This window comes from Chenopodium album, chromosome 8 (assembly GCF_948465745.1).
Source record: "Chenopodium album chromosome 8, dcCheAlbu1.1, whole genome shotgun sequence".
Classification (NCBI taxonomy): Eukaryota; Viridiplantae; Streptophyta; class Magnoliopsida; order Caryophyllales; family Amaranthaceae; genus Chenopodium; species Chenopodium album.
Window position 1 is genome coordinate 31,751,002 of NC_137841.1, and position 72,089 is coordinate 31,823,090.

General features: G+C 37.6%; 1 protein-coding gene, 1 non-coding gene and 1 pseudogene across 2 annotated transcripts; 1 reads left to right on the forward strand and 2 right to left on the reverse strand.

Moving 5' to 3' along the window:
* The first annotated feature begins 20,787 nt into the window (after positions 1-20,787).
* On the forward strand, positions 20,788-28,088 carry LOC145556007 (aspartic proteinase NANA, chloroplast-like). Its single transcript, XM_081617702.1, has 2 exons — positions 20,788-21,365; positions 27,245-28,088. Exons 1-2 carry the CDS (start codon positions 20,788-20,790, stop codon positions 28,086-28,088), a joined length of 1,422 nt encoding a protein of 473 aa, XP_081473828.1.
* Positions 28,089-30,293: 2,205 nt separating this feature from the next.
* LOC145642909 (protein FAR1-RELATED SEQUENCE 11 pseudogene) lies at positions 30,294-32,823 on the reverse strand (annotated as a pseudogene).
* A 34,920-nt stretch (positions 32,824-67,743) lies between these two features.
* LOC145556947 (small nucleolar RNA R71) lies at positions 67,744-67,849 on the reverse strand. The gene has a single exon (XR_014092038.1). It is a non-coding gene; the product is annotated as a small nucleolar RNA R71 (small nucleolar RNA).
* Between the last annotated feature and the right edge of the window lie 4,240 nt (positions 67,850-72,089).

Genomic DNA, 72,089 nt, shown 5'->3' on the forward strand with positions numbered 1-72,089 from the left:
CACCGTGACACGTCAGCAACCCACCGTGACACGGCAGAAAACGCCGTGACGCGGCAAAGTCCACCGTGTCACGGCATATGGCGCTGGGTCACGGTACTTATGCCAAGTCACGGAGCACTAAAAAACATGAAAATCCCCTCCAAATTACCGTGTCACGGGAATTTCTCCCGTGCCACGTCAGATCTTGCCGCGTCGCGGCATTTTAGCTGCTGCGCAGCAATTCCAGTTTTTTACGCGTTTTTAAAATCATCATAACTTTTGATCCGTAACTCGGAATAAAACATATAATATATCATTGGAAATCTTATCAAGTCTAATTTCCAAACCAATTAGAATCAGGTCAAAATAATTTGTAGATTTTAATATATGGCCATCTTAGTAGAAGGGTGTCGGTTTTGGGCCGAGTTTAATGTTTTGCTCATATCTTTTTTCGTTATAGCTCGGAATTGAGCTTATGATATATGGTTGGAAAGCTTATTTAAAGGCCTATCCAACAAAATAATAATTGGATCAAAATTTTATATCCATAAAATCAGTTTCTCTCAGTGGACACGAAAAGTGGAAAATAGGTTATGGTTTAGGGAAATGAGCTAGAAATTGGATTGGTTCATGAAATATATTGGATAGACCATGGATTTAAGCACTCCAAAGATTAAATACTCAACTCGACCAATAATGGCGGTGAAAGGTGTTCATCAACGGGTTTGGTTTTGGGGAGACATTTTTAGGTGTCTACAGAGACGCATGGACATTTCTTCTAAGCTCTTTTGTTCAGAGACGCGTGGACATATCTTTCAAAGCTCTTTTTGTTCAGAGACGCGTGAAAATTTCCATCAAGCTCTTTTGCTCTAGAGACGCTTGGGCTTATCATCAAAGCTCTTTTGTTCAGAGACGCGTGAACATTCCTTTCAAGCTCTTTGCTCAGAGACGCGTGGGCATCCTTTTTTTAAGCTCTTTTGTTCAGAGACGCGTGGACATTCCATCAAAGCTCTATTGTTCAGAGACGTGTGGACACATCATTCAGAAATTCATATCATCAAAAGCTCTATTGTTCAGAGACGCGTGAACATGTATTTCAAGCTCTATTGTTCAGAGGCGCGTGGACATATTAAAAAGAAGCTCTTTGTTCAGAGACGCGTGGACATATCAAAAAAAAATAAAGAAGCTCTTTGTTCAGAGGCGCGTGGACATATCCAAAGAATATAAAAAAGAAGCTCTTTGTTCAGAGACGAGTGAACATTGAAACAGCAAGATGGCGTTCCCTAGATTATGGAGAGTTGTCACAAACAACTGAAGGTGATTTCAAGCGAAGTTGTCTTCGATCATGTTCCCTTGGACGTGGAATATTATCAATGCGGAAGAGGATTGTTTCAAGCGAAGCAATATTTGATAGTGTTCCCTTAGACGTGGAATATTATACAAGCGGGACAAGATCGTTTCAAGCGAAGCAATCTTCTATATTGGAAGTAGTTACAAGCGTAGCGGTTTTCAAGCGGGAGGGCATTCTCTTGGCAGGAGGCCATCAAAACAACGACAGTAAAGCGGCAGCAAATCCGTTACCTTTAGAGAGGTGTGCTCGATGGTGCAAGATACGCGTTTCTTAACTCTTTTATCTATTTAATTAAAGCTAGTTTGCAGGTATCGGCGTTGCAAGAGTGATTTAGGATCGCAGAACGTTCTGAATCATTCTCCGTCCCTATCGATACTTTGACTTTTGTTTTCGAAACTTGCGTTTCTCCAAACTCAGTCAAAGTGGGGGCTTCTGTAGACACCAATTTGTGTCTCCCCAAAACCAAACCCAGTGATGAGTACCTTTCGCGTCGAATCATAATCGAATGAAGTAAAAGTGTGGAAAGTCTAGTGTTACGGATAGTTTTAATTTCTTTTCTCTTCTCTCTGTTTTTGAAAACTTATTTTAATAAAACAGCCAATCTAGTTTGGTTGGTCCATAATATGGGTCCAATAGTAGTGTAGGAAGTTATGGCCAATTTACTGAACTGGGCCCGATTTGAGCCTTATATGCGGCCCAATGATCTAGAGGAGGGCCTAATATAGATTTATCATTCCTAATGCAATTAGGAATGGTTTTAGTCTTCTAGATTCTTCCAGAAGGTTCTTTTCATTCCTAATTCAATTAGCATTGATAAATTGACTTTTGTTGACTTTTCAGAGTTTTAATTAGAATCAAAGAGAATTTTGGAGGAAAATACAATTTTATCCTCCTGTACGGTATTTTTTATCCGATTTTAAGAAAACGCGTGAATTTCCAGATCAGCGCCAAACGCCAGCTGTAGCGCCTGGCGCTAAGGTCAGCGTCTGGCGCCAATAGCTAGCGTTGGCGCCAATCCAGTTTTATCTGCGCTAGAACTCTGTTTTGATATTTTATCTTATTGGCTGATTTTCTCTATAAATAACGTCGTAAAAACTCCATTTTAATTCACCAACAATCATCAATTCTTATTCTCTCTTTCACCAACTCTCGTCAAGATTCTCTTGATTATTCTCTCTCTCTCTCTCTCTCTCTCTCTCTCTCTCTCTTTTCTACACTACCTTTTTACTTACAAAATTCCGCATTTGCAATATTTAGATACACCTAGCCATATTCGAAGTTGCCTTCGCCCTAGACATGAAAGGTTTAATTTCTGAGGGTTTGGTCCCAAATCTCTCTTTCAATCATTTAATTTAATTTAATTGTTTTATTATTTTCCTTGAAGTTACTAACGTGTGTATTTTGTTATTAGAAAGAGGTACGAGGCATCAAAGTAAGTACTTTAATGGTTTTTATTGATGTTATGATATAGAGTTCATGCTTAGGTTGTTATTTTAATTCCTAGTATCATGTCTAGGGTAATTTTAATATTAAGCATGATTAAAAGTATGATGATTCCTATGTTCTTCCTAATATTTATGATTGCTAGTATCATGTTAGGGTTAAAGATTTGATTTTTATTTTTTAGTGACATGCTAGGGTTTATTATTAATCTTGTTAGTATCATGCCTAGGATCTTGCTATTATTATGCTTTAACATGATTATTTTAATTATGATTATTATTATAATTATGATTATTTTAAATATTATTGTAGGGAATAATTTCAAGCATTAAAACCCTAGCTTTAACCCCACTGTGATCATACACTAAAGTACGGTGGCGTCCAAAAGGGAAGAAAATAGAGCAAAAGAGTCGCCAACAAGTTTTAGGAACTTGTAAAACGTTCATAGGATGAAGGTTACCCCCCTTAACGATCCAAGAGATCGTCAACTCCATAAGGTCTAGAACCAAATAAGGGTTCGGGGATGATGGTACAAATCCAACCTAAAAGAGATTGAACCTGCCCTAATAATAGGCCTCTACTTTATTCTGATCGTATTCATGTGCGCTTTCTGATTAACATGCAATCAATAGTATTAACCCTAAACCTGTTTATCTATGTTGGTTGAATTTAATGCACGAATAAATCTATTATTGGCGATCACTTGAATTATAATCACATTAACCCTAAATAAGATTATTAATATCTTATTAAGCGTGATTACAAGTACCAATCCCCTTTAAACATGCATAAGGCGTGATCAAGCAATAAAAATAAATAAGCATCAAGCAACATAATAATAATAAATATCATCATCATAAAAATAAATTATAATTGAAATAATCATGATAATAATCATCATATTAATAATAATAAAAATAATAATCATAATAATAATCGTCATATTAAAATAATAATATTCATAATAACAATTATAATCATAATCATGTTCATGTTAATATTAAAGCATAATAAAAATAGCAAGATCCTAGGCATGATACTAACAAGATTAATAACAAACCCTAGCATGTCACTAAGCAATAAAAATCAAAGTTTTAGCCCTAACATGATACTAACATGAATAAATACTAGGAAGAACATAGGAAGCATCACAACAATCATATTTAATATTAAAATTACCCTAGACATGATACTAGGAATATCATAATAACAATATAAAAATGATTTCTACATCATAATATCAATTAAAACCATTAAAGTACTTACTTTGATGCTTCGTACATATTCTAATAACAAAATACACACGTTAGTAACTTCAAGAAATAATCAACAAACAATTAAATTAAATAATTGAAATAGAGATTTAGGACCAAACCCTCAAAAATTAAAACTTTCAGGTCTAGGGCGAAGGAAACTTTGAATATGGCTAGGTGTTTCTAGATCTTGCGAATGCGGAATTTTGTATTTGAAAACAAAGTAGAAAAAGAGAAAGAGATAGATGAAATAATCAAGAAAACTTGATGAGAATTGGTGAATGATTAAAAGAGAATTAGGGAATTAATGATTGCGAATGAAAACTAATTGTCGGTGAATATTAATTAAAACTGATTGTTGATGAATGAAAACGGAGTTTTTAATACATTATTTATAGAGAAATCAGCCAAAAAGACAAAATAACAAAACAGAACGCTTGACGCACGCAAAACGAGCTTGGCGCACGCAAAACAGATCTAGCGTCAGCACCAGCTAATTGGCACCAGGCGCCAGGCCTGTTTTTGACGCGTTTTCGAAAATCAGATAAGTTTGCCGTACTGGAGGATAAAATCGTATATTCTCCTTAAAAATGCTTTTTGATTTTAATTAAAACTCTTAAAAGTCAGCAAAAGTCAATTTATCAATGCTAATTGAATTAGGAATGAAAAGAACCTTCTAGAAGAATCTAGAAGACTAAAACCATTCCTAATTGCATTAGGAATGATAAATCATATTAGGCCCTCCCCTAGATCATTGGGCCGTATATAAGGCTCAAACCGGACCCAGTTTAGTAAATTGGCCATAATTTCCTCAATATTCATCGGAATTGGGCTTATAATATATCGTTGGAAAGGTCTTGTCAAGCCCCATCCAACTACACTAATATTGGACCCATATAATTGACCAACCAAACTGGATTGACTGTTTTCTTAAAATAAAATTTCAAAAACAGAGAGAAGAGAAAAGAAATTAAAATTATCCGCAACACTAGACTTTCCACACTTTCACTTCATTCGATTATGATTCGACGCGAAAGTTACTCATCACCGGGTTTGGTTTTTGGGGAGACACAAATGGGTGTCTACAGAAGTCCCCGCTTTGACTGAGTTTGGAGAAACGTAAGTTTCGAAAACGAAAGTCAAAGTATGGATAGGGACGGAGAATGATTCAGAACATTTTGCGACCCTAAATCACTCTTGTAACGCCATTACCTGCAAACTAGCGTTAGTTAAACAGATAAGAGAGTTAAAAAACGCGTATCTTGCACCGTCGAGCACACTTCTCTGAAAGTAACCGATTGTTGCTGCTTCACTGTTTTGATGACCTTCTGCAAGCTAGAGAATGCCATCCCGCTTGAAAACCGCTACGCCCGTAACTGCTTCCAACTTAGAAGATTGCTTCGCCTGAAACGATCCTCTTCCGCTTTGATAATATTCCACGTCCAAGGGAATACCATCGAAGATTACTTCTCTTGAAACAATCCTCAGTTGTTTGTGACAACTCTCCACTATCTAGGGAACGCCACCTTGTTGTTTCGATGTTCACTCGTCTCTGAACAAAGAGCTTCTTTTTTATATGTTCACGCGTCTCTGAACAAAGAGCTTCTTTTTTATATGACTCCAATTTCCGCTGTGATAGTCTTCGAAAAGATCACTGCTTTTTAATCCTTAATGATGTCATGCCAGTACGTTGGCGCTTTGCTGCTTGTGAACCAGTATGTCGACAATCCTCTTTTATTTGGGAATAGTTGCCAACACAACTCTTGTGTGATGTATGACAACCCAAACTTGGAAAAACTTGCCAAAATAAGGAGCACGACAATCCGTGCTTGGAAACTTTGCCAGAGATGACAATCCAATCTTGGATAAATTGTCGTTGAAGAAGATGCACGACAATCCAATTTTGGAAATATTGTCAGTTGGGGGTAACAATCCAATTTTTGGAAAACTTTGTCGTTTAATAAGAATGCGCGACAATCCATATTTGGAAATATAGTCGTTTAAGTGCTTGCTTTTGGACCGATTGTAATGAGCCAGTGTTTTAGGCGCTTCAGCTAAGTGAGACGATCTTTCGTCAGGTCGATCACTTAAACTGTGATCAAACCGACTACTTAATCATGTCAAATTGCTTATAGGGGCTAAATGGCGTACCAAGGAACCCAAAATTGTTGTATGAGGTCGAAATCACCTTTCTAAGAGGTTTCGAACTCTGTCGCTGCTGAAATATCTCTAGCACCAAGAATTGACTATGTCGCCGAACGCTGTAATAGGGTCTTCCCTATTCTGCTGCACCTGTATTTATTTTTTACTATAGAACTTTGCCAATCTCTTTAGACATCTTAGGGTTGACCTAAGCCTTAAAATTATCTTAGGTTTGACCTAAGGTTTATTGTTGCTTGACTCATCGACTTGACACGACTCAAGGTATAAACTTGACTCGCTGATTGACTGACTCGAGGTTGACTTGACTCAAAGTGAAATGACACATGTGTTAGACTCATGACCCGTGTGTGCATAGTGTTGATTATGCGACTCGAAAATGCAAAAAAGCAAAAATTTTCCGTCATTTTTGTGGAGGGTACCAACTTTCTCCCGAAAAAGAAAGACGTGAAAAAGAAGAAGCGAAGTTTGAAGATGCATGTTGAATGAGCCTAGTCAAATGTCATTTGATACTATCTCTCAAGGTGCAAGGATTAATTCATCCTAGGCTATCTCAATTGTTGACTTAATGATGAAAGCATTTAGGTAACTTAGGCACGGAGGCTAAGCACTTCATACTTCTATGTAATGACAATTATGAGTGATGAGTTATGTGACAAGGCATGCTTCATCGTTATGTTAAGATTTCATGACAAAGGGTTCCTAAGGGAATTATATTTGGTCATGTATATGTGCGGTGTGTGAAAGTGACACTAAAGTTAGGCCGCAAGGGCTAAGTGTGTGGAAAAATATATTGAAAAGAGTCAAATGGTGGTGACTCTTAGGCTAGGTAAGCTAATGATGTAGGGATCAAGCCCCCAAGTCTAGCTCTAAGTGAAAAGGGATGAGCATAGGAAATCCCTTGATATGATCATGGTGTATGTGTGTGAATGTGAATATGAATGCATTTTTATTACGGCCGCACCTCGATGTGAGGTTGCGTACGTATCCGTTAGGAATCAGGCCGAACGTAGCTCTAGCCGAACCTTGCACAAGTGTGTATACCTCAAAAAGGTCTTTTTAAGGGTCGTAACGTAATTAGGATAAAGATTATAGAAGAAGGGGATAAAGGCTCAAGACCCTAGATAAGCCCCCAAGGTGTGCAACCTCGCTTTTGAATCTTTATATTTTCATGCTTGAGGCTTTACTCTTTTTTAGCTCACTTTTATCTTTTGCTTTAGCATCTATTTTATTTTTATAAGTGTGGGCAATCCCAATCATGCGGTCTATCACTCACTTGGCATTCATGTTTCTCAGGCACGGTACCGAGCACTCGATAAGAGACGCAATCTGAGACGTGTTCATATCGAAGACATTTTCATATCAAAGACGTTGGAACACTTGCCCTTTTGTACACTTTTATTTATTTTTTGCTATTTTTGCTATTTTAATCTTTTGAATTACTCAAGCTCTTTTTAAGAATTGCATAAGTTGCACACCATCCCATCCCAAGTTTAGGTAGATATAGGTTGAAAAAAGAAAGGTCTATCGTTAGACGAGGCTCAAAGTGGTTTATGAAGAAAGGATTGTAAATTTGAAAGGTGAAAGAAGATATGAGGTGGCTACAAGGGGTGCCTCAAATCATTGGTATACCTTGTGCTCAATTTGACATGGATTTTTTTTTAATACAATATAATGCGATGATCATATGCAAGGAAATAAATGCTCATTTTATTAAAGGAAAAGAAATAAAGAATTTACAAAAATAATCTAAGGGAAAAGGAAGGTGCCTATGCTAGACTTATTGGGGAAAGGAAAAAATGAAAAAGAAGTAGAAAAAGAGGTCATGAAATCTTGTCATTGCAGCTCGCCTCTTGTCTTGTGTTGTTCGCTTCATCATCACCCAGTCTTCTCGCTAGCTAGAGGCAATGGGATCTTGTTTGCTTCTATGAGATCTTGAATGAGATTTTGAAACTTGTAGCACTCATCAGTAGTATGTCCGCGCCCTCGATGATACTTGCAATAGGAGTTGGGATTCCATCTCGAAGATCAATTTTCTGGTGTTGGATCCTCGATAGGGCCAATAGGTTTGATTAATCCTCGATCATAGAGACGATCGAAAGCTGCATCGTAGGTCATTCCAATGGGTGTGAACTCTCGCCTGGGTTTCCTTTTAGATCCTTGATTGTCCATGGCTAAGACACCATTATGGTCAAAGGTACTAACATTATTACTAGAGTGGGCGTTTTCGGAAGAAGAATGATTGTTGTTCTTCTTTCCTTTCCAGCCACCGTGGTTACTATTGTTAGTAGCTTTTTGCTTTGCGAGGTCGTCTTCGATCTCGATACCTATATCATAGACGGATCTGAAAGTATTCAAGTAGTGTTGATATTTTAAGTGCTTTGAATACTTTTCTTGGAGATTCTTGATAAACATCCTCACAGACTCCTTTTCGGTGGGGACCTCAATCATCTTGGCGGAAGTTTCCCTCCATTTATTAAAGAAAGAAGTAAAGCCTTCATTCTCTTTTTGTCTTAGCATCTCAAGTTGTCTATGGTCGGTTTCAACTTGGATATTGCACTTGTACCTAACAACGAAAGCGTTCGCTATCGATTCCCAGGTAGAGGTTTTCTCATTGTCAAGGGAGAAGAACCATTGTTGGCAAACGGTTTCAAGAGATAGTGGGAACAGAGAGGGGAAAACCTTCTTATCGCTACCCTTAATGTTAATTATAGTTTCGAAAGCTCTTAAATGAAAGTAAGGGTTATCCGTTGCCTTGAATTTAGGGATATCAGTGGCATTGAACTTATGTGGAAGAAGTTCCTTGTCCAGCGAGACCCCTTGTGAACTCATGCCCTGAAATTTATAGTCACTAGATAGCTTCCTCAAACTTTCTTGCATGAGGTTCATTTGTTGTTGCTTCACGGGATCATCGATCTTGAGGGTTAAAGTCTTTAACGTCTCAGTCATGTTAGTCAATTGACTCCTAAGTTCATTAACTTCCTCTTTAGTTGCCATTATCTTTTTAGCCTTCCTCTTTTGACGAATCGGTTTATCAAAAAGTAAGACTTGAACAAAGGTGTTGTCCTTGATTAATCGCCCTTCTCTCCTCGACCAAGTACTGTGGAAAAGGAATTTGGGGATATTCATTGTTATTTATTTGACTCAAACTCTATTCAACATGCAATGGAAGGAGGATAGAATGTGAAGGAAAGAGAAAGATGATGGAGGTGGAGGGATATGAAGAATTAGGAATAGAATGTACCCCCCAACTCAAATAACGGAAAAAAACCGACTCATGCATGAACCTAAGACATGGTCATGGTGATGTGTACTCAAAGTGTGTTGTAAGACTAATGAGTGTAGGTGATACAATAAGACTCGTGTCATGACCATGTGGCTAGACTATGTGACTAGACTCAAGCAAAGACTAAGTTAAGACTTCACGTATATGCATTAAACTGGACAGACTGTGGTATTTTAGTCATAACTTTTTATCTGTGACTCTGATTTAGATGAAACCAACGCCAAATTAAAGATAAAACTCGGGGATACAGATCCATAGGTTTTTAAGACTCATAGTTCTTTCTAGAACTCCAGCTATGACCAAAACAAGTTGACGTTTGTGCAGTATACGGGAATAAAAATCCGGGTTGACTTAAAGAAACTATAACTCAATTTTAGACATATTTATTAGCTCTAATTAATTAATTAATTAATTAATTAATTAAACAAAGTCCTTTAGTCATTAATTAGTTTATTTAGTATTAACACAAGTCAAACAAACGGTTAGGAAAAATCACATAGAGTATGCACAACAAATAATGCACAATTAGTCAAGTAGGCACAATATGATGCAATGAGTTTGCGACCTAACCATGGCTCTAGTTCTCTAAAGTTAGGGATATGGTTTAGTCAATAGAGGGTCCATGATTAATTGTCCGGATGCACCGCGCGGAATCCTAACCGTGAAGGGTTGGCGCGAGTGGATGGGACACCGCGAGTTTAGAAAAAACTCGCTTCCATGGTTTGGTGAATTCAACATCTCGGATGTACCCTTTGTTGCACGAAGCGTTCAATCGGGTAGATGGAGCATGAATTCCCAGAGGGTTATGTCCATATGTAGAACACATATGGGTTTTAGAAAAGTGAGAAAAAATTCAATCAGGAAGTAGGATCGAGCAAACAATACGAAAAACCGGTCAAAATTAGAACACATATTTCTGGCTCAGTATTGGGGGAAATTGGCGCCAGCAATCAGAGACTGGCGCCAGCTTTTAGCTGTAGCGCCTGGCGCCAATGCTGGCGTCTAGCGCTACGGTTAAAATAATGGCGCCAATGCTCTGGCCCCTGACACTACTTCCCACATGCCTCAGCAGCTTTCTGTGCTCGATAAAATTTTCCAGTTTCGCGCGGTGTTATATCGGTCCTAGTTGTGAAAGATATTTCTCAAATTTCCTACGCGTAAAATCCTATGTTTTTAACTCATTAAGGATGGTCTTTCCAATGAGATCTTTTTTATGCATATGACAATAATGTTAATCAAAATTACGCACATGAAATACTTAGAACGTTTCGAGTCTCATCCACTCATTCTATATCATTGCCGAAACAAATTCAGGAATTAAAATAGAAATCCTCCCCAGTGGAGTCGCCAAAAACTGTAGGGAATAATTTCAAGCATTAAACCCCTAGCTTGAACCCCACTGTGATCATACACTAAAGTACGGTGGCGTCCAAAACAGAAGAAGATAGAGCAAAAGAGTCGCCAACAAGTTTTAGGAACTTGTAAACCGTTCATAGGATAAAGGTTACACCCCTTAACGATCCAAGAGATCGTCAACTCTATAAGGTCTAGAACTAAATAAGGGTTCGGGGATGATGGTACAAATCCAACCTAAGAGATATTGAACCTGCCCTAATAATAGGCCTCTACTTTATTCTGATCGTATTCATGTGCGCTTTCTGATTAACATGCAATCAATAGTATTAACCCTAAACCTGTTTATCTATGTTGGTTGAATTTAATGCACGAATAAATCTATTATTGGCGATCACTTGAATTATAATCACATTAACCCTAAATAAGATTATTAATATCTTATTAAGCGTGATTACAAGTACCAATTCCCTTTAAACATGCATAAGGCGTGATCAAGCAATAAAAATAAATAAGCATCAAACAACATAATAATAATAAATATCATCATCATAAAAAAAATTATAATTGAAATAATCATGATGATTATCATCATATTAATAATAATAAAAATAATAATCATAATAATAATCGTCATATTAAAATAATAATATTCATAATAACAATTATAATCATAATCATGTTCATGTTAATATTAAAGCATAATAAAAATAGCAAGATCCTAGGCATGATACTAACAAGATTAATAACAAACCCTAGCATGTCACTAAGAAATAAAAATCAAAGTTTTAGCCTTAACATGATACTAACATGAATAAATATTAGGAAGAACATAGGAAGCATCACAACAATCATATTTAATATTAAAATTACCCTGGACATGATACTAGGAATATCATAATAACAATATAAACATGATTTCTACATCATAATATCAATTAAAACCATTAAAGTACTTACATTAATGCTTCGTACCTCTTTCTAATAACAAAATACACACGTTAGTAACTTGAAGAAATAATCAACAAACAATTAAATTAAATAATTGAAATAGAGATTTGGGACCAAACCCTCAAAAATTAAACCTTTCACGTCTAAGGCGAAGGCAACTTCGAATATGGCTAGGTGTTTCTAGATCTTGCGAATGCGGAATTTTGTATTTGAAAACAAAGTAGAAAAAGAGAAAGAGAGAGATGAAATAATCAAGAAAACTTGATGAGAATTGGTGAATGATTAAGAGAGAATTAGAGAATTAATGATTGCGAATGAAAACTAATTGTCGGTGAATATTAATTAAAACTGATTGTTGATGAATGAAAACGGAGTTTTTAATATGTTATTTATAGAGAAATCAGCCAAAAAGATAAAATATCAAAACAAAACACTTAGCGCACGCAAAACATGCTTGGCGCACGCAAAACAGATCTGGCGTCAGCACCAGCTAATTGGCGCCAGGCGCCAAGCCTGGTTCCAAGCGCCAATTCCTGGAGTCAGGCGCCAGGCCTGTTTTTGACGCGTATTCGAAAATCAGATAAGTTTGCCGTACTGGAGGATAAAATCGTATATTCTCCTCAAAAATGCTTTTTGATTTTAATTAAAACTCTGAAAAGTCAGCAAAAGTCAATTTATCAATGCTAATTGAATTAGGAATGAAAAGAACCTTCTAGAAGAATCTAGAAGACTAAAACCATTTCTAATTGCATTAGGAATGATAAATCATATTAGGCCCTCCCCTAGATCATTGGGCCGTATATAAGGCTCAAACCGGGCCCAGTTTAGTAAATTAGCCATAATTTCCTCAATATTCATCGGAATTGGGCTTATAATATATCATTGGAAAGGTCTTGTCAAGCCCCATCCAACTATACTACTATTGGACCCATATCATGGACCAACCAAACTGGATTGGCTGTTTTCTTAAAATAAGTTTTCAAAAATAGAGAGAAGAGAAAAGAAATTAAAACTATCCGCAACACTAGACTTTCCACACTTTCACTTCATTCGATTATGATTCGACGCGAAAGGTACTCATCACCGGGTTTGGTTTTTGGGGAGACACAAATGGGTGTCTACAATTATTATTATGATTATAATTGTTAATTATTATTATTATTATTATTATTATTATTATTATTATTATTATTATTATTATTATTGTTGTTGTTGTTGTTGTTTTGATTATTATTATTATTATTATTATTATTATGATTATTATTTTTATGATTATTATTATGTTGCTTGATATTTATTTTTATTGCTTAATTACACCCTTTTATGCATGTTTAAAGGGAATTTGTATTTGTAATCACGCTTATATAAGATAATTAATAATCTTATTTAGGGTTAATTTGATAATAATTCAAGTGATCGCCAATAATAGATTTATTTGTGCATTAATATTCAACCAACATAGATAAACAGGTTTAGGGTTAATCCTATTGATTGCATGTTAGTCAGAAAGCGCACATGAATACGATCAGAATAAAGTAGAGGCCTTTTATTAGGGCAGGTTCAATCTCTTTTAGGTTGGATTTGTACCTTCATCCCCGAACCCTATTTGGTTCAAGACCTTATGGAGTTGACGATCTCTTAGATCGTTAAGGGGTGTAACCTTCACCTCGTGAACGGTTTACGAGTTCCTAAAAAACTTGTTGGCGACTCTTTTGCTCTATCTTCTTTCCCTTTGGACGCCACCGTACTTTAGTGTACGATCACAATGGGGTTAAAGCTAGGGGATTAATGCTTGAAATATTCCCCACACTATGTATACAGATGGAAAAAAGAATTTATACAAGTTGAAAAGGAAAAGCTAAGAATGGTACAGGCGGTTACCTTACGTTTAACCAGGTGTTGCAAGGTTAGCACGCGGAAATCTTGAGAATTTGATGCAGACGGAAGCAGAGAATCTCTCTCTAGAAAGTCAAATGAAAATGAAGTGAGAGAAGGAAGGGGAGGGGGAAAACTTTTATTTATAGAAAGTGAAAACGGGGGCATCCCCGTTTGAATTTTAAATTTTACTAGTCGTTGTTACTGTTCACCTTTGATGGGCGAACACGTGTCACAGGCCCCACGTGACCTCTGTGAGGGGAAAATGTTTAGGGTAAAAATTACCCTAGACAGGTGTCCAATAAGAGAAGGCCACGTGTCAAGTTCAGGCTGACCCAAGTGGCCCCCTAACCACCTGACACGTGGCCCCTTCAAATAGATTATGAAATGGCGGCCTTCAAGGGCCTAAATCCCAAGAAGCGCCGTAATTCAGCGCATCCCACTAAAATCTAGGTTAAGTGACCTAGATAGGGGCACACCTACCAATGACCCTATAAAAAGGGAGATATTGCCCCATTATGGGGACACATTCAATCATTTATTACACCTACTTTCTCTCTCATCAGAGAAACACCTGAGCTTGAAATCCAAGCAGATCCCCACCTAAATTTCCGCACTCTTTATTTTCTTTCAAGTTAATTACTTGATCTTCGGAGGCAGAGCTCCCACCACTCGAAGTCTCCGTTGTTTTTGCCGGTACAGCTCAGCCGGACCAATCTTTGTGACGTAATTCTCCCGAGGGACAAAAACACCCAAAACACCTGGAGTTGTATGTTTGTGTCTTCAACAAGGAACTTATCTATGTTGGAAGACCACAAAAATCTTTCGCCGCCCTTTGACTTTACTATCTTTCATCATTTATACTTTGAACAAATTATTTCCACCAAATTCACACTTCCGGGTGATCAAACACCGCTCCTTGTGAACTAAAAGTACTACAAATCTGAACAGAATCAAACTCTAGCAATGAAGTACTCCATAGCATTGCTGCATCTGTATTAGTTCAAATGCTAGCCTCAAAAAACCCAAATAAGTATACATATAATGTAAAGCTGAAACTATTTCATCTATAATAACATCTATCTTTTTATAATACTATCAAAAGTCAGATTTACCTCAAACTATTAGTATTTGGCAAGCTTAAAATAGGCTAAATATTACGGAGGTAACCCACTTTCGATGAGCTAGCATTAAACTTGAGCTTGCATGCATACATCTTTAATAAGTAAGATGAGACCCACTCATGACGCCCTTTTAGTAAACCATTCATGCTAAACTAACCGCATAATGGCATATAGTATACCTAGACAAAGATCTTCCAATCATTTTCCCAAAGTACCGACAAGCTAACAACAATAGGCACAATTATACAATAATGATTACACGTTTGTAACAAAGTACGGAGTAAGTTTCTAGTTCTCAAAAAAAAAAAAAAAAAAAAGGGGGTAAGTTTTTTACCTAGGCACAATTATACAATAATGATTACATGTTTGTAACAACAGGTTTTTTTTTTTTTTTTTTTTTTTTTTTTTTTTTTTTTTTTTTTTTTTTTACCGCAATTTGCTAGCTGATAACAATAATTTAGATTTTTAGTCCAATAATCAAGATATAAACATAATCACTTACTTCATACTTACATAAATACATGTATATGTATTACATGATGTAGAATATAGTTAGCCAATCTTATTACTTTCAAATTATATTACTCCCTTCGTTTCATAATGTTAGTCTCATATACGATTTTGGCCGTTTAAAAAAGATGTACCCATATTGAATATATTTCATTTATAACTTGTTTTTTTATGGAATTATTTGGTTGTGGATTGATGACATGACTCTAGCTAGGTAAGGAAATATTTATCTTCAATTATGCAATTATGACTTATGCTTTCCTAATAAAAAATCAAAAAAGTTAAATAAGGTAAACTAATTATGAATTATGTTGTATTTTAATGTTAGATTCCAAATATATTTCTTTTCTTATTTTATGTGATTAATTCCATATGGGACTAACATTATAAAACGGAGGGAGTATTGTTTTTATGCAATCAATGGACACACTAAATGTATTTAGGGAAAGTCTTAGTATAATATATGCAAATTTCATTAATTTGCATTTTGAAAAAGATAATTTCAATTTTATTAACAAATAATAGGCCACATAGAGCAAGATTACGGCCATAGAAATTTTTTTTTTTTTTTTTATGCTAATGAGGGAAAAAACCCGAAAACAAAGAAAAATTACACCACCATACGTGGCAAAGCCACTCCAACTAAATCCTCCCAAAGAGCGTTCTTTATTTCGATCGGAGGATCATCGAAATAAATTACTCTCTCTTGAAGGCTAACCCCCAAATTTGCCATATTATCAGCCACCCTATTCCCTTCCCTGAAAACATGAACAAAAGAAAAAGAACTAAAAAAATTACAAAGATTACGACAGTTGTTGATGATGTGCAAACATTCCCCTTGCTGTTGGCTTGGGTTGTTGATGGCTTCCACACAAGCTTTATTGTCCATTTGAATGATGAGCTTCCTTATGCCTTTTTGAACTGCCATTTGAAGACCATATTCAAGAGCTAGTAATTCAGCTCTATAAGCATGACAGATGCCAAAGTTAGCTGCAAAACCCTTGACAAAGCTGCCTGCATCATCACGAATTACTCCCCCACCACCAGCTAAACCTGGAGTGCCCTTGGCTGCTCCATCAGTATTCAAGGTAAGCCATCCAGCAGGGGGGGCAATCCAATTAATATGAATTTCTTTTTTCTTGCCTGCAGTAGACTTTAGAATAGGATATTTGATCCTAGGAGTAGAAAATACTCTCCAAGTTTCCTCAACTTGAGCTTTGATGAACACCCCTGTATCAAGAGGTATTTCCTCTTCTCTTCCAAAGACAAACATATTCCTCCACCTCCAAATCCACCTTAGAGTGAGGGCAAAGCAAGTAGGCCATTTGTCAGAGTAATAGACTTCAGCAGCTTCAAGGTTTTTTATCAACCATTCTTCCAGATTTCCTGCAAAGAAAGATGAATGATGAGCAGAATCTCCCACCTTGTTCCAGATTTCTTGAGTTTTAGGACAATCTCTTAAGAGATGAGTTAATGTTTCATCATCTCCAAGAGAGCATCTATTACAGTTAGGATCATCTGTCAACTGTCTTCTCTGCCTGTTAGCATTACACAAAAGTCGATCGTGTAAGACTAACCAAAGGAAAGTCTTGACCCTTTGCTGGACAGGTGTGTGCCACGCAAGTTCCCACTTTGGATTCCTTGGTATAACATCATCTTCACGCATAATCTTTAGAGCACTCTTAACTGAAAATTTGCCACTGGTGGAACCTCTCCAGTAAAGTTGATCCTCAGTTGTTTCACATTCAATTACTGAGTGAGCAGCTATGAGTTTCAGCTGCTGGTCAGGGAGTAAATGTGCAAACAGGTCCCATCTCCAACCTCTTCCAGCCTCCCACATCTCTTCAACTATATCACCCTCCACTGAGGTTGGTATGGTGGCAGTAGCAAACTCACGGAGTGGCTTAGATGTTGCCCATCTATGCTCCCAAAAAAGGGTGGGTTTGCCATTTCCAACAGCCACTTGAGACCGTTCTTTGATCCATTGAGCATTCTCCGTAACCCCACGCCAAACATTTGACATACTCGAGGAAGGAGTGAACATGTCAATGTCACACCGACCTTTGAAATATTTAGCTCGAAGGACTCTAGCCCAAAGTGCATCGGGTTCTTTCAAAACTCTCCATCCCAACTTTGTGAGAAAAGCTGAGTTAGTTTGCCTTGCCGAACACAAACCAAGTCCACCTTTATCTCGAGGTAATTGGAGATTTTCCCATGAAATGAGGTGAATCCTCTGTTTTTCATCCGAACTTCCCCAAATAAATCTCCGAGCTTTTTTATCTATTTCATCGCATATGGATCTTGGAAGCTTGGCTGTTTGCATAGAGTAGTTTGCCAAGGTTGTAATGGTGAGTTTGGTGAGAGTGATTCTTCCTGCTAGGGAGAGATACTTCGTCTTCCACCCACTGAGGCGCCAATCGATTTTTTCACATAGATGGGAATAAGTTTCTTTTGTAACTTTATTGGTGAGCGTGGGCATTCCCAAGTAGAGTCCAAGGTCATCTGTCTTCTGCATTCCCAGAGCAGTACCAATTTCATCCTGAGCATCAACACTGATATTTCTGGAAAAATAAACTCGGGACTTGGGTAAACTAACTCTTTGTCCCGAGGCCTTACAGAATCGATCTAGACAGTCTTTGATGATCAATGCTTGCTCAACCGAAGCTTCAGCAAATAATATGAGGTCGTCAGCAAAAAATAAGTTGGAAAGAAGGGGCCCTCCACGACTAGCATGAATTGGCTTCCATCTCTCCTTGATAATTGCTTCTTCGATGACTTGATTCAACCTTTCCATGCACAAAACAAAGAGGTATGGAGATAAGGGATCGCCTTGTCGAATACCTCGAGAAGGAAATAAAACATCAGATTTTTCTCCATTCCAAAGCACCCGCATTGAAGGAGAAGTCACACACTCCATTATGACTTCAATCATGAGAAGAGGAAAATTCATCTCCTTGAGAGTATCTCAAATGAAAGACCACTTAAGCCTATCGTAGGCTTTTTCGAAGTCGATTTTGATAGTCATGTACCCCTTGCCCCCTTGCTTTCTTTTCATTGTATGAAGGACCTCTTGAACAATCACTATATTATCAGTGATTTGACGCCCCGGCACAAAGCTAGATTGAGATTGAGCAATGAGCTTCGGAAGAACCATTTTAATCCGATTAACAATGGTTTTTGTAATTATTTTATAAGTGACATTACAAAGGCCAATTGGTCGGAATTGAGATGGTAATTCCGGGTTATCTAGTTTGGGAATGAGCACTAGTAATGTCTCATTGAGCGATTCTGGTAAACCTTTTCCTTCGAGGGCTGCAAGCACTAAAGCATAAACATTCGGAGCTACAGTGTCCCAATGTTTCTGGTAAAAAAGGGCTTGGTATCCGTCGGGGCCAGGTGCTTTGAGGGCACCCATATTATTGATGACAAAGTCAATATCTCCCTTAATATACGGTTTGCACAATGTGTCCCATTCCTCTTGAGTCAGAGAAGAGCAGACCCCTGTAGGAATATTTTCAATTCCTTCATCCAAATCGACAGTGAAGAGTTTAGCAAAGTAATCAACAACATGCTGCTTGACCTTCTCTTTTTCATGCACCCACTCATCATTATCATCTTTAATTGCCACAATTTTATTGCGCCATCTTCTAATTACTGTCGAAAGGTGGAAGAAAGTCGTGTTACGGTCACCATCCTGTATCCAATCAACACAAGCTTTTTGGTACCACAACAGTTCTTCTTGATCGAGAACCACATCAAGCTCTCTCCTTAATTTTGCTTCGAGTTTTATTAAGGCAGAGTCTCGAACTTGAGAAAGTTTGGTTTGAATTCCTTGGATTCTAGCCATCAGGTTTCTTTTCTCTCGAAAGATGTTATGGAAGATCTCTTTATTCCAGTTTTGCAATTTACTGGAAAGAGAATTAAGGAGAGGAACAAGAGGGGCAGATTTATCCCAATTGTCTTCAATAAAATTTGCAAACTTTTCATGAGATAACCAAGCAGCTTGAAAGCGGAAAGGGCGATTGATGGAGTCCAAGGGTGCAAAACCATTAGATGAAATCAGCAACAGGCAGTGATCTGATTGTAAGGCAGGGAGATGTTTCACTCGAGCTTTATCAAATCGAAGGCCCCATTCTGCATTACAAAGAGTTCTGTCAAGCCGTGCACTCCTTCTTGTCTCGATGGAGTTGCCTCGAGCCCATGTGTGGGATGGGCCAGAGAATTCTATTTTGAGTAATTGATTCTCCTCAACCCAATGATTAAACTGATGACTGCGCCTCGAAGTTTCAGAACAACTTGAACTACGCTCCCAACCAAACCTTGTTTCATTGAAGTCTCCAGCTAGAAGCCAAGGTTTGTTGTTCCTTTTAGCAAAGTCAGATAAATCACGCCATAAATCTTTTCTATTTGAGGGGTCTGGACTTGCATAGACAGAGGAAAAATACCAAGGTTCTTCACCTAATCTATTTATCACCATAGTGATATATTGATTAGATTGCTCAATAGGATCAATAGTCACCAATTCGGATTTCCAGTAGACCCAAATACCCCCACTAAATCCTTGGGCATCGACTCTGGTGTGTCCTGAATATCCCAACATGTTGCCAACTTTCAGAGCATGATCCCCACCCATGTGTGTTTCCACCAAGGCAAGGACAATAGGTTTGTTCACTCTCACTACTTCTCGTAAAACCGCAAGAAAATCCCGATTACCGGCTCCTTGAACATTCCAAACCATACACGTTATGGGAAAGGAATCAACAGCAAGATTATGTTCACTATTCATAAGACCTAGTGAATTAGGAAATTTGGACTTATAAGCTTCAGAAATTGCTCGGAAAGCATGATTAATTTTCCAAGGTAGCTTTAGTGTTACCACTAATTCCGGCTTCCTCATCTCCGGTGCCATCCATGAGTGTATCTCCATCTCTAACTTGTGTATCAGGGGGTCTGCCATTCCTAGGTACGGTTCCATCATCGGAGAAGTTACACACAAAAAATTATGATTATACTAAAACATGCTATAAAATAGTAAAATCATTTATAAATAGAAAGCAATTGTTAAGGATAACATGATGCTTTTTTTAATGACCAAAAACAAATTTCCTACTAAAACTAAATTATAGGCTCTCCATTTAATTTAGATAAAAAGCTAAACTCATTTACTCAAAATCCGCCTTGTATCGTGCAAAAAACTTTAATCCCTGATGAGGTAACCTTCAATAGAGGAGAGAGAATGATGTGAAGAAAACTTAGGCCACAATGGCCTTCCAAAGAGAGCAAAAAATTGTTATAATTTCACCTTTGTTTTTTTGAATAATTTTTTTTTTTACTTTTATCCCTCTCAAAAAATACCTCTTTTTCAATACGACAATCTTTTTTTGATTCTTTTATGCATTACCTCTTACCCAACTAAGAATGATTGATTAAAAACTCTTATTTTCAATTCAATTAGGGGGGGACAGAATCAAACAAAAATTATTTATTAAAAAATAATTCAAAATGTTTCTTAAAACAATTCCCAAATTTCATGTCCTTTTTATTGTAATAATGGTGTTTTCTACCACATTTTCCATAATGTTAGCAGATTCATCAATTAGTCAAGGAAGGCATAGGCGACTTCAGAAGGTAATAAAGCACGACATTATCCGATATAGAGGGATATCCCACAAGGCCAAGTTAAGGTTGTCAACAACCCATTCAAGGAAATTAACATATGAAGAAGATATTCCTATAGAAGAACGAGAAGCACCATTGAAAAGCACCATACAAGGTTCGGTTAAATTACCAATGTATGCGGCAGCAGAATATGAAATGGGTGAATATGTGGTAGATATCGACGTTGGAAACCCTCCAACAAAATTGCGTTTAGTGGTTGATACTGGGAGTGACCTTACATGGGTTAAGTGCAAGAAAGAAAATCGTCGAAACTTTTCTAACAACGAAGCTCTTTATGTTGACAAGTCTTTAACCTATAAACCTATCTCTTGCGAGTCTGCTTTGTGTAAAGAAGAATTCACTTCTCTTTCGTCTCTTGACATTTGTCCCAATGTCAATGCTCCATGCCTTTATAATTACAGGTAATCTCCATATATGTCACTTTTAACTCTTAACAATTCTATAACATGAAAACATAGAAATTTGTCTTTACATTACATAAAAGAGGGAAATTCCATAAAAGAAGCTAAGGTATCATATTAAGGGGAAAAAAAAAAAATCTTTAAACTGAACTTTAATGTGTATAAAATAGGGAAAATTTTTACATTGATGTTCTACTTAAATTAGTTTTATCAAATTATTTTTGAGGGAAGCTTAAAAATATCTTTATTGGTTTAAAATTGCTTTTATACAATTACATCCCAAAGTAATTCATATATTTAAATTTATATATATGTATAGTTATTTTTACCACTAAAAATTACTCGCCCTAAAACTTTAACTAACTGATCCCAAATAAACTACAACTAGAAGAACCCCGTGCGATGCATATTTTGTTAGTATTTTTTTAAAAAATATTTTTTATATTTATGTGATTAAAATTGTTATTATATTAGTTTTAAAATATTACATATAATTCCTAATTTCAAAAGATAATATTTGTTTAATTAATTTAAACTTTAAAATTTCATTCGTCAATTTTGCTTACGTAACATTTGAATTATTTAGTTGTAAAAGAAATTAATAATCTCTTATTTAATTGTCTACAAATTAAATTTATAATTCTATATGGCGCGCTAAAAAAATTAAATCATACGTGGCTTCACTTGGCCTATTGTTTTTTTTCATATATAATAATAACAAATCATATGCTAATTAAAACGATTCGTATCTTTTTCCTAACTTAAATTTTATCATTATTAAAAATGTAATCATTATTATCTTTTTCCTAATTAAGTTTTTTTTTCCTTAGAAATAATAATCATATGCACATAGGTGATAAGGATTATTTTTTAAAAAAGGATTAATTTTATAATTTTTTTTTTTTTTTTTTTTTTTTTGTGTAGAAATAACGTAGGATCAACATATTTTTTAAAATTTTATTAAATTTTTGTTAATTATGATAAACATTAATATGCATGTAGGATCAACATATTTTTTAATTTTTTTTTAAAATTATGATAAACATTAATATGCATGTAGGATCAATTATTATTTTTTTTTTAATTATTTTGTGGCATCATGTAGGATCAATTTGATGAATTGGATTGTTATATTTGACTTTTATAATTTTAATATTTTAATAGTTTTTATCCTATATGGCACACATCAAATTCCAATCCTACATGTCACATTTTAATCCTACATAGCGAAAATCATAATTTTATGTGGCGCTCTATATATTTTTTTAAAAAATAACAAAATCCTATGTGGCTCTCTAAAAACTCGGGGGAAAACTCCTCTATATAGATATATACTAGTTTTGTACCCCGTGCGATGTCCAGGTTATTTTTTAAATTTTGAAATAAATTTTTAATGTATATGTCAAATTTCAAAATATATCTTTAATATGAAATTAGTTAGGAATTGATGTGCTTTTGTAACGATTTAAACTATGTAGTAGGCATGTAATAAATGACTAATAATAATATTGGTATTTTATGAGAGTGAGGGATAGCTTAAGTAGTTTGAGTTTCCCTCCCGACCTAGGAGGTCTTGGGATCGATTCTCACCCCTGCCCTTATGGGTTCTCTAAACACCAAAAAAAATATTGGTATTTTTTGTAGAGTTATAATCTAATAATTTTTTGAATAATTATAATTCAATTTATACATATGAAATATTTTTGAGTTATAATCTAATATTTTTTTGGAATAAAATTATAATTCAATTTATGCCTATGAAATATTAGTATTTTTCCGAAAATAAAACTCTCAACATACAATTTTATTCTAAAATTTCATCCAAATTGTATTGAAACTAATTAATTAATCTTATGAAGTCTATCTAAGTACATCCAACGTGGCGCGACACTTGGTGAAAAGTTGGAATGCCAAGTGTCGTTGTCTCGTGGCCTGGCTAAAATTTTAGCTTTATATATTAGTTATATGATATGTGTGTGTGTATATATATATATATTTATATAGAACCTAGTTATAATGAGAACCAAGGCTAAAATAAGAACTAGGAACTAATCTAGGCCCTTAGATCATGTTAATCCGACGGCTCACATGCTTCCCGTGTCATTAATGGCATTTTTTGTAATATTTGAACGTTATAAACTTATTCCCAGTTTCATTTCTAAAAAGTGAATGAAAATTTAGTAAAAGTAAATGAAATCGGTCATAAAGTAAATGAAATTGCCTTAAAAGTTTAAAAACTGGAAAAAAAGTTGCAAAAAACGCATAATTACGAAAATGCCATTAATGAATGCGGGTGAAACGTAAGCCATCAGATTAAGTGCGATCAATGGCTGAGATTGGTTCTTAGTTCCTATTATTCACCTTGATTCTCACAATCTCACATGATCTCCACAACACTTCCACTTCTAATGTGTTTATTATTTTTCAATGCAAACTAAATCTCCACAACACTTCCACTTCTAATGTGTTTATTATTTTTCCTAAAAACATACATACTATTCAATAATACTAAAAAATTAACTATTTTAATATATCATACAATGAATTTATTTTTAGAAACCCCAAAATTACAGAATAAAAAAAAAAAAAAAAAAAAAAAAAAAAAAAAAAAAAAACTAAATTTCCAAATACACTTCCACTTCCACTAATTCTACTTTAATATTTTTCCTAACAACACGCATACTATCCATTAAATAAAAATACAATAATTTACCTAATTTTATAAATATCATCCAATAATATGGTTTTTAGAAACCCGAAAATTACCCAAAAAAAAAAAAAAACTTAATCTCCAAATAATTTCCACTTCTACGGTACTTTTTGTATTATTTTTCCTCAAAACATACATAATAAACACAAATTTACCTTCCTTACCTATATATATTATCTAAAAACTTTGCTTTTTAGAAACCCTAAAATTACAAGGAATTTATGTTATTATTGTACATTTTTTCCTAACTATTACACTTAAAACTTGAAAATCAATCTTTAAATTATGTGTAGTTCATTTTTTTAAAAAAAAACCAACGATCATTAGATCCACTATTTTCCTGTATAAAAATAAGAATTTTTTTCTTTTTATATTTTTATAAATTACTCAATAACAACTTTTTTTATTAATTCAATAATTATCAAAATCAATATAGTACATTTTCACTCTTGCTGGCCACACCGTGTAACCGATTGAAACACAAAAACACTAAAAAGTAATCCTATCGAAGTAACCTTTGATCGAGTAACCCCTGCCCAACTTATGGTCAAAGTCATCTCTGACCGAGTAACCCCTATCCGACTGAGTAACTCTTAACTAAGTAACCCCTAACTGACTGAGTTACCCTTAATTGACCGAATATCCCGAAACTGATTAACCCCTAACTGATTGAATAACCCCTGATTGAGTAACCCGTAACATAACAATTCCTGACCGAACAAGTACCCCCGATCAAGTAATCCCTTACTGAGTAACTCTTGACCAACTAAGTTACCCCCTATGGCAAACCAATATAATTTTTTTTTTTTTGTATTTTTTTCAAGGAATTCCAATAACAACCAACATTTCACTTTGTAATGTTTTCCTTTGCATATAATATAATCCGTGCATTAGCTCGTGTATGCACATTGACTATTATTTCAAAAACCTTCAATGACTATTTTATTGTTGATTTATTTGTGAAAAACTATCTTTTAAACTCCAGATTTTGCGAAAACTACCCTAAAAACAAAATATTGTTATTAACTACCTTATAAAATATAAAACGTTATAATTGACTACCTTTTACCGAAATGACACATTTGACTTTTAATTTCCAACATTGACCATGTCACGTGAGAGTCACGTGACCCTTTAATTACTTAATTCCCCTCTTTTCCCCAAATTTTCCCGCTTTACACCAATTCAGCCCATATAATTATTAAAGGGGTTGCAAATAAACAATATAAAATATGAATAATCTTATTGTTTAGGAAAATAGTTGGTATAAAGCGGGAAAATTTGGGATAGAGGGGGGAATTAAGTCATTAAAGGGTCATGTGACCCTCACATGACATGGTCAACACCGGAAAATAAAAATCAAATGTGTTATTCCGGTGGGAGGTAGTTAATTACAACATTTTATACTTTATAAGGTAGTTAATTACAACATTTTATACTTTATAAGGCAGTTAATTACAACATTTTTTTTTATAGGGTAGTTTTTCGCAAAATTCAAAGTTTAAAAAGTAGTTTTTCACAAAATATCCTTATTATTAATTCAATAACCATCAACACTTTACAAAGTAAACAATACGTTTTATGTGCGATAAGCCACTAGTGTGGCTACTTGAAAAAAAAAGTAACTCTAATAAAACCAACGGAGCAACCCTTATAACACTAACGAGATTACCTCTTTAACAATGAATGTATGACCCCTATAAAACTGATAAAATAACTTCATAATAAATGGCGATACGATGTGACTAGCCACTTATAAGAGTAAGTTACCATATAAAATTTAACTTAATGTGTTTGAAATATAATTTTATAATAAGATTATTTGCAATAGTTTTCTGTAAAAATATGTATCCCGTGCATTTCCCGGGTATACTCTAGTTAAATAAAAATAAGAGTAAGTGACCAACACATATAAGGTAGAAATGATACTACACCCTCCTAGCAAAGAATAACTACCATTAGGTTATGTACACCAATAAATAGAAAATTTTTAGATAATCAATTGTGCAAATACTTTGTGAAATGTGTTTAAAAGTCTAACATGTATTTAAGTGCATTACTTTGATTGGTACACGAACGTGCAAATGCGCAGTTTTCTTAATTAATATCCTTGATTAATGTAGTTATAAAAAATTGATATTAATAAAATATACATTAGAACTAATCTAACTAAAATTGGATAATGAAATTTAGGTTTTATAAAAGAGAATTAATTAAGCGAAAAGTTAATTTGTAATTAGTAGAAAAGTCAACTGATGCACTTATTTAGATAAAGAGAAAGTATCTATTAAGAGTATTATAAAACATAGTAATAATGTTTAGATTATCATGACCCGTAGATAGTAATTTTATTGAAATAAAAAATTTATTATATTAAAAAAAATAGGGAAATAATTAAGTATAATGTGACTCGTATATTCTACACAAATGACATGTATTTAAGACTCCTTTTCCTAATAAATCAATAAATCTTCAAGACAAGTTATGATTGGCTGCCCAAATATATTCTTCTTATTCACCTCTTTTAATATTGAAAATTTTGATTTAATTTTATTTTTCTTACTTGCACGAATAGACATACACTCAATCAAGTTTTGGTCTTTCTAAACCTTCTCAAACGAACAAGCCATGTATTTTCTTAGCCTGTATCCTGCTCCAACGAACTCATATATCGTTAAACCACATAACCTTACTACCTTCCTCCATTAACAAATTGCTTGCCGTCTCTAATTTAATACTCCATCTGAACATAAAAGTCATATTGTTCAGTTTGATAATGCATTTTTGTGTTAATAAAAAGCGTACAATATAAATGGATATATCCATCTATATATCTGAGTTTTTTTTTTAAATGAATTTAGTTTTTTTTTTTTTTTTTTTTTTTTTTGGTAGAATTTAGTTTACTTAGGAAAATTTCTTATTTTTCTTGAGAAACGAAATTTGTTTTTCATTGGGCATTTTCGTGAATAAATCTACAAATTTTTTTAAATTTTTTTTAAAAATTATTATAGGCTCAACAATTGAATAAAGTTATTTGTTTATTTAAGAAAATGTGAGAAACAAATTTTGTTTCCCATCATGAGAAAGTGGGGCATCCTTGTTTTCTTAATGCAACATTTTTATTTTAATGAATCAAACTCACTAGCTCTAGTGTTTTAATGTTATATAGTTACGGCGATAATGGTTTATGGACATATGGCATGTTCGGGAAGGACATAACAACCCTTCCCACCACCACTGGTAAACCAGTAAAGCTACCGAACTTGTTGATTGGATGCTCTGAATCATTTACAGACAAGGACACAATGAAGCATGCGGATGGTGTACTTGGACTAGGAATCAACCCCTATGCCTTTTCACTCCACGCAGTGGTCCAGTTTGGAGGATCTTTCTCATATTGCCTCGTCGACCACCTTAGCCCCACAAATGTCACTAACTATCTTATCTTTGGAGATTATAAAGAAAAGGCACCAACACAAGAGTTCATGCGGTATACTGCCCTACTTGTTAGCGACTCAGCTCCTTACTATTGGCTCAATGTGAAGGGAGTCAGCTTAAACCATCGAATGCTTAATATAGATCCTATTGTGTGGGATCGTGATGCAGATGGTGGTACCATCCTTGACTCAGGTACTGCTGCCACATACTGGGCTGAACCTACCTATCGAGCCATCATGGATGTGTTAGTCCCAGCTCTTGAAAAGGATCACCCAAAGATTGAACAATATCGAGGAGATGGTAAGCTAGATTTCGAGTATTGCTTTAACTCCACCGCCACACCATTTAATCCAAAACAAGTACCAAGGTTAGAAATCCATTTTATGGATGGGGCAAGGTTCAAACCACTTGTTAAGAGTTATATTGTTGATGACGGCCCAGATGTTAGTTGTATAGGATTTCTTGAGGCACCCACAGGTTTAAACGTTATTGGTAATATCATGCAACAAAATTATTTGTGGGAGTTCGATCTTCACCAACATACTATAGGCTTTGTTTCTTCAACTTGTGATTGAAGTTTTGTGAGTTCAATTTTTTTCCCTACATTCTATATGTAATTCACTCCTATTTCTTTATTGGATATATTACCCATTGATCACATTATATTTCCATTACTACTACTAAAATAAGCAATTACAACACCTAAACTATTTAGTAGTACGTAGTAGGATCAACAATAGTACAATAACAAGCTAAGTTATCCAGGCTGCAATCTTTATATTAGATAATGTGGTTATTTAATATTTTAAAGCATTCTATTTATTAACAAGCATTTCAAATAAGCACTATATCTATTAGTAATGAAATCATCAGTAAAATTTATGATATGTTACACTACTTAATTTATTATGTTTATAATTTTCTATACATATAATTTGTACTTAATTTGCATATTTTGTAGACTAAACGTGCCAAAAAAAATTGACAAAGTTTCATTATGCATATTTTTTTGTGCATAATTTACATAATTTTTTTTTTTTTATACAGTAGAAAATATATGCACATTCATCCTCCGTTCTCATTTTCGGAACATGTGATCCAAAATAAGATATGTTGGAATGTACAAACGATTATTAAAGCTATAAAACTAAACCTTTAGGTATGTCTTCCACATTTCCGTTATTGGTACATTATAGATTTTAAAATGGTAAAATTATAACTAATAATGCCACCTTTGGTATTTCTGCTCAAAATAATCCCACCTTTTCGAAATCTGAAAACAATCTCACGTTTTGCACCCATGTGCTAAAAACAAGCCTTTTACCGGTTAGTTAAATTATTAACCTGTTTAAGAAGGTGACACGTGGTGGTCACCTTCTTATTAGTTTTTTAATATATATAAAGAAAATTTAAAACAAAAAATTAAAAATACTTCTTCAATTCGTCCTCCCTCTTCCCCGACTACCTTCCTTGCGAGAGATCCCCTCCCTGTTTCGAACCCATCCACTTGTCAGACCTATTCCCCTTGCCGGACCCAGCTCCACCAGCTAAAATAAGGAATCCCTTGCCACTTCCCCTTTACCCTTACCTTTTCCCAGTGTTCCTCCCCTGTCCAACCCAACCACATTTCCCCTTCAATGAACAATAACCCTCACCCCTAACCCCTTCCCCATCGACGAACAAAAGCGTCGGGTTCGAGTGAGAGGCGGGAAATAATTGATGGCAAAAAGAATTAATTTTAAAAAATGAATGAAAAATCAAAAGTAATATTCAATTATTCATGGTTATGAGATTATAAATTAAATTATAACTCATGAAAAATTGACTACAGATGCAAATATTAAACATGAATCTCACGTCTTGAAGGGTTGGGTACTTGGGTGGGGGGAGAATCTGCCAGACCAAGTGGGATGGGTTGGTGTATTTCAGGCGGGGTTAAGGCTTCGGGGTTGGCTTTGAAGGTGGTGTGGTATTCATGATGAGGTGGTGGTCAACCTGGTCATGATGCTCTTCCAAGGAAAGAGTGGTCCAGGTGGAGGCCGGATGTGGCTAGGAGGAGAGAGATTGAAAAAAAAGCATCCTGCTAAACAAGTAATAGGTAAACGGGCTTGTTTTGAGAAGATGGAGATTAAAGGTGGAATTGTTTCTAAATTTCAAAAAGGTGGCATTGTTTCTAAATTTCAAAAAGGTGGGATTATTTTGAGCAGAAAACTTAAAGGAGAGAGAGAGAAAATTGTATAGCATATGTCATATTATATGTATGATTGATTAATTGTTAGGGTTTTAAAATAACCTTTAATATGATTAACATTTCTATATTTAAATAACGATCCCGCTAACGGGCGCCCCGGGGCGTTAGTTAAGGTATAAATATTTATATATAATTTATCAATTTATTAATTATTACTCATTTAATGTGATTATATGTCCATAAAACAATGTAGCAAAATCAATTTTCAATAGATTAACGTTTAATGCTACTTTTCATTTAAGATATTCAATTCTCCATGGTCTTATATATTTCCCATGAGTAAGACAACTATACAAGAATAGTATTATAGTTAAGAGTTTACATTTTTTTTTTTCCCTTCATATCATTTCTTTTTATTTTTTTTTTTGGTGAAGAAACGCTTCATATCTACTGTAAAATGTAGTTATTTTTTCCATTATATTGATTCTTACTCCCAAAAAAAATGATTAGAAGTAATAATAGAAATTAGAATACCTTAAAAAGTGCATAAAAAAGAAAATCAACAACAAAACCTTAATATAGTTCTCATCTAATATTTGACTAAAAAAACAGGATTCAAATCTTCGCTACACGCAGCAACTTTGTTCTTTTTTCTTGGTGCATCATCTGTAATATTTGTATTCTCTTTATCCATCCAACAATTGTTTGCATAATGTCCTGGTTTCCAACACTTAGAACAGTGTCTTGTTTGTTTTGCCAACTCTTTTCCACCCACTTGCCGTTTATTTTTTGGTCGACCTTTGGGCTTCGACTTTGGAGGACATGAAATATCATCATCAATTACTAACTCATTTGATTGTATAATTTGCTCATCTGGAACTTGATCAATTGAAGTGGTACTTCCATCAAGGCGCCAACGGTTAGGAAAGTAAGTAGATGGAACTTCATGACAGTCCTTTTGAAGAAATACTCGCAGTATGTGCCTACAAATTATCCCTAAGAACTCATATTGCTTGCAAGAGCACATTCCAATGTTCCCATCCCAAAACACTTTATGACATCGACTTTTTTCGTTTGCATAATATCTAACCGAGAAATCATACCCACTACTACAAATGATAGAATATTGGCTTGACCTGCCACATTCCTCCTTAAACTTCTCATAAGCAAATGGAGTGAGCACTTCAGAAGCTTGTTTTTCCAAAGGTGACTTGATTTTTAAAACATTTATCTTGCTAAATGCCAACATATTATCATGTGATTGTCGTTGGATAATCTCACGAACCGCAACATCAACCTTAAATTTAAAAAAGTTAATTATTTATACTACATCAAATAATATACTTAAAGAACATATTTTTTTTTTTCCAAAAAAAAAAAAAAAGTTTACTAACCTGTTTAGCAAGATCTTTTAAAGTTGAAGTAGACGAAACAAATCTCTTGAAGAAACCATTAATATACTCAGATCTTCCTGTAGTTCTCCTTCCTCCAAAATAATAGCTTCGAAGGTATGCTGGAGCCCAAAATTCTTTGATTTGGTGTAAACCCTTAACATGTTTATTGTCAAGAAATTTGTATTTGTTAACAACAATGGGCCATTGATTCTCAAAATCTTCAACGGACTCTAGCTTATAAAGCGTATAAAAATCCTTACACCAGTCGTGATACTTATCACGCAAAATAAATGTGAACCAACCACTAAATTTTGAAGTGATATGCCCTATACAAAAACAATGTTTAGTGTGTGGCAATTCTTGAGCAATTGCTTGGGTCATCCATGGATCTTGGTCTGTTATGATGGTTTTTGGTGGTTTCTTCATTGTAGCCACAAAAGTCTATAAGGAATAAAATCAGTTATTAAAATTAATCCTATATAAATTGTCATGAGTATATATGATAAGAACATATTTTAAATGATGATATCTACTACTCCACTAAACTGACGCCAATGCTATTAGAATATCACATTATCACAATAATATCTCATAAATGGTCTAGTAATATATGATAAAATTTTATCTTAATAAATATGATAATTGCTAACATGTAATACAATATGATAATTTTATCGAAGGTATGCTACGTTTGTTGTTATATTGTTAATGACTAGCCAAATGTAAATATTGTTTGCCAATATTCGATTGATAAGGTAGCACATCAGCACATGTCTATCAACAAACTAAAAATAAGATAGCACAAGATTAAATAATATTTACCTTCATTAACCATTTAAAAGTATCTGTAGTCTCATTCCGTAGCAGTGCACATCCAAATAATATTGTCTTCCCATGATTATTAACACCGACAAATATTCCCAACGGCATGTCATATACATTTACTTTATAAGTAGTGTCGAAGACCACAACATCCCCATATTTATCATACCACTCAACTGATTGAGCCGGACACCAAAATAAGTGTTCCAATTTCCTCTCATGATCAACCTTAACAACATATTGGAAGTTGGAATTTTCTTCTTTACAAGATTTGAAATATTGCAGTAGATTGGCTACATCATCTCCACAAATTGATCTTCTCACTTTAGTAAAAAGATTACGGATATCTTTTTCAAGAAAAGGTAACTATCCGTGTTCTAGATTTTTTTCAAGCTCGAGAACACGAATAATTTGTCTCACTGTAAGACCGGCCTCCTTTAAGATAAGAATATGCTTCTCATCTTCTTGACTTATCATTCTATTTGCCGGAAGGAACCGCACTTGTGATTGAGATAAAAGAGGATGATTATGCTCTTTTGTAAATGTAGTTACATGCCATTCTTCATCAAATATTTCATTGCATCTCCTCAATTTAATACGCAAATGAGCATTGCAATTACATCTAGTGGATACTCTCTTTCTTTGCTCTTTGTTTGGGTCAATTTCCTTTAGTGGTTGACTTCGACTACGATGACAATAGAAATCACGCCGGATGATTTTACCATCTTGTTTTTTGGTTCGATATTTTCGAATGCTAAAACCATGGAGGCGTGCATAATTTTGGTAGAATACCCATGCTTCTTCTTCACTAAGAAAAGTTTGACCCACAAATGGCTCAAGCCATAAGTTCGATTGATCATGATTTTCTTCTTCATATGATGGAGGTTCATTCAAATCAAACATTTTTTATTTTCTGTTTTTGTTTTTGACGATTTGTATTTGATGGAGGTTCATATGATACCCATGAAATATCAATTTTTCATGTTTCTGTTTTTGACGATTGGAAGAACAATGATATACATGTAAAATAATTGTTTTTTTTATCTTCCATGAATTAAGGAGAGTTATGGCAGTAATTAATTTTGGTTTGTATTCACATTTCACATAGTACTCAGAGTATTTTTTTTTTGGGACAAAAAGAAATATTTAATACAATAGTAATAAATGTGAGAAAGCTAATGCATCAAATATTGCTCTTATCTAGCGCCCCCGGGGCGCCAATTAGCTTTTGCCTTTTCATAAAACTATTTGGCAAAATTCTCATAACTTAACTTTTCGGATCTATTTTTATGGATCTTTAAGTATATGAACAATTTTTTTTAAAAAAAGCTTGAGATAGGTTTTGACCTTCTCAAAGGGTTTTTGACACTCGTCGTCCCATATTACCGGCACATTCTTTTTAAGCTTCTTGAATATTGGTTTACATATAGTTGTTAATTTAGATATGAACCTACTTATGCATTGTAACCGGCCAATGAGTCCTCAAATTTGCTTTTCGGTTTTGTGTAGTGGCATTGGCATGATTGCTTTGATCTTGGTAGGGTCTATCTCTATTCCTCTAAAGCTAATGACGTATCTCAAGAGTTTTCCTGAGGTGATTCCAAAAGCACACTTGGATGGATTCAACCTCATATTGAATTTTCCTAGAGCTACCAAATGCCTGGTCGATCTTTTGATTTCACAATCATGTCATCTACATAGACTTTGACTTCCTTATGCATCATGTCATGGAGTAAAGCAGTTGCTGCTCATTGGTGAGTGGCACCCACATTTTTCAACCCGAATGGCATCACCGTGTAACAGTAAGTGCCATAAGGTGTTATGAGCGTTATCTTCTCCATGTCTTATTCTACCATGAGGATCTGATTATACCCTGCGTATCCATTCATAAATGAGAGAAGTGTGTGGTTTGTTGTATTATCTACTAGAATATCGATGTGTGGTAAAGGGAAGTCGTCCTTTAGACTTTCTTTATATAGATCTCGATAGTCGACACACATTCGTACCCTTCCATCCTTCTTTGGAACTGGGACTACATTTGGACCCATTCTGGGTATTTGGATACCTTGATTAACCTGTTGTTATTTCTGTTTGTACTTCTTTTATTTTAAGAGCTACGTCGGGTTTCATTCGACGTAACTTTTGTTTTACAGGTTTCATTCCTAGAATTAATGGAATTGTGTGTTGAGATATTTCTCTATTAATGCCGTGCATATCTTCATATGACCAAGCGAATACATCGATGAATTCTTTTATTAGATTAATAAAATCGGTTCTTTCATCTTTATTAAGTTTTAGTCCGATTTTAACTTCTCTTTAATGGTTGGATCTTTTTAGATGTCAACCGTTTCAGTATCCTCAATTACCGGTGTTTTATTATCAAGTGTTTCCATTGCTTTTATTATTTCTTTGTCACTTTCATTGTTAGTTAAGAAATGCTCATCATCTTGAGTTAAAGAATGACACGAGGAGTAAGCAAAAGAAGACATGTTATTGAATTCAGAAACCATTACATCAAATAAAGTTATGTCCGTTTGGACTTATTATTAACTATTCTAGAGGAAGACGCTAAAAAAGAAGAGCTAGGAGGGGGTGCTACAACTAAAGACTTAGAAGACTCGATAGGGGAAGACTCTGACTCGGACTCTGACTCAGACGTTTCTTCGAACATTGGTCCTTTTCTGGTTGTAGTGGTAAGTTTGGAAGGATCAAAGTTATCACTCTATTCGTCACTGTCCTAAATTCCATTAATAGTGGCATCTTTCTCTTGTGGAATTTAAATTATATTTTTATCATCTTCAGTTTCTGAATTTAATCCCTAAATTTAAAACAGTTTTCTGTTGTATGTCCCCCTGACTGATGATATGGACAATAAAATCTATACGTCTTCTTTAGGGATTCAAATGGTCTCGGTTCGAAAGGTTTGATTTTGCCACTCCCGGAGAGCATTTAGAACATATTTTCATAGGTGGTCCCAATTGGAGTGTTGGTCCTGTGGCTCCTTTTAGGTGTTTCAAGTACTTGAAGAGAGAATAGTTTTTTCGTAGTTGGTGTTTCCTCTTTGTTGACGTGTTTATTTCGTTCCTGTTCTGTGCGTTAAAGGATTCTCCTACACATGCCTACGAATTTCTCTACCGAATATACGAGAAGCAATATATCTTCCTTAGTGGGCGGTTGTTGCATTGGGGACGGTTCACTCATGGCGTTGAAGAATACTTTTTATTCTTTAAGGGCATGAGTTTCTTTAACTTGTTTAATCAAGGTTGAGGGATCAACAGAATTTTCCTCATCAGAGATGGCCAACGAATCAAAAAGTGGTGCATTGTTGATGCTTGGCTTATTGCTTACAGGAGGCACTGGGAGTTTATTGTTGTCGATCAAGTCCTAGATAGCTTTCTTTAGCTTCCAGCAATTCCCAGTAAGATGACCCTTGCCTTGATGGCATTTGCAGTGTGCATTGGGGTTCCAATTAGTCATTCTCTTTTCGACTAGTGGATCCCCAAATGGTCCAATAGGAGTTATAAGACCTTTTGCATGAAGACGGTCAAATGCAGTGTCATAACTCATACCAATAGGAGTAAAGTTTCTCCTAAATGGTTTATTTTGTCCTTGATTGTTCATAGCAAGCAAGGACTTCATTCAGATTAAAGGTGCTCACAATGTTTAAGTGGGTAGTTTTGGATGAAGAAGGATTGTCGTTCTTCTTTTCTGTCCAGCCACTATTGGAGTAAGTGTTAGCAGCTTTTTTATTTGCAAGGTCGTCTTCAATATTTATTCCATGTCATAGACGGCCTTAAAGGTATTCAAGTTGCTTTGATACTTGAGATGTTTAGAATATTTTCCCTTGAGATTCTTTATGAACAATTTCACAGATTCCTTTTTAGTAGGTACCTCAAAAATCTTAGCAGAGGTTTCCCTCCACTTATTAAAGATAGAAGTGAAACCTTCATTCTCTTTTTTTTTTTTTATTAAGTATCTCAAGTTCCCTATGATCAGTTTCAACTTGAATATTACACATGCATCTATCAATAAAACGCATTTACAATGACATCCCAAGTAGAGGTTTTATCTTTGTCAAGGGAAAAGAACCATTGTTGACAAACAGTTTTGAGTGATAAAGAAAACAATGTATGAAAAATTTTCTTATCTATCCCCTTAATGTTCATTATTGTCTTGAATGCCCTTTAGTGGAAGTAAGGATTATCCATTGCCTTTAACTTAGGGATGTCATTGTCATTGAACTTCTGCGGATGAAGTTCCTTGTCCATTTATTTGTTTTAATTACTTGACACAAATTTGACTTTAACTTTGTTTATTTTAAAAACAAAAAAAGCAAAATTAGGGTGAATTTTTGAAGGCTAAGCAAGGGTTTAAAAAAGTATGTTTTAATTGGAGGATTAATATCCGACTTACCCCCCTAAAAAAAATGACGGAAAATACGCGCATAGAAGACTCTGTAAACATGGTCAAAATGTGACATATTATGTGTGTGCTTTAATAGTGAATGTGAGTGTCATACTTTGACTCTTGTGTGAGACCAAGGGACTATGTGCCTAGACTCAATTAAAGACTGAACATGATTAGTGCCATTAATAAACTGATTAAACCGTTTCAGCAAATCAATTAGACTAATTCGTCGTGAAGACTCGAGCAAAAATACAAGCTGTCGTCAGACGATAGTACTGTCGCCAATCGCCAAGGGTAAGCATCAGACAACGAGATCATCTCCTGGCACCAATCACTAGCGTGTGGCACCACAGTCCAAATCTCTCCGCCATTTTGGAACATCGATCTGGGACTGTTTCTAGTATTTTTCTCTAAAGGGACTAGCCCAAAAGTCGTACTAAGTTAAGTTTGATCAATTTATTAATTAACTAATTAATTAAATTATCACATTCCTTAAGTTATTAATTTATTTATTTAACTCATTCACAAGTCAAACAAACAGTTAGGAAAAAAAAACACATAAAATATGCATAACAAGTAACGCACAAGTAGTCATATAGTCACGATATGATGTAATGAGTTTGCAACCTAACCATGGCTCTAGTTCTCTAAAGTTCAGGATATGGGTTAGTCAAAGAGGGTCCATGGTTGTGAGTCCAGATGAACCGTGTGAAAGCCATACCTTTGGAAGGGTTTGCGCGTGTGGATGGGACCCCGCGAGTTAAATTCGCTTCATGGTTTGGTGAATTCAACAAACTCGGATGTACCCTTCATTGCCAGGAGCGTTTGATTGGGTAGATAGAGCGTGAATTCCCTGAGGGTTATGGCCATATAGAGAACACATATGGGTTTCAGAAAAAAAGGAAAACTCAATCACGAAGTAAAACCGAGCAAAAAGTACTAGAAAACTAGTTGAAACAAGGTAGATTTCTGTCTCGTTAGTGGAAGAATTTAGCGGAAGAAAATAGCGTCGCCGCCAGCTTCTGGCACTTTCATAGACGACAAGCTTGTCGCAAGGCGACAACGCCATCGTTTGGCACTGACACTGTTTTCTCATTGCTAATTCCTACATGCCTCGGCAGCTTTCTTTTCTTGAAATTTCCAGTTTTTTTTGTAGCATTATTTCGGCTTTAGTTGTGAAAGATATTTTTCTAGATTGCTACGTAAAAAATCCTATGTTTTTGACTCATTACGGATGGTCTTTCCAATAAGGACCTTTTTATGCTTATGCCAATAATGTTAATCAAAATGAAACACATGAAATACTTAGAGCTTTTCGAGTCTCATCCACTCATTCTAAATCATTGCCAAAATAAATTTTAGGAATTAAAATAGAAATCCTCCCTAGTAGATTCGCCAAAAAACTGTAGGGAATATTTCAAGCCATCCAACACTTGAGCCCCACTGTGATCATACACTTAAGCATGTAGCGTCCAAAGGGAAGGAAGCTAGAGTAAAAAAGTCGCCAACAAGTTTTAGGTACTTGTAAACCGTTTACAGGGTGAAGGTGACACCCCTTAACGATTTAGGAGATGGTTAACTCCAATAGGTTTGGAACCATGACTGGAAGTTCGGGGATGAAGGTAGAAATCCAACCTAAAAGAGATTGAACCTGCCCAAAAAATAGGCCTCTACTTTATTCTCTCGTATTCATGTGCGCATTCTGACTAACATACAATCAATAGATTTACCCTAAACCTGTTTATCTATGTTGGTTGAATATTAATGCATAAATAAATCTATTATTGGCAATCACTTAAACTACAATCCTATTAGCCTAAACAAGATTATTAATTATCTTATTAAGCGTGATTCCAAGTACAAATACTCTTTAAACATTCATGAAAGGCGTGATCAAACAATAACAATAATATACATCAATCAACATAATAATAATCATCATAACAATAATAATTATAATCATAATAAAAATCATATCAAAGCTTAATAATAGTAGCAAGATCTTATGCATGATACTAACAAGATTAATAACAAACCCTACCATGTCACTAAGCATTAAAGATTAAGCCTTAACCCTAACATGATATTAGGAAATAAATAAGAAGGTTCATAATCAACATACTTGATATTAGAAATCTTAGTTATTACCCTAACCATGTTACTAAGAAGCAATAAAAACATCCTAACATGAACTAGGAATCTACAAAATAATATAAGCATGATTTCTATATCAAAAGATTAATTAAACCATTAAAGTACTTACTTCAATGCCTCGTACCTCTTTCTTATAACAAAATACACGCGTTAGTAACTTCAAGGAAAAATAATAAACAAACAATTAAATTAAATAATTGAAATAGAGATTTGGGACCAAACCCTCAGAAATATCAAATCTTTCAAGTCTAGGGCGAAGGCAACTTCGAACTTGGCTAGGTGTGCCTCGAACTAATGAGCAAGGAATTTTTAGAAAGGGAAGGTTACAGGTAATTATGCGTCCAAGAAAATTTAAAATTTGATTTAATATATTTTATTCTAAATAAAACATCTTAAAAAATATAATTATAAATCCTAACCTTATTATCTAGAAGACTAAAATCAATCCTAATAACTTTTGGAATAATTAATAGGCCCTCCTCTAGATCATTAGGCCGCATTAAAAATCTTTGGACTTAATTTAATTTAATTTATATCTTCCTCATAATTCATCGGAAATGGGATAATAATATATCATTGGAAAGCGCTTTTTGAGCCCAATCAAACTACACTATTATTGAACCCTTATCACTGACCAAACCAAATTGGACTAGATATTTTTCATAAAAAAGAGTAAGAAAAGAAAAAAGAGAAATATTTTAATAAAAAAATCCACATCATTAGACTTTTCACACTTTCACATTATTTCGAAAATCAAATGACGTGAAAAGTATTCATCACTAGGTTAGGTTTTGGGGAGACACATTTGGGTGTCTACAGTTCCCTAATTATTGATTGCTATTTCTTCTCCTTCTTCACCTCCACCAACTGTTAAGTTTTTCTTTTCTTTGCGGCTGGAGGGGGCGAATTAGGGTCCTTGACGTTATTAAGGTCTATTGGCTCCTTCTGTTGGCCGGCTGCAGTAGAAAGTCGGCTTGACGTCTGAGAGGTAACACTCCCTGACCGTCCTAATCACTTTGGAAGCATGAGAGCTGGGACGATGATGGCATCAGTGCTTTTGAATCACTGGTTTCTTAGATACGATTTATGAAACCTGCTATTAGAGATGTGCAATCTCTTTCATTTATTATTTTAAAAAAATAATGAAAATAAATTGCAAGGTTGTTGCATTGCCCATGATTAACGCTCCACATGTATAAAAAATTTAAAATGTACGAAATTTTATAGATTTATCTAACTAAAAAGATATGAATTACAGTAGTGAAGTAATTCTTAAATATAGGGATCAGAGTACAAAAAAATGTAATATATGTATATATTAATATATACATATGATATACACAATAAATTTGTAAAGTACTCTGTTAAAGTATACAAATGAACCTCAAATGTATTACAACAATTCCAAATGTATACAAGGGAACTTTAAATTAACACTAAACTTGACCAGATTCATGCAATTAAGCACCTTCACTCCCCACTTTCATGTTTCTTCAACTGCATATAATATTTGTTGAAATGACTTAGTCAGATTTAATGTATTTACTGCAAAACAAAAAAAAAAAAAAAAAAAAAATTATCATTACAGAAATTGAATAACTAAATTAATGTAGTACATGAAATTTATGAATTCAAAGGTATCAAATTTGATAATAGAATTGGAATATCTGTATCATCATAAGTTTTTCATAAAACAATTGGGCAAAATTCTCATAACTGAACTTTTCGGTTCTAATTTTATGGATCTTGAAGTATATGAATAATTTAAAAAAAAAAAAAAAATGCCTAAGAACAATTAAATTAAATGCTACGTAATTGAACATTTTTAAATCCTTGGTTTTATGAATATAACTTCACTATTGAAGCGGACAGTACAATTGTCAAATTAAGATGAAATTCACAATGTCAATTGAATGGTTTTATTAATTTAATTTCACAATCGTCAAATTAAGTTTGAAAATTCTACCAAATCTAGAGATTAATAGTGACTTACCGAAAAATCCACAGATAAGTTGATGATTTGGCAAGGGGGCGCCCCAGTTGCTCTTCTTGAGAAACAAGAAATGTTTCTCTAGTGACAATTGTGTAATAAAAACGCTTTGGGAATTGTAAACAAATAGTATATTAATCTGAACATTTGCTGGCTGTGGGTTCCACTGATCTGGTGAGGTGGACCAGTGTAGGCAACATTAGACGGTGAAGTTAACAGCGTTTGTTCAACAATTTGTCAAAATTATTGTTATTCATCATTCATATTCAAGGTTATTTCTCAATGTCATCGGAGCGAACCAACAAATCTGATCGGAGGATCAGTCAGAGAAGTCCAACGAAATTGTTGTGTTGGTCGTGTCGCTGGAGTATTCCAGATATGAAGTTCGTCTTTCCCCTCCACCCACAATACCATCACCTTCCTCTTTCGTCTTTCACCTCCACCGACAAGGCCGACAACAAACACCAACACCGTACCGACGACAACCACCATCATCGCCGCCAAAATCAAATTAATAACCCTATAAGAAAGGGTAAAATTTACGGCATGGTCAACCCCAAGGGTAAGGGTGACCGTCCTCCATTGAAGCTTCGCCGCCAAAGCTCGAATTTCTCCATTGAATGGCGGCTTCGCCGCCGGAATTTAACGAAAATCCCTAAAGAAAATATTGAAAGTAAGGGTATGTTTAACCCCTTATGGATAGGTGTTAGACACTTGTGAGCTTTTTCCCTCCTCCATTGAAGCTCCTACATACGAAGTCTGCATCACCGCCGCAAACGGCACCGCTTTGGGCTGTCCACCTTTGCGAACAGAGATGACCTCTGATAGGGAGTAGGTAACTCTCAAGGGGATAACTATAAAGGGGGTAAAAATTACAAATTAAAACACTTAACATTCCGTCAAAACTAAAACTTAACGGCTTTTGTCAATGAAAATATGCAGTCATATGAAAATGTAAGTTATACCCTCATATCCCAGCAAAAACAGACCAAATTACCCCCATGAGAAATGCTCCTTGTTTCTCAAGAAGAGAAACTGGGAATTACCCGATTTGACAATGCTTTTCGAATATGATGGTGCTACAAGAAGGTGAGATAGAGTTGAGTAATCATGACATAAATAATAAAGATGAGAAAGGGGGAGTGAAGAAAAACCCATGTGTTACTATAAATGATTAAGGTTAGTTTTTTTAGGAGATATATTAGTAAGGGGGGGTATATGTGAATAACTTAGGGTTCGTTTGGCATCGTTGTGGTTTTCTGTTTTTTGGTTTTTTGTTGTTTAAAAGTGTATTATATATGTCACATAATGAATCAAAATATATATAGACTTATTAAAATCATGATAATTTTGAAAACTGACAACAGAAAAGTGGAAACACCTTTTTCTTGTTTCCTGTTTTTGGTTTTAAAAAAATCAGAAAACTGAAAACCAAAAATGATGCCAAACAAGCCCTTAGGTTTTTATTTATTTATTTGTTAATGTTTGAATATTCAATGAATTAATCTAAGAAACCGGATCATGGTGATATTTGGTTTCTTATTTTTTACCTAAGAAACCAGACACCTCACATATAATGTTTCTTTGTCTAAGAAACAAGATTTTAGTAATAATTGGTTTCTTATTTTTTACCCAAGAAACCGGATATCTCACGTATACGGTTTCTTTATTTATGAAACAAGAGTTACAAGATTATTGATATCTATGGTGCCTTTGGAGTGGTTCCTTAGGCCTAATTTGTAGTAGTGTGAGCAAAAAATGGATTACTTATTTGCCAAATGGTCAAAGAAATGTTAGTATATTTTACAAATGAGTAATTAATGATTTGCTCCTTTGATAAACGAATAAAGAAGGGTTTGTTCATTGTTAAATTTGCAATTAAGTATTTGCTCGTTTGCAAAATGAGAAACTAAGTATTTGCTGATGTGCCAAATGAGCGAATAGGTGGTTGTTCATTTCCCAAAGGATTAAAAAATTGATTGCTCATTTTCCAAATGATCAAAGAAATTTTTGCTTATTTTACAAATGAATAACTAATTATATGCGTATTTGACAAATGAGCTAACTAGTTGTTGCTAATTTCATAGTTAAGCAAAAAAAAAAAATGCTGGTTAATTCAATGAATAATAAAAGAAAAGAAATGTTTTCACCTTTGACAAATGAACAACTAAATTTTTGCTCATTTGTTAAATTTAAAATTAAGTATTTCCTCATTTGAAAAATGAGCATCTAAGTATTTGCTCATTTAACAAATGAACATTTTACCATTTTCTCATTTCCCAAATGATACAAAAATATTTGCTCATTTGACGAATGAACAACTAACCATTTGCACATTTGTTAAATGAGAAAAAATTGATTGTTCATTTGCCAAATGATCAAAGAAATGTTTCCTTTTTTGACAAATGTTTTTTTATTTCACAAATGGGTAAAGAAATGCTTGTTGATTTAATGAATGATTAAAGAAATGTTTGCTCATTTAATTAATGAGCAACTAAATTTTTGCTCATTTGACAAATAAGCAACTAACGTTTTTATTCATCTATTATATTGGAGACTAAGTATTTGCACATCAAACTATTTGCTCATTTGCTACATGAGCAAAAAATGGATTGCTCATTTGCCAAATGATTTAAGAAATGTTTGTTTATTTTACAAATGAGTAACTAATAATTTGCTCATTTAATAAACGAATAAAGATGTGTTTGTTTGTTATTAAATTAGTAATTAAGTATTTGCTCATTTGACAAATGAACAACTATGTATTTGCTCATTTGCTAAATGTGCGAAAAGGTGATTGCTCATTTTCCAATCACTACGTGAAAAAATGAATTTGGCACCGGTTCAAACCCGGCCTAAGGCACCGGTTTGAACCGGTGCCAATGTGGGGGGTGCCAATAAGTGGTTTAAAAAGGCACCGGTTCAAACCGGTGCCAAAAGTGCCTAAATTTTTTATTTTTTTTTGTTTTTTTGTTTTATCCACTTAAAAATTAAATAGACTAAATTAATAACCACATCAAAACATAAATCCAATATCAATCAGACAATCAATATCATCGAATATTTACAGTATATAATAAAAAAAAAATTACAATATACATCAATAAAATAGTTCGATTACAACATATAAGTACGAAAAAAAATTACAATATAAATTAAAAAAAAATTACAATATTAATAAAAAAAAGAAAACCCATTCACATCTAAATTGATTTTCTTGTATCTTGTTTCTTCAATTTCAGATCTAAATAACATACCTGCACCAATTAGAACAAAAAAAAAATCGATTAATATAATCAAGCTTAAAAAAAAACCCAGAAATTTAATCCCAAAAATTCAAACCTAGAAAAAAAATTGAAATCGAAAAAAAACTTGAAAACCCAGTATTCGAATAAACCCAGAAAACGAAAAAAATTGAAATCGAATAAACCCAGAAAAAAAAAACAAATCGAATAAACCCAGAAAAAAAAAACAAAAACCGATTAAAATAAAAATAAAAAACCGATTAAAACCCAGAAAATAAAAAATAAAAATCAATAATAAAACTCAGAAAATAAAAATCAAAAACAAAATAAAGTCGCTTAAATTAAAAAAAAAAAATCGATTAAAAAAAAAACCCAGAATTTAAAAAAAAAAAAACGAATTAACAACCGAAAAAAAAAACGAACCTAGAAAATAAAACCCAGAATTAACAACCCAAAAAATAAAAAAAAAACGAAAATAAAACGAACCCAGGATTAACAACCCAAAAAAAAAAACAAACCCAGAATTAACAACCGAAAATTTAAAAAAAAAACCGAACACATAAAATAAAACCTTGGATTAAAAAAAAAAAAAACCCATAAAATAAAAAAATATAAAAAACCGAATTCAAATGATTAACATAAAAAAAATAATCGATTAAAAAGCCGATTAAAACAAAAACCCAGAAAAAAAAACCGAATAACCTCGAATTGGTGTTGCATGTGGTGGTCTTGGTGGTGGTGCAAGTTGAAAATTACTAGGTTGTTGATTGCTGCCTCAGGGAGAAGGAGATCGAGAAAGAAAGAGAAGGAGATCGAGAAAGAAAGAGAAAGGGGGCCGGAGGTGGTCGTTGTGACTGTGGTCGTTGTGACGGTGGTTGTTGTGGAATGAATTAGATTTAGAGGAGGAAGAAATAGATCAATTGAACAACAACCGCTTTTTTTTTTTTTTTTTTTTTTTTAATACTGAAAATGGCGGTTCACAAAGGCACCGGTTCAAAGCGGTGGCCTTTATGTTTTTGCCACCGGTTTGAAGTGAACTGGTGCCTTTTATTCTGGTTTAGCCTCCCCATCAATTTTGTAGCCCATTTTTGGCACCGGTTTGGACTGAACCGGTGCCAATTAGGGGGTGCCTTTTTGATATTTTCTACTAGTGAATTGATCAAAAAATTGATTTCACATTTTCCAAATGATCAAAGAAATGTTTGCTTATTATACAAATGAGTTACTAATTATTTGCATATTTGACAAATGAGCAAACTAATGATTGCTCATTTAAAAAATGAGCAAACAAATGGTTGCTTATTTCACAAATTATTATAGAAATGCTTGTTGATTTGATGAATGATTAAAGAAAAGAAATGTTTTTTCTTTAGACAAATGAACAACTAAGTTTTTGTTCATTCGTAAACTTGACAACTAAGTCAAAAATTGATCCGAAAATCGTGTATTATAGCCTTCAATTTTGTTAATTTTCCACTTATTTTGACCCAGAAATAAATATTGTAAAGATGCTTATCAGGACCCTAATACACCCAGGAGTCTATTTGGGTGGGTGCAACCAACCTATATGCCTTTAAACGGTTAATTTACTTGTTCGAACTTACTCTGATTTCGTGAACTAAAGCTTACCACGGACATTTATGACAACAAATAATGGTCAAATATGGTTCCAAACGGCATTATATGATCCTAAGATGTATCACATAGAGTCTCAAGACATTTTGTCACCGGGCCCCGAAACCTTAAAAATTCTTCAAAAAGCATGGATAATAGCCTTCAATTTCGGAAGTTTTTTACCATTTTTCGCCTGAAAATAAAAATTTCCTAGATGTTTACCATGGCCCCTAATACCCTCCGAGAGTCCAATTGGGTGGGTGGAACCATCAAATTTGCCTTAAAACAGTCAATTTACTCTTTGTCGTACACACCTCTAATATTGGGTCAAAACAATATTATATGACAACGGGATTCATCCCATGATTTTTAGGTGAAATTCCGACACCGAGTCCCGACAGCTCCTAAATCGCTCTGATTTCGTGTATTATATGCTTCATATTTTGCTTCGGTATATCATTTTTTCACCCGTTGATATTATGCGTCCAAGTACTTTCAAGGGTTCCCAAAACGCTTTGGAAGTCATAAATAGTGCCTAGAACAATTTAATTCGTCATGTCATTAGGGCTTTGGGAGTCGTAAATAGTGCCCGGAACCCGGTATGCCCTTGTCCTCGGGTGCACATGTCTTGTGCACATGCCACACGGCCCCTTGTACCATCAAACATCCCAACACTTAGGCTTTGTGACTTGTCTTAATCCTATACTTAGCATTTTATAGCATACGAGATGCATTACTAACCTCATTTTCCAAAATAATAGGTGTTTTTAGGAAATAAGGTTGGGGGAGGGACAAATCAAAGTGATATAGGGCTGAATCTCAGTGGATCGTGGAAACAAGGCCACACTGCCACTTACAATAACCTATCACATATTTAAGTCGTCTACAAAGGGTTTAACCCGCCGCTCGGTAGTAATTGTACTTCAAGGCGGCTCTCACGGCGCATCCACCGTGCGAGCTTAGCCTACGACACGTGCCCTTTGGGGCTGAAACCCATTCTGTAGGGCGGCAATCGAGCGAAAGGCGCGTGCGTCCCTTCTAGCCCGGATTCTTACTTATTGGTGTTCATTCCTAATCGAACACATGGTAGCTTCGCACCACTGGCTTTTTAACCAATAGCGATGACCAATTGTGTGAATAAACGGTTCCTCTCGTACTAGGTTGAATTGTCGTTGTGACACTGTCATCAGTAGGATAAAACTAACCTATCTCACGACGGCCTAAATCAAGCTCACGTTCCCTATTGGTGGGTGAACAATCCAACACTTGGTGAATTCTGATTCACAATAATTAGAAGAGCTGACATAGAAGGATCAATAAGAAACGTCGCTATGAACGCTTGGCTGCCACAAGACAGTTATCCCTTTGGTAACTTATCTGACACCACTAGCTTTAAATTTAAAAGGTCTAAGGATCGTTAGGCCACGATTTCACGGTTCATATTCGTACTGAAAATCAGAATCCAACGAGCTTTTACCCATTTGTTCTATACCCGATTTCTATTCTCGTTGAGCTCATCTTAGGACATTTGCGTTATCTTTTAACAGATGTGCCACCCCAGCCAAACTCCCCACTTGACAATGTCCTTCGCCTGGATCGGCCCGCAAAGCGGACCTTTGGTCTAAATGGAAGTGCATTGCCCCGCTTCAACCTCACGGAGTAATAAGTAAAATAACGTTAAAAGTAGTGGTATCACTACCGCAAAATAGGCAATAGAGAACGCCTGAAATAGGCAATATAGAATGCTTTTGAGGCGTTCTTCAAGTGGGGAGACTTATAAAGTATACGTAACGCCTCTTTAAGGCGTTTTATATTTAATACAATACATAACGCATATCCATTATAAAGGCTTCCTATTATATGTACAATCTAAAAAGAAAACAAGGGAAAGAGAACGCTTATATTATGTTAGGCGTACTATATAATGTACTAAAGAGAATGTCTGTGTCAGTTAATCGTTCCCTTTTCCTTACTTTTTATTAAAAAAAAGTCCAAGTAATATTGTAGTTCTGTAGGGAATATTTCAAGCCATCCCACACTTGATCCCCACTATGATCATACACTTAAGTATTGCGGCGTCCAAAGGGAAGGAAGCTAGAGTAAAAGAGTCGCCAACAAGTTTTAGGAACTTGTAAACCGTTCATAGGGTGAAGGTTACACCACTTACCGATCCAGGAGATCGTTAACTCCAATAGGTCTGGAACCATGATTATAAGTTCGAGGATGAAGGTGCAAATCCAACCTAAAAGAGATGCCCTAATAATAGGCCTCTACTTTATTCTTCTCGTATTCATGTGTGCTTTCTGACAAACATGCAATCAATAGGTTTACCCTAAACCTGTTTAATCTATGTTGGTTAAATATTAATGCACAAATAAAACTATTATTGGCGATCACTTGAATTATAATCAAATTAACCTAAACAAGATTATTAATTATCTTATTAATCGTGATTACAAATAAAAATTCCATTTAAACATGCATAAAAGGTGTGATCAAGAAATAACAATTGATTTGGGTATTTTTTACCCGGCCAGGTGGCCCAATCAGAAAGCGCCACATGTTCTCCATATAGGTGCCATTTGGACCTATGGAATGATGACACGTGGAGGGTGGACTCTTCTCTGTCCTACGCGGACTGAAGATCTAGCAGGGACCATTCAGGTGGCGACAGATGTCACCCAAAAGGTGCCTCAGAACCCTTTTGGGCTCAGTGACACGTGTCACTCAGGTATTGGCCCTGGGATGGCGGCCTTCAAAGGCCCAAATCCCGTGGCGCCGCAAAACGGCGTGACCTAATTCCTAGGTCACCAGATCCTAGGAGGGGCACACTTTTCAAAAGGACCCTATTAATAGGGACATTATGTCATTTATGACGGAGGGGAAGAGAGAGAATATACACGCAATACGAGACAACACATCACTTACCACAGAGCTGTCGTTCTCAAGGAACACACAACACTTTACCTGAGCTTGGAATCCGAGCAGATAAACTTTACTTCCGCACGTTTTATTACCGAACGTTTACTAACTTAATCTTCGGAGGCGGACCACCGACCATCCGGCGGTCCGTTCGCTTTGCAGGTACAGGCATCCTCAGTCGAATCCAGTTTCAATGTTGTAACTCTCCCAAGGGACAAAAACCCCCGAAACATTTGGCGCCGTCTGTGGGGAGAGTACCTCTGAAATGGCTTCACAAGAACCTGTACCAAATCCAGAGGCCATTCGGCCTGCAAATGATATACTGGTCCAAACGGACCATGACTCAGGGGATGACGCTGACGTCGAAACCTATGTGGATCCAAATGGATCCCTCATCTCTAAGCGCATCCGCAGTAAGGAGAGGCGGGAGCGCCACCATGACCAGGCAGGGCAAAGCAAAACTGCTGGTCAGCCAAAGAAGCCCTCGGGGCGGCCGGTTGATCCTTCCCAGGCGGCAGGATCAACTCCCGTCACTCGGGATGAGCTAATGTCACTTCTGAGCAGCCTCAGGGGTGAAATCAAGCAGCTCGCCTCGAAGAAGTCGCCTGCTCCTAGAAAGGAGCAGTCGGCCAAGAAGCCAGCCTAAGCTGGCAAACAGAAGTCGGTCAGGGACCGTCAGCCGACTCCTCATCCTGCTCCTAAGGAGAAGGCCAGGCCCCAATTTGACCTTTCTCGGCTCCGTTTCCCATAAACGGGCGCAAGAAAACCCATCCGGCACATACAGCCGGATGGTAGCAAGAAAACGTTCTCTGACGCTGGGCAATACATTGAGGAGAGGAGAACCTAACAATCAGAGTCGGCTTCAACGTCGACTTATCATGATAGCTTTCGGAATACCTCTGTGCGGTGTTCCTAGTCTGTACATGAGACCCCAGCAAGCAGCCAACGAGTTCAGTCTGGGCCTCATGTGATTCAGTCCGCCCAGTACATGGCACAGCCACTGTACCAGGCGCCAGTTGTACCTTACATGCAACCTACCCTCTATGGAGGACAGGCGGCATACGGCTATCAGCCGATGGACTGGCAGCTTAGGCTGCAACACCTTGGAGATCAACCCTCTGCTTTCTCCAGGGAAATAACTGAAGCCGTACAGCCGGCTAAAGTTAAAAACGTTCTGGTTGGAGCCTATGACGGGACCTCCAACCCAGAAGACCACCTGCTAGCATACACCCACCTCATGTATTTACAGGGGTTGGATGATGCCGCATGGTGTCGTTGCTTTCCAGCCACCCTGAAGGGCATAGCCCAGCAGTGGTTTGGCAACCTGCCGGCTGGATGCATAAATAACTTCAAGACGCTTGCGTTCTTGTTTGCTTCAAATTCTCTATAAACATCCCTGCCAAAAAGACAAGTCTTGACTTGGGCAATGTACAGCAGGGAGATAGAGAAGGCTTGCGTTCCTACGTCAGGCGGTTTAATCTGGTTCGAATCCAGATTCATGGGCTGTCTGATGAGGTCGCCTTCACAGACTTCTTCAAGGGTCTGAAGGACGGGTCTACTTTTAAGTACGAACTCGTCCGCAAACAAATCTTTACTTTGCAAGGAGCCTTGCGAGAGGCGGAAGCCTATATACAGGCGACCGAACTCTGCTCCTCCAATAAGCAGTCGGACCATAAGAAGTCCGACCGGCAGAAAGAGAGTCGGCCTGCTCAGCCGGCTCCTAAGCCGGAAGAGAGCAAAAAGAAAAAGCAAGTCTGGGCCATTGATAACTCTGATCAACCGGCCCAGAAGAAGAAAAAGGAGTGGAAACCGTACGTCCCAAGGTACGAATTCCACAAGGACTGCTGCTCCATCCTCTTGGAAATTAAGGATCGGCTGACTCTTGAAAAGCCGAATCCTATGAAAGGTTCCGCTGAAAATCGGAACAAAAACAAGCATTGCCATTTCCATGAGGATGTTGGCCATGACACGAACGACTGCTTTAGTCTCAAGCGGGAGCTTGACCGTCTGGCCGACAAAGGACAGCTAAAGTCCTATGTGAAGTCCAAAGTGACTTCAAAAGCAAATCCGGGGCAGTCCATGAAAAAGACTCCCCAGCCTGCTGTGAGTGCCGAAACTGATGAAGAACCGGTGTACACCATAGCAGGCGGATTTGCCGGTGGTGGCCCGACCATTCGGGGTAACAAGGACCATCTGAGAAAGATGGTCAACTCTATTGAGGAGGGGGATGCAGCAAGCGCATCCACCTTCCCTAAAGTTGTCATCACCGAGCAGGACAGAGGCAAAGTCCGTCGGCCGCATGATGACCCTGTTGTCATTGAGTGCAAGGTCTCCAACCAGCTGGTTGGCCGAATTCTGATCGACACGGGAAGCTCCTCTGACCTCATCAGCCTCAAATGTCTATCCAATCTCAAGTACAAGCCGAATAACATGATGGAGGTCACCCACACCCTTGTTGGGTTTGGGGGAGGACTTGTGCACCCAGTCGGACGAATTGATCTACCTGTCCGCCTGGGAAGCAGGGGAGACGGTCGGCACATGACCATCCGTTTCCTAGTGGTTGAAGAGCTCACGACTTACAACCTCATCTTTGGCCGTCCCACTCTTAATGAGTGTAAGGCCGTCATCATCCCTGCTCTCATGCTACTCAAGTATGAGAAGGATGATGGAACAGTCGGTTCCCTTAATGGGGACCAAAAGACGGCTCGAAAGTGTTACCTCTCGGACGTCAAGCCCGCGGCCGTAGCATCCGGTCGGGGCAAGCAAACAATCGACCTCGACGATGTCGAGGAAGATCAGTCGGCCCCACCAGCTGGAAAGAAAAGAAAGACTGATCAGCTGGTGGTGGTCAAAAAAGAAAAGCAATAGCAATCACTGACCGGGGAACGGTCGGATGATCTTCGTCCCCAGCCTGTTGGTGAACACATTGATATCCCTCTGGACGACAGCCGTCCAGAGCGGACTGTTAATGTGGAGACGATTGCTTTTGCAAAGCTGGGTGAAAGCCTTCACCAGCTGCTAAGGGAATTCAAAGGCATCTTTGCCTTTGAAGTGGAGGAGATGCCAGGCATCAGCCCGGATCTCGCTGTCCACAAACTCGCCGTGGATCCTAAAAAGAAGCCCATCCGGCAAAAGAAAAGAAACCACGGCGAAGAAAGAAGTCAGGCGGCAGCTGCCGAAGTAAAAAAGCTGTTAGATGCCAAGTTCATTCGGCCGTGCAATTTCCTTGAGTGGGTAGCCAACGTTGTGTTAGTAAAAAAGCCGAATGGAACTTGGCGGATGTGTGTTGACTACACAGACCTCAACAAGGCATGTCCAAAGGATAGCTATCCATTGCCTAAGATCGACAGTCAAGTCGACTCAACTGCCGGACATGCCCTGATGAGTTTCATGGACGCCTATTCAGGTTTCCATCAGATCCCCCTGTGGAAAAAAGATCAAGAAAAGACGGCATTCGTCACTGATCAGGGGTTGTTCTGTTATATGGTGATGCCGTTTGGTTTGAAGAATGCGCCTGCTACCTTCCAACGAATGATTAATACGGTCTTCATTAATCAAATCGTAAGGAATGTAGAGGCGTACATCGATGACATGATAGTCAAATCCAAACAACAGGCGGATCACCTTGCTGATCTCCGAGAAACATTCGCCACACTCAGGCGGCACAAGGTCATGCTTAACCCAAAAAAGTGTGTCTTTGGTGTTGAGTCTGGGAAGTTTCTCGAATTTTTGATTGACCAAAGGGGAATAGAGGCCAACCCTGAGAAAATACAGGCGGTGATCGACATGCAGTCGCCCCGTACTGTGAAGCAAGTGCAAAAATTAACAGGTTGTCTGGCGGCCCTGGGGAAATTCCTCATCGGTCAGGCGACAAGTGCCTCTACTTTTTCCAGGCAATAAAAAAGAAGACAAACTTTGAATGGGGGGATGACGCAGAGGCGGCCTTTCAAAAGTTAAAGACTCATTTGCACTCTTTGCCGAGGCTTGTTAGCCCTCTGCCCAAAGAGACGCTCTTCATGTACTTGGCCGTCTGCGATCATGCCCTTAGCGCTGTTCTCTTAGCTGAAAGAGACGGCACTCAGCTCCCGGTCTATTTCATCAGCCATGTTCTCAGGAACGCTGAGCTTCGGTACCCCATGGTTGAAAAATTTGGTCTCGCTCTTTACATGGCCGTCAAGAAATTGAAACCCTACTTCTTGGCACATGCGGTAGTGGTCTATACTGACCAGCCGATCAAGCGGCCACTCACAACCTTGGAGTCTTCTGGACGAATGCTCAAATGGGCAATTGAAATGCAAGGACTAGAAATCACTTACGAACCAAGGAAGGCAATAAAGGGACAAGCATTCGCTGACTTTATTGTCGAAATGACAAGGCCGGTTGTTCCGGACAATTCAGACCAGGTTTGGAAAGTGTATGTGGATGGGAGCTCCACTGTTAACGGCTGTGGTGCGGGGATTATCTGTCAGTCTCCTGAAGGAGATAAGTACGAATACGCACTACGGTTCAAGTTTCAGGTCTCTAACAATGAGGCCGAGTATGAGGCCCTGCTGGCAGGTATCCGGTACTGCAAGGCGGCAGGGGCAAAGAAGATAGCCGCCTACTCTAATTCTTAACTGGTCGTTCTCCAGGTTAATGGAATGTACGAGGCCACTCATCCGGCCATGATAAAATATTTGCAGGCGGTCAAAATTGAAGTTGGGTCACTTTAAGAATTTCATCTAACTCAAGTGCCTAGGTCTTCAAACAATCAGGCGGATGCCCTGTCTAAACTGGCATCATCCGCCTCCTGTGAAACGCCTCGGTCAGTTTTCTGGGAGGTCATGGAAAAAAGAAGTATATCTGAGGAAAACCCCATTGGAATTCTTGACTGAAGCTCAACCTGGATGGACAGCATCCGGGCCTATCTTGCAGACGGCACGCTCCCTGACTCACCACAGGAGGCGGCTGTTCTGAAAAAACGAGCAGCTAACTTTGAGTTGCGACAAGGAGAACTCTTCAGGGCTGGCTTTTTGAAACCCCTGTTGAAGTGTGTTACCCTTGAAAAGGGTAAGGAAGTCCTCGAAGAGTTGCATTCGGGATTCTGCGCCTCCCATATAGGCGGTAAATCCCTCGCGGCCAAGGCCAGGCTGCTTTACTTCTAGCCAACCCTGGAGTCGGATGCCGTGGAAATGGTGAAAAAATGTGACAAGTGCCAAAAGTTTGGCAAGCTCATCCATCGTCCAGCTACAGACCTGACGGCCATCCACATCCCAATACCCTTTGCCAAATGGGGCATGGACATTCTTGGGCCATATACGACTGCACCAGGCGACAAAGCGCTATATATCGGTGGCTGTGGATTACTTTACCAAGTGGGTAGAGGCGGAGGCAGTAAAAAACATCAAGACTAAAGACGTCATTTCCTTCATCTGGAGGAATATAATCACTCGTTTCGGGGTGCCCATGTCTATGGTTTTTGACAATGGTCCTCAATTTGAGACGCCTCAACTCAAGACTTGGCTGGGAGACCAGGGGGTCTCAAGTTTCTTTGCATCAGTCGGCCGACCGCAAGCAAACGGCCAAGTCGAAGCCTTCAACAAGTTAATCTCAGACGGGATTAAAAAGAAAATTGAGCGGGCTGGTGGCCTTTGTGCGGATGAATTTCCACACGTCCTATGGTCCATCAGAACGACTGCTAAAGGGGCAACTGGAGAAACCCCATTCCTTATGGTGTATGGAGCAGAAGTTGTTCTGCCCATTGAGCACTATGAGCCGACTCTTCGAATCATGTTGTATGATGAAGAGGCGAACTGGGAGGCCATGCGCCTAGCATTGGACTCACTACCAGAGCGCAGGGGCAATGCTGCCTTGCGCCATGAGATATACCGTCTGAGAATGACTCGGGCTTACAACAAAAGAGTACATAAACGTCCTCTCAAAGTGGGGGACTTTGTGCTACGGAAAATGGAGGCAGTTGGTAGGGCGAATGAACAGGGAAAGCTAACCCCAAATTGGGAAGGCCCCTACCGAATCTATGAGGAAGTAAGAGACGGCACCTACCACCTGGAAGATCCAGACGGCAGGCAGCTGCCTAGAATTTGGAACGTAGACAACTTGAAAAAGTACTACTTCTAAGTACGAATGTCAATACCTCAATTTTGTTATCTCAAGTTTTGTTAATGAGAATATGCCTTCATTTCCCAACTTATCTTTTTTTAAGTTTTTTAGTGTCGCCTGAATACAGACGGCCAATACGTTTGTAGAGCGTCTGTCCCAACAGTAGACGCTCCAATCCTTCTGAAGGAGCCGATTGTTTTAGAACAGTCGTTCCTACGAAATTCATTAAGTTTATACCAGACACTTGACTTAATCATTTAAGAGGCCTAAGGCCAGGTAAAATCATGATGAGGCCCATGGCCGGATGTTAATAAACAAAAAGAGACCGAATGGTCACAGTCTGCTCCAACATGAGTATGACCGTCTGCTCCAACATGAGTCAGATAACCGGCGACGTCCATTCGGGCGAATTCGTCGAAGAGAAGCATCTCCCATTTGGGTGGCACATTGCTCTACGAATATATCAAGCGGCCCTACCGAATGCTAAGGCAACATTGAAAAGGGAATAAACGCGTCGTCAATTGTCTATCCCTAGATCAAATACAATTTATACAAACTAAACAAACCTAATACGAGTACAAGGCAAGCATAGGGGTCGAACCACAGAGAACGGTAAACACCACCAAATGTCATCGACAATTAAGCTAGTCCGGAATAGGGGATAAATAAACTAAAGTCTAAAAATGCTAAAACAAGAAATAAAACATTAAGGCACCAAGGGAAATGGGTAGGCGAAGTTGACGCTTGACCATACAATAACAAAGTAGCATATCAATGGTAAACTAAACATGCATGAATACCGAAGCAAAAGGTCCAATCTAGCCGCCTTCCGGGGTCAATTGGCTTCTCCTAACATAGCCTCTATGTTTCCACATTAGAACCATATACTAGGAGGTACTATTAAATAACAATCGATAGTAATGAATCTCAACTAAGTCAACTTCCGTTACTTGTTAGTAAAGACTCATCTTTTATCAACTAACAATGTGCACTTGCAAGAAAGACTAAAGAATATCAAGCATGCAAAGACTTTAATCACCATTAACATAACCCCAACATTAAAAGCATGAACAATTAGCAACTACACCATCCCGACACCCTTGGCTTGATGACTACTCACAAATCATGTTGAAAACAATATCAATCATCAAATCAATAAGCATCAACATGATTAATAAGCAAGGAAGAAAAATAAAAGCAAATAAACAAAATCAAGAACAAAGGTAAAGAGAAAGAGTAAGAAATTTCTCATTAATTGAAGATGAAGGTCTACAAAGGATTGAACAAGCTCCTTCTTCAAAATCCAAGTTCATTAATGAAGAGAACCTCACTTTCTCTCTCTACCAATGAAGACTAACCCTAACCTAACCTAATCGAAAACTAATTAGAGAGAGGAATAGATAGTTATTCAATTGTTTTAATTACCCCAAAAATTGGGTATTTATACTAAGCTAGCCAAAGTAAGAAAAATAAAAGAAGGAAAAATAAAATAAAGAAAGAAAAGGAAAATAAAAAGAAAAATAAAAGAGAAAAGAAAACAAAAGAGAAAAGAAATAAGAAAAGGAAAAGGAAAAGAAATAAAAATAAAAGAAAAAAAAAATAATAAAAAAAACCAAAATCCCCAAAAAACCATCAGATACCCCCGATTCCCCTCTTCTTCCCCGAAATTGGCTGCTTCAAGTTGAACTCCATTGAAGCTCATCTTATCACCACCGTTCATCAACCATCATCATCAAATCGAGGCCGTTCGATCCTCATTAAAAGCAATGTGCATAGCTCGTGAAATGGTTCGATCGAACCGGGGTTGGTGCGGTCGAACCATGGGTATGTTCGACCACTCCTCTTCGAATAACAAAACCCACAAAGTCTTTGACTCGAAGTTCGATCGAACCACAGACGGTATGCTCGAACTTGATTGATTTTCAATTTGTTCTGATTTGCTTAATTGAGGGGCCGAATTGCTTGTGCGAAATGGTTGCTTAATTGTTGCTGGTTTAGGTGCGGCTGATTGCGGGTGTAAAACAGGTTGTTGTGAGGTGAATTGCGGGCTGCTGTAATTGGTTGAGGGAGGTTGATTGCGGTGGCTGGGTTGCGTTAGTGTTGGTGGTGTTGGGGATTGCGTGGCTGCTGTTGCGGGGTAATGGTGCTGGTGTGTGTGGTGTTTGCGGGGTTGCAGGGGATGTGCGGTGCTAGGTGGCTGGTGTAGTGGGCGCGTGAATTGGTGGGTGATTGTGGTTGCTGTGGCGGTCAGGTGGTTGTTGGCTGGTGGTTGGAAGTTGGACTGGTGGTGAGTGGTGTGTGCGGGGTTGCAGGCTGGTGATAGGTGGCTGCTGTGGTGTGTGGTGGAGGAAAAGGGAGGTGGGGTGAAGGTTAAGGGGCAGCAGCAGGGGTTGGCTCAAGTTTGCGCCTCGAACCTTAAACTTCGAACTTGATTTGAACATGGAAATCGAGCGTCAACCCGAACACACCTACAAACACGAGCAAGATTGAGGAGAGAATTGGGACAAAGAATAAAATAAAATAAAATGAAAATAAACAAAGGACGAAATAAAACAAAACCACGACAAATAAAATAAATAAAATAGAAATAAATAAAATAAAATAGAAAATAAGAGACATAAAACTAAACTAATAAAAATAAAACAAAAACTATACAAGCAAATAAAGTAAAATAAAATACGAAAATAGACTAAAACTAATAAAATAAAGACACTAAACCAAAACACTCCAAAATTACCAAAATAAACTAGAAACTTTATTAAAGAGAAAACAAGAGAATAAAAGGAAAATAAGGGAAAATAAACACGGAAAGGACTCTAAAACTACTCCTTAGGAGTGACATAAATGTCACTCATCAAACATTCGCAGTCGTTTGTTTTAATCGAAAGTGAAATCTAAAAGACCCGAATTTTCTATCTGTCCTAGCGCAGTTCAGAAATGGTCACTATTTCATAAGTAGAGGCATGAAGCCGGATGCGCCTGTTATTGCTCAGGGGCAAAACAGGCGGAATATTTGATTAATATACGAGTTAAGTTAACTACTTAACACTTATTGAGGCTACTGGCCGGATGACGCCTGATCCTTGCCTATGGGGCAAGACAGGCGGACAATTATTTTTAAAGAAAATTGGTTAAGTTACAAACTTAGCATTTAATCTCAAAGAGGCCTATGGCCGGAGGCGCCTGTTTTTGCTTATGGGGCATAACAGGCGGAGATTTCCCCTTAGCAAATTAGCCAAGTTGGAAATTTGAGTTTAGTTCGAGCCAATGGCCGAATGAACACTTATGTTTTCCAATTCTGGATGGACGTCTGCCGCGTGGTTTGGGGCAATCACCATAGTGATTGATTGACTTAGAAACCATAAATACTCTTCTAAGTATCAACAATTTCTAAGTTAATCAATCCAATAAACCGAAACCACTCGACATCCGTCCAGGGGCAAGAACATTCGCATGCTATATAGGTTATAATACTTAGCCAAAAACATGCAATGAAAAATTCAAAAAATTCAAAGGACAGAATATGGATAACTTCAGCCAAATGGCCGAATGATTCAAATTAAAAAAGACCAATCGTCACCAGACGATTGGTTAAGATTGTTATCTGGCAAAGCCAGAAAGATTGTCAAATTACCCGACCCCTCGGTCGGTAAAAATACAAATACTCGGCATGCAGGCCGGAAAAACAAAGTACTTGGCCATTCGGCCGCAGAAACAGAAAAAATAAAAAGCTTAAGTGATCAGGGGAGAGCCTCTTCATTGGCAGCCGGCCTGTTGTCCTTCGCCTGCTCTTCATCATTTTTCTCTTGCTCCTCCGCCTGATCTTCCTCCTCACCACCAGAGGACGACTCCCCAGAAGAGTCGGACCCAGAGCTTTCCTCGGCCGCATCATTCTCAGCCTCTTCAATAAGACGAGCGTCGAATGCTTTGCTGGCTTCATCAAACTTGGATTTCCAAGTCTGATAGTCTAAGTCCGGCTGCACAGCCGCCCAAGTGTCCCGCATGATGGCATCATAGTCTCTCATCATTTGCTTAACAAGAGCCTCTCTCTCTTGCTCAGCCACGGACTCAAACTTGGACTTCAGCTGGTGCTCCTGGTTGCTGAGGCGCTGCTCCAGACGGCGCACCTTCTGCTTGGCTCTCTCGGCCTCTTCTTTGGCATCTTGAAGAGGCTCGAGCTTCTCCTTAAGATTTGTAATCTCTTTCTTAAGGGAAGTGATGCGCAGGCGGGCCGAGTCCAGGTCCTTCTTCATCTGCATATTGGCTTCCGCCTGCGAATACATCATATCAAGCGTCAGATAATCATTCTGAGCAATATCAAATTGAGCTCGATCCAAGGCGGACTCGGCCCGAGCTTTAGCGGCTGTTACCTCTTTGGATTTCTCCTTGAGGGGTTGCCTGAGCCCTTGGACGCGCAGCATGGCCTGCAAAAATAGCCGAATGGTTAAAACCAGGCAGATAAAGACTTGAGCAAAAAAAAAAAAAAAAGAGAATTGCTTAAGTTAAGACTCATACCTCGCAGAGGTTCCTCAGGATGCCATCCAAGTCCAGGGTGCCGACTCCTCTGACAGACGCCTTGTCGTCGGGATCAACCGCCCTCAGCATGGACTTGGCCATCTGGATTACAGTCGGCCTCTACACAGGAACTGAGAAGGAAAGAAAGTTAGAAAAATAACACAAGTATATTTAAATGGAAGAACAATAAAGACGAATTGTTTTTACCGTCGTCCTTCGGTTCCTCCTCTCTCCTGCTGAGCCGACAGCAGCGGTGGGTTGCTTGAAGCCACCCTTCGATGCCCTCTGGGCATCCGGTTTGCTGATCTCCTTTTCAGCTTCGAGAGAAGAGGCGTCTGGGCCCTTCTTGGGCTTATGAGCAATGTGCTTCCGGCCGCCCTTGCCGGATGCGCTCACATCACCCGCCCTTGTCTTTTGGACCTTAGGGTCGGATGGTTTTGAAGGAGATTTGGAAGGTGTACCCTACATCAACGCAAGATAAACGCAAGTTAGAAATCATTCGGGCAAATTTAATATTGGTCAGAAATGAAAGTATAACAATTTCCTACCTTGGAGGTGCCGCCAGTTTTCTGCTCGTCCGCTTTGGTGTGAGTGGTTGCTTCTGCCCTGTTTAGGACATTCGACCTGTATCGAGCAGCAGATACAGCCGGCTTCCTTGTGGCCGAGAGCTTCTCCATTGCTTTGTCTGCAAAAATGAACAAGTGTTAGCATCATTAAACAAGTACTTAAAAGCAAAAGTAAATTGCATATAAAACAGACGGCCGACTACCTCTCGGCATCTCAGAACTTAGCCCACAGGCGGCTAAGACTGTTCCTTCTTCAAACCACTTGTACAAAGGGAGATAGCATTGAGGGGTGACCTCCTTGTCCCCCTCATCATTCGTCCACACGGACACGGTAAACAACCCCACGTCCATGATCTCCTCCTTTGCCCGCTTGGAAATAGGCGGCAATGCGCTCCTGCCTGCTAGGAGAGGTGGATCCTTATTCCACCTGTTATACTTTTGGTTCAGGCGGCTGTCGGCAGACTTTACTATGTAAAACTTAGTCCTCCAGTCTTTCCACTTGTTCTCTTTGCCAACAACCATCATGTACCCCTTGCAAGTGGTCAAGGTGTACCAGCCCTCACCGCCCCTAACAGGCGCCCTGCTCAGATAGTGCATGTGGGCAAACGCTTCAAAGCTCGCCTCCACCTGCAGCATCTCGTAGGCGGCAACGTACCCCAGAATATTGATCCAGGAGTTGGGTACAAGTTGCCAGATACCCAGTTGGTATCCGTCCAAGATCCTCTCCACGGCCGGATGGAGAGGGAAGCGGAGGCCAGCCTGGAAGGCCGCTTCAAAGCAGCCGAATGCTTTGTCCTGATAGCTGGCCAGGCTCGGCCAGGTTATGGTGTCACCCTCGTTAGGGACCGACAAAGTGTAGCCATAGCCTAAGACGACCTTGCGCCTAAAATTGGCAAGGCCGGATGCCATGGCGCTCCGCCTGCCTGGCGGAACATGCTGATAGTAGGGGGCTCTCTCCAAGCGCCTAGAAGCGCTCGGCTCGGCCCAGCTTTCCCCCCTATCCACTGCCAAGGACTCTCTGGCAGAATCTATTTTTGATCTAGCCTCCTCTGAAGTTATGGAGGCATTCTCTGAAGAAGATGACGAGGCCGACTCGTCATCAGAGCTCTCATCAGAGCTAGGGGACCGCCGACTGGTGCCAGCGGGGTCCTCCCCTAGACTCTCTTCCGGCGCCTGTCCAGAAGGCCCGGGTTGATATTCTTCATCCGCCTCCCCAAGGATTCCATCACTGGGAGTTCCACTAGATGTGGGCGAATGGTAATAGGTGGGGGTAGAAGGAAGATAAGAAGGGCTGTCAGGGTGTTCCGACAGCTCACTTCGAGGCACTCTTATTGAGCCGTCTGAATAAACAGTCGACCCGTCCGAATGGTAGAAAACTCCATCGGAGCTACACTGCCTTGCTGTTCTTTTGGTTCTGGCCATAGTGTCCTGCACAGACACGGAAACGGTCGGATTCGGAGAAGTACGCAAAGCAGGTTCTTTGGCCAAGCATTCGGCACTGCTAGTTCTAGATTCAGCCGTCCTCGGTGACCGGCTGATCACTATCCTACGTCGTGCCGCATGCAATTTGGGAGCCATTTTTTCGAAAACAAAGAAAAAATGAAGAGTAAAAAGAAAATACAAGCGTTACCTTTAGAAGAAGGGAGAAAGACGCCTGGTTGACTAAAGAACGGTCGAACTGTTAGCCGAGTGTCGGATGCTTGATAAACGCTTAGGGAATTTTGAGATTCTTTAAGTCAAAAAGTCCAAGATTCTCCAAAGATTCGCAAAGGTGTGAATCCAAGGGGGGGGGGGGGGTCAAACTTCACTATTTATAGGGGGGTAAAACCCTAATTTTTCCCTCCAGTAAATTTTAAATCTGACCACTCAGATACTGACACTTGTCACAGGAGTCACGTGCAATACACGTGACCCCTGTGAGGGGCAAATGATTTGGGTATTTTTTACCCGGCCAGGTGGCCCAATCAGAAAGCGCCACGTGTTCTCCATATAGGTGCCATTTGGACCTATGGAATGATGACACGTGGAGGGTGGACTCTTCTCTGTCCTACGCGGACTTAAGATCCAGCAGGGACCATTCAGGTTGCGACACGTGTCACCCAAAAGGTGCCTCAGAACCCTTTTGGGCTCAGTGACACGTGTCACTCAGGTATTGGCCCTGGTATGGTGGCCTTCAAAGGCCCAAATCCCGTGGCGCCGCAAAACGGCGTGACCTAATTCCTAGGTCACCAGATCCTAGGAGGGGCACACTTTTCAAAAGGACCCTATAAATAGGGACATTATGTCATTTATGACGGAGGGGAAGAGAGAGAATATACACGCAATACGAGACAACACGTCAAGGAACACACAGCACTTTACCTGAACTTGGAATCCGAGCAGATAAACTTTACTTCCGCACGTTTTATTACCGAACGTTTACTAACTTAATCTTCGGAGGCGGACCACCGACCATCCGGCGGTCCGTTCGCTTTGCAGGTACAGGCATCCTCAGTCGAATCCAGTTTCAGTGTTGTAACTCTCCCAAGGGACAAAAACCCCCGAAACAACAATAATAAATATCAAGCAACATAATCATAATAATAATCATAAATAAAATAATCATGTTAAAGCATAACATTAATAGCAAGATCCTAGGCATGATACTAACAAGATTAATAACAAACCCTAGCATGTCACTAAACATCAAAATAAAAGCTTTAACCCTAACATGGTACTAACATGATATTAGGAAAGATATATGAAGCATCATAAAAAACATACATGATATTAGAAATATTAATTAACCCTAAACTTGATACTAGGAAGCAATAAAACATCATACCATGATATTAGGAATCAAATTAATAATCTCAGCATGATTTTTTTATCAAAAGAATAACAATTAAAACATTTACTTCGATGCCTCGTATCTCTTTCTAATAACAAAATACACGCGTTAGTAAATTCAAGGAAAAATATAAAATCAAATAACTAAATTAAATAATTGAAATAGAGATTTGGGACTAAACCCTCAGAAATATCAAACCTTTCACTTCTAGGGCGAAGAAAACTTTGAGAGTGGGAAGGTTTAGAAAAAGAATAGAGAGAGGAAGCTTCTAGCTTTTAGAGAGAGAAAGAGAGAGATTATGATTGTAGGTGATTAAAAACGGGGAGATACGACCCCTATATAGAAAAAAAAAGCACGAAAATGATAGAAAAGAGTTCCCCTCCTATTTGGAATAAAAGACCTCCTGGAGCAGCGCCAAACGACAAGCTCGTCGCCAGGCAACAGACTTGTAGTTTGGCTCTGGGAAAACTTTTTTGCGGATTTTGTTTTTATCATATCTTTTGATCCAGAAGTCCAAATAACTCATATAATATGTAGTTGGAAAACTCTTAAATTATAATTTATAATTCAATTGGAATCAGATTAAAATCGTTTGTAGATAAAAATATATGGCTAAAATAGTGGAAGGGTGTCAGTTTTGGATAGAGTTTCGTATTCCATTTATATCTTTTTTGTTATAGCTCGGAATTAATATAATATATCATTGGAAAGATAATTTCAAGATCTATCCAACCATATAAGATTTGGATAAAGGTTATGAGGTACAAATATAATATCTGACTATCTTTGAACATCTTATAATTCGAATAGAATTAGGATTTAAAAATGAAAAGTTTTATTTAATTTTAAACTCTTTGATTTTATCTTTTCAAAAAGGATAATTAAGGTCTTTTAGAAACTTATTAAAGCTTCCAATAAATCCTAATTATTTTAGGAATAGTATTACCTTTGGACCCTCCACATGATCATTGGGCCATAGGTAATATCTGGTTTGAGCCCAGTTTAGTATTTTGGCCATAACTTCCTCATTATTCATTGGAATTGGGCTTTTAATATATTGTTGGAAAGGTTTTTTCAATCCCCATACAACTACACTATTATTAGACCCATATCATGGACCAAATAAACTGGAATGCACGTTTTTCATAAATAGGGTAAGAAAAGAATCATTTTCAAAAATAGTACGAAGAGATATTTTAATAAAAACATCCTCATCACTAGACTTTTCACACTTTCGCTTTGTTCAATAATCAAATGACATGAAAGGTATTTATTACTAGGTTTTGTTTTGGGGAGACACATTTGGGTGTCTACAGAAGCCCCCACTATGACTGAGTTTGGAGAAACTTATATTTTGAAAATAAAAGTCAAAGTAACGATAGGGACGGAGAATGATTCAGAACGTTCTGTGATCCTAAATAATTCTTGTAACGTCAATACCTACTAACTAGCGTTAGTTAAAATAGATAAGAGAGTTAAGAAACGCCTATCATGAACCGCCAAGCACACGTCTCAGGAGTAACTGATCTGTTTGACAATCTTCCTTAACCTAGGGGATACTGCCTGAAGACTGCTACGCTTGTAACTGCCTCCAATTTCCATTGTGATAATCACCCGTAAGCTAGGGAACACTGTCAAAGATTGCTTCGCTTGAAACGACCTTCTACCGCCTTGTGAACATATTTCGCAAGCTAGGGAACACGATTGAAGATAACTTCTCTTGAAATTACCTTGTTCTTTTGACAACCTTCCACATCCTAGGGAATGTAGTCGAAGATAACTCCGCTTGAAGGCATCCTCAGTTACTCTGAGAACCTTTGATAGAGGAATAATTTCGTTGTTAGACAACTACACCTAAATCAAATACAATTTTTAACACTTGACTTATCCTAATACAAGTATATGGTAAGAAGAGGGGTCGAACTACAGGGAGAAGCACATAAACACCGCATTCATCACTAGAATTTAAGCTATCTCGGGACAAAGGATAGGAATGACTAAGAGATTAAACTAAAGATAAAACGAGTTAAAATCAATATAACTAAACACCAAGGGAGATAGATAGATGTAGATGCCACTTGATCATGCAATAACATAAAAGCAAATCAATAGTGAACTAAACATGCATGAATATCGATATAAGGTTCAATCTACCCGCCTTCCGGGATTAATCGGTTTGTTCTAACATAGCTTCTATGTTTCCACTCTAGAACCATATATTGGGAGGTGCAATCAAAGAACAATCGATAGTAATGAATCCTAACTAAGTTAACTTCTGTTTCATGTTAGCAAAGATTCACCTTTAATCAACTAACAATGTGCACTTGCAAGAAGATCAAAGAATATCAAGCATGCAAAGATTTTAATCACAATTAAATTAATCCCTATATTATAAGCATGAACAATTAGCAACAACACTATCCCCACACCCTTGGCTAAGAGACTACTCACAAATCATGTTGAGAACAATATCAATCATCAACTCAATAAGCATCAACATGATTAATAAGCAAAGAATGAAAATCAAAGTAAACAAGCAAAATTAAATGCAAAAGTAAAGAGAAAGAGTAAGAGATTGCTCATTAATTGAAGTTGAAGATCTACAAAAGATTAAACCAGTTTCTTCTTCAAAATCCAAGTTCATTAATGAAGAAATCCACACTCTCTCTCTCTACCAAATGAAGACTAATAGTGTTTCTCTCTCTAGATTAAGCTAAAAGTACAGAAAATTAAAGCTAAGTTAATCTAATTACATCAAAATGTTCTAAAATGGGACTTATATAGTCCGTAGAGAGCCAGTTGAAATAGAGGAGTGGTCCGACCGAACACTGGGTAGGTTCGGCCGGACTACAGGGTAGGTTCGCCCGAACCATGGGTAGGTTCGGTCGAACCTCCCTGATCTGGGTCTGGTCGAACTTCTGAGGTTCTACCACTCCTGCAAAATTGCCAAATTGCTTCTTGACTCTACCTCGACGTTTGGCCGGACCACTGAGTAGGTTCGGCCACACCCTGGTTCAGCCACAACTTCAGGAGGTTCGGCCGAACCTCTTCTGAATCTTGCTTCCTTCAGCTTTACTTGAGCTTAGCTTCCTCCTCTTGAAAACCCTGATGGTTCATACAAAGCATAAGAAAGGAAATCAAAGTAGATTAGGAAAAAGGGCAAAATCTAGGAAAGAAGATGCATAAAGGGAAAGGGAAATAAGTGCAAAGAAAAGGATGCAAACAAGCCGCAAATGTGGGAAAATAACCATCCAAATGAACCTTAATCGTGGCATAAATACCACTCATCAAATTCCCCCACACTTGCCTCTTGCTAGTCCTCAAGCAAGGAATGCCAAAACAAAGAAAAAGTCACAACAAACATAACATGACAAGGGTTAAGGAAAACCAATTAAGCACTGATGAATTTCATTTATGGCACTCATTTGGCCTCTTTTAGGATGATTTTCATGCTTCTTTATAGCCCTTTTCCTTAGTTTTTCCTTAATTTTGTTCTTTATTTCGTTAGTTTGTGCTTTCCATAGTTAGTTTCCTTGTTTTGTGCATTTCTTTGTTTATTTGTTCTTTTTCCCTTTTATTTGTTTGTTTTTAGGTTATGATCGTGTCTCCAAGGATTCCCGAGCCTTCCTCTCGTATTTATCATCAACTTTGATGCCTCATGTTCGCCTTTTGGAACTTCAAGTTTAAAGGAACGCAAAGAGCAAGTAGAGAGATCGGTGCAAGTATACAGTGGGGGCGTCATCTTTGCCATGAACCCACCAAAATGGCTCTCTCAAGACTGCCCACCTTGGTGTTCATCATCATCATAAAGTCGAGCCCACGAGGATGAGCTTGAACGAAGAAGAGGGGGGCTCCCCTGCTGCCAGGTGCGGGCGCGCACGAGGGTGGTGCGGTCGCGCACCTAGGTGGCGCGGGCAAGCCTAGTGCGGGTGTGGGCTCCCCTGCCAGGGCCCCTGTTCCGTACCCTTTTTCCCGTGGCTGCGCCTCTCCTCTGATGCGACGGCGCCTTCCGGGGTTTCTTTTGGGACGATCTAACTAACTCTTCTTTTGTATCTTTCCTATATGTAGTTTTCCTTTTATTTTAGGAGGAGAGAGAATTAGAATAGAATTAGAATTAGTTTTTGATCAAATTAGAGAGATTTTTAGAGAGAGAAACTCTAGGTTTTAGTGAGAGAAATTCATGGTGGATTGTTGATGATTGAAGCTTTCTTTAATTCCTTTGATCTTTGTTCAAGATTGTAAGATTTCCTTTTCTTTAATTCAATCTTTAGTTTTATTTCAATTGTTTGTCGAATGTTCAAGTTTGATTGAAGATTGATTAATTTGTGTTTGATTTTAGCTTGTTTGATTTGATCATGATGAATTTGTTTTTTAGTGTTGCTTTGATTTTGATTTTAATGGCTAGTGAGTAGATAGCTTGTTAGGGTAATGGCGAAGCATGTATGAGTAATGGATTAAAGCTAATTGGGGAAAATTGATGGAGTTGACTATGTGATTAAATTGGTTGATGATCATGTGCATGTGTGTGATTAATTAAAGAGTAGCTAACTTTGATTGGTGCACTTGATTGCATTGTAAGTTCACATTGATATGGACCATTGATTTTTGGCTTGCATTTACACGATTGAGGTGTCTTGTGATGTTTTCTAGCTAGATTTTATCGTAATTGACGTTAGTTAGACCTCTAAGAGAATATCTTGATATGCTCTTTGGGTTGCATGATTTGTTTTCCCTTACATTGCTTGACTTAGTCAATTTGACCTCCCAATTAGTTGAATCCGTTATGATTACATATGGATCCTAGCCCTAGTGTTTATTACATTTGATTTCTTCTCGTTTATTAGTCGTCTTCGTCCTAGCATAACATTCACACCCAATCATTACATTACGGAATTTCTTGACCATAGACAATAGATAATCGCCGTGATACTAACAATTTCTTTTGAGCTTTTGCATGCATAGTAGAACTTGTGTTAGGACCTTAGTTCCTTTGGATCCGGAAATTGAAAGAACTCTTTCACGAAGAAGGGTAGCCAACCGGTCTTTGAGCCTAAGTTCCTCAAGTGAAGAAGAGTTTGAGGAAGAAGAAGAGCAAGCCATGGGAGAGAATCCAAGAGTAGCTTTGAAGGAGTTGGGAATTCCCGGTGCTTATAGGTTTGAGAGTGGCATTGCTCCACCTACAACACCGGCGAACGATTTTGAAATTAGACCGACCATGATTACTTTGATAGAAAGGAGGCAATTTAGTGGAGCCAAGAGTGAGAGCCCGTTGAATCACCTAAAGGAATTTGAGAAGTATTGTAATACTATCAAGGTGAACGACATTTCTCAAGAGTTTATTCGGCTAAAGTTGTTTCTGTTTTCTTATTGGTCGTGCCTTAGAGTGGTTGGATAAGGAGGTTAAGCCAAATTCCCTTAGGACATGGGATGAAGTCACCAAAGCTTTCTTCTCTCTCTTTTACCCACAAAAGAAAACGGCGGAGGCTAGAGCCTTGATCAAAGGATTCAAACAAAGGCCTAATGAGAATCTCTATGAAGCATGGGAGAGGTAAAAGGAGTACCAAAGAGAGTGTCCACATCATGAAATTCCTACCTATCAAGTGATACAAATTTTCTATGGAGGCTTGAGTGCTCAAGGCAAGTCATGCCTAGATGGAGGAGCCGGAGGTCCTATAATGAATAGGGCGGAAGAAGAGGTAGTTGACATAATTGAGGATGTGGTGAGATACTATAGAGATTGGCAAGAAAGAGAGAGGGAGTCTACGAGCAAGAGTGGCTCGACGGTTTATTCGGTGGATCATCTCAATGCGATTAACAACTTGTCTTCCCAAATTTCAAATCTAGGGAAGGAAGTGACGTCGATCAAAGCAAAGCTTGAGAGTGTTTCTACAAATTCATTGAGTCTTCCCTCCCAATCTAAAAGGAGAGGTACATTTTCTAACTCTTCTCCTTCTACTTCCAATAACATGACAAGTGGTTGTCTATTTTGTGATTCTTATGGATCTTATAATCATGATTCTTCCATGTGTTCTCAAACTTTTGTTGATGGATGTGATGATGTTGAAATTAATGAATGTGAACATGTGAAATTTGTGTCTAATGTCAATGGTGGTCAAAGATTTGATGGACCTAAAAATTTTAGTTATAGGAATTCTCACCCCCAAGGTGTTTTTGATAACTACAACAATGGAGGCTATAGGAACCAAGGAAACCAAGGTTTTCGAGGTGACTATAACAACCAAGGCTATAGTAATCACAACCCGAGCCATGGGTATGGTAACCAAAGCCAATCTCAAGGCTTTGGTAATCATTACCATAATGGTGGCAATAATCAAGGCCTTGGCAATTGGAACAACAACCAAAATCGGGGAAGTTTTCAAAATAACAACCAAAGGGGTTCCCCACCCAGTTTTGCTCCAAAGACTCAAGGCAATGGTGAAAATTCTTATTCCCAACCATCATTATTTAAGACAAATTTGGAAGAAATTATTGATAACCAAACCAAGATCATCAACACATATATGGCGGTGAGTGACAAGAAATTTAATGAGATAATGACTCATAACAAAATTCTTGAGACACAAATAACCCAACTAGCCAACACTCTAAAGGATTGTGCTAGTCCATCCTCTTTGCCTTCTCAAGGAGTAGAACCTAAGAAACCTGTTTGTTCTATCACCACTAGGAGTAGGAGAGTTCTTAATGAGGGAGCTTCTAGGTCCATTGAGGAGGATGAGGAGAGGAGTGACCCAAGAGTGGAAGTTGAGAAGGTTGAGTCTAAGAGTGTGAGTTATGAGGAGGTGTAAGAGAAAAAAAGGAGTAGTGAGAAAGAGCGGGAGGAAGTGCGGAGACCCGACCTTCCATACCCACAAAAATTCTTGAGGCACAAAATTAATGAGCAATTTGGAAAGTTTATTGCTATGCTCAAGGAAGTTCACCTTTCTATCCCCTTCACCGATGCAATTACCCAAATGCCTAGGTACTCTAAGTTCCTTAAGGAGATTTTGAGTGGGAAGAGAATGCGCAATGAAGTTGATTCGGTTGAAGTTGGGAGTTGTTGTAGTGCTTTCATTCATAATGAGTTGCCCAAGAAAATGGAGGATCCGGGAAACATCTCTATTCCATGTGAGATCAAAAGGAAAATGTTTAATAATGATTTTGTGATCTTGGAGCTAGTGTGAGCGTCATGCCTTATTCCATTTTCAAGAAACTCGAGCTAGGTGAGCTACTCCCATCTAACATAATCCTTCAATTGGCCGATCGGACTATTATGATTCCAAAGGGGAGAGTTGAGGATGTTCCTCTTAAGATAGGAGGGTTTATTATTCCCGTTGATTTCATTGTGCTTGAAATTGTGGAAGATGACCATATCCTTATCATTTTAGGAAGACCTTTCTTAGCCACTTCGGGAGCATTAATAGATGTGAAAGGAGGCCGTATTACCTTGAGAATTGGTAAGAAAGAGGAAAGCTTTGAGTTGAAACCAATGCATGAGTCTTTGTCTCTTGTGCAAGGAATTACGTGTGCTAATTCCCCTCGCTCTATTTATAATGTGTGCATGATTAATTCTTCAACTAACGATGTTCTTGAGAATTGTTATGACGTTCATTCAAGTTTTGATGGCAAGAAGGTTAGTGAAGAGAAAATGATGATTCCCAAGCTAACGGACGAGGAGGAAGTTGAAATCCCTCATTGGTTTGAGCTCTATCCTCAAGATGGAGAGGATGATTCCATGAGTATGGATGGTGAGGAACCATATACAATAAGAAACAAGCCAAAGAAAAAATCTCGTGATTCTAAGAAGAAGAGAGAGAGAAAGAAGTTACGGAAAGAAAAATTTGCAATTGAAAAGTCTTTGAAGGAAGTTTCATTAAGAAACAACAAGAGTTTGCTAGAAGTTGAAAAAGAATTTGCTCTTCCCGCTACCTTGAAGAAGGTGGTGTTCTTTGACCCTCCATGATTTGGAGGAAGGGTCGAGCTTAGGACCATAAGCAAGCGCTTCCCGGGAGGCAACCCGGAGATTTCTAACTTTTTTTTTTTAATTTTTGAATTTCTCTTATTTTTCCTTCTTTTATTTTCTTTTCTTTCACTTTTCTACTTGATTGGATTTGTAGGTTGCATTTTTGGGATTGGATTTCATTAAGTGAGCATAAAGAATGAGAAGGTGTTTTGCGGTTTTTGATGTGATTATACTCGATTTTATCGAAATTTTAGGTAAAAGGGTAAGAATCTTGGTGAGGTAAGTTAGGGATTTTATGCTTTAAAGTTGAAGGAAGTTTTCACTTGGTGGGTTCTTATGGTGGGTTCATGAAATTCTAGTTTAACACCCACTAAAACGGGATTTTGCTACTGCCTATGTTGGTGTTTATCATCATCATTATTTGTGAACCCACCAAATGAACGCACCAAAAACCTAAAAAACAGAAGAAGAGAGAGAGCTAGGCTGGGCTCAGGTGCGGGCGCGCACGCACTTGGTGCGGGCGCGCATCTAGTTGGTGCTGGCGTGCACCTGGTTGGTGCGGGCGCGCATCAGCCCGTACGTGCTTCACCCTTTATCTTCCTTCCTTTCTTTCTTCTTTCATTTCCCCTTATTCCTCCTTCATAGCTTCGACCCCCATCATGCTCAAACCCTCAAAACCGTACCACTACCTTCAACAACTCATCAGAATTTCAACTCAAATTACTCAAATTTTCACTCCAAATTCACTAAAACCTTCTACATTTCCATCCAAATCATCAAATTCATACTACTTTCATCAAATTAAACCTTCAATCTCTCTCATCCATACTTGGGTATAATTTGGGGTTTTTCTATTTGGTGGATATTGGTGGTTAAAAGTGGTTCAATCTTGTTTCATATATGGTATGATCATCTTCTCTAGCTTTTAATTGCTCAATTATGTCATATATTTGCAAGTTTTGATTTGTTCATGAGCATGAATAGTGGTAGTACCAACTTTGATGATTGATATTGGTTTTTGGTTGATTATTTGAGTTGTTTGTTGTTTGATTTAACCTCACATTGTGTTGTTTGTTGATTTTGTAGCATTTGTGAGCAATTTTGTTGAGAGTTTTGGAATTTGAATTTTGGTAGTGTGGGTAGTAAGGTGCTATTGTAGTATTGGTGGTTCTTGATGTGATTGTTGATTGTTTGAGATGAAATTGTCGGTTGTTTGGTAATTTAGAATGGAATTGTGATTTGTGGATATTGAAGTTCTTGGTTGGAGATTTTGCGGATTCTTGTGGGAATTTTGTGATTGGTTTTTTGTGATCCTTGCACTTGAAATTCATCATGTCGAGAGTTCTCAAAAACCTTGTTAAGAAACGCAAAACAAACGCCTCCACTGATGAACCTACCCCAAGCACATCCACCTCTCAAACATAACCCTACTCCACCACCCAAAAGAAAATTCAATGATCACAAAACACAAGAACCGGTACCATAAACTAAAAGAAAACCGCTCCCTCAAACCCACAAGACACTACTTTCAATCCGACATGTCCGCATTGGGGATTGATGAGGATGTAAGGGAGTTGTTGATCAACCTACGAATAGGCACATTCATCTCCCGTAGCTACCGCACCTATGTTTAGCCCACTCTCGACTTCTTTGCTTTGGTTGAAATAACTCCCGTTGAGGGTCAATATAGGGTTCAATTCCAAATTTTAAACAACTTCTTCGACCTCTCCTTAGAGCAATTCAATGTCGCTCTAGATTTTGATCCTCATGGGGACATCTTGGATTTAGAGCCTTATATTTTTTAGGAGTATGATCAGGATTCTTGGTGGGACAATATCCCCGGTGGTGGTGAGTTTGTCACAAAGCG

Bases quoted from the DNA above. Each gene is read 5' to 3' on its own strand.
- LOC145556007 (XM_081617702.1), top strand. From the start codon at position 20,788: ATGTTTCTTAAAACAATTCCCAAATTTCATGTCCTTTTTATTGTAATA. The intron at 21,366-27,244 runs GTAATCTCCATA...AATGTTATATAG, and splicing joins CCATGCCTTTATAATTACAG to TTACGGCGATAATGGTTTAT.